Source organism: Ictalurus furcatus, chromosome 17 (genome assembly GCF_023375685.1).
Source record: "Ictalurus furcatus strain D&B chromosome 17, Billie_1.0, whole genome shotgun sequence".
In the NCBI taxonomy this organism is placed as follows: domain Eukaryota; kingdom Metazoa; phylum Chordata; class Actinopteri; order Siluriformes; family Ictaluridae; genus Ictalurus; species Ictalurus furcatus.
Window position 1 is genome coordinate 4,291,038 of NC_071271.1, and position 72,089 is coordinate 4,363,126.

Sequence of the window (72,089 nt, forward strand, 5' to 3'; positions counted from 1 at the left end):
AGGTTTGTGCATGCACTATGAATGTTAAGAAGGTTGCGGGCCCAGATGATATACCCGGAAGGGTTCACCAACTAGCACAGTCCTCACCACTATCTGTCCCTGACACAATCCATTGTCCCCTGTGTCCAAGTAATCCACTCCAACTGAAATGAGCGTTTACTCTCCAGTGGCCCTGAGCGCTGTGGTGCCGAAGAGCTTCTGAGAGACTCACCACAGACCTCATGTACTTCTCTCAACTCAGCAAGCTAGACCCTCTCCAGTTCACTTACCGATCAAATTGATCCATGATGACACCATCTCCTATGTCCTACACACTACCCTATCTCATCTCAACATGGGAAGGAAGAACTATGTGAAACAGCTGTTCATTGAGAACAGTTCAGTCTTAAATACAAGGGTGCTAGGCCAACAACCTGTTCCTAACTGTCAGCAAGAAGGAACTGGTTGTGGACTTCAGAAGGACATACACAACACTCTCAATCAATAGGACCCTTGGGTGGGAGAGCGAGCAGCTTCAGTTACACATCAGCAAGGACCTGTAATGGACTCCATACATTTCGACTTCAACACAGAATATGAGACAGCTTTACCATATCCAACAGCTGAGGAAGTTCCACATCTTCTCAACTAAGTAGAAGACCTTTTATACCACCACTATACAGAGCATTATCACTGGGAACATCACTGCCTGGTACTGTAATAGCAGTGCTAAAGACTCTGCAGAGGGTGGTGAGGCCTGTTGAACAGATCTCAAGGTCAGCACTGACCAGACTACAGGATATTTACACCAGGTGGTACAGGACCACAGCAGGAAAGATCTTACAGGATCATCTTAGGATCTCAGTGCTGTTTTGAAGGATCCTTCACACCCCCAACAAAGGAATGTTCTGATGGCTGCAGTCTGGAAAGCACCTCCACATCTGCATCGCTAGGACTGAGAGGAGACAAGCTGGAGCTTCTTTCCCCAATCATCAGAACCCTGAACTTCTGATCACTGATCACGGCACATGCACTGGATATTTTAGTGTAAATATGTACATACTTATATACATTACATTCATTTTCATATGTGTATCTTCGTATACTTTTGAGTGTGTCGTCTTGCTTTGAATCTTGAATCTTTAGTCGAAATTCTTACACCAGTGGTTCTCAAACTTATTCAGCGTGAGGCCCCCCGTTGTGTAGGGTGCATCCCTTGGTGGCCCCCTAGACTCGTTAAATTTTCGTCATTTTGTTTTTTTCATGCTAGGCTCTTCTGTATCAACTTCCACAGCAAAGAAACTATGTCCTCTATCAAAAAAAGTATCCATTTGAAATGGTCTTGGGTTTTTTCAGCGTGTCGCTAACACTACATTGGTATATCAACGGATATCTCTGTTTGATGTGTTTCTTAGTGTGCTCGTCACATCACGGCAAACTAGTGATTCCGTTTCCCAGAATGCACCACGAACTACAAACATGGCCTACGACTACAACTCCCAATGGAACACATAGACCGGTCACCTTCTCCGGAGGACTAATCAAACACACTTGTTCTTCACGAAGTATTTGTTCAGTTGCCATAGTTTCGATATGGTTTTGATTCTGCTTTCCCTTTGATGTTGATTTCTGCATTACCTGCTCTAGCCTGTTTGCCTGATCACCTGACCACTGCCTGTCTTTATGTCTTTTGCCTTGCCCTCTGGATATTGTAATCTTCATTACAGCTCTTACCTGCAATTGCATCTGTCCCAACCCTCATTATGTGACAGTGGTGTGTATTGTGAGGAATTAGCCCGGGGAAGGGCGGCGTACAGACCCACAGGAGGCAGAAGAACATTCACAAACGGTGGTTTATTGGTGCAAGGGTGAAGTGAGTGGGTTGTGAGGGGATGAGTGCGGGGCTTGTGGAGGCATGACTGCCGGTGTAGCCTACTCGTGGCGGAGGCGGGATTCCCGAGACGGGGGCGAGGGTTTTCCCGGGCCGGCGTCCTCCGTAGGTGGGACTCTCACCACCCGGCGATCTCGTCCGCGCTTGCACCTTTTGTGGGGAGAGAGAGAGAGAGAGAGAGAGAGAGAGATTAGCGTGGGGCGTGAGGTTACCGTCGTGCTCGGTGATTGCGAGTCGCTATGTCGCTGGAAAACACGCACGGAGTCCGTCTTGTCGCTACGGTCTTCTCTTCTCCCGTACGGCCGGAAGCGCGCCCTTTTATCCTCCTCCGCCGTCGCCTGAGTGGTGGAATTTCTCCGTTGGGTCCGCCAATCGGTGGCCGGCGTCGCGTCAGTCCCGCCCCGCCGCGGCGGTCCTTCCGGCTGGCGGAATGTTCGGCACAAAGCTGCCCACGTCGTGCCGGTGCGGCAGTTGGAGAAGGAGCGATTTCCTTCTTGTGTGCGCCGGCTCTCTGCCCGTCGCGACAGTACCCCCCCTCAGCTCCGAGCCTACTGCCGCTCGGTGGTGGGCCCAGAGGGTGTCTCGTCATGAGAGCCCATCCGCGTTACCATGCTGGGCCCCCGCCCGGTGCTTAACCTGAAAGGAGAAGTCTTGTAAGGCGAGGAACCAGCGGGTTACCCGGGCGTTGGTGTCCTTCGCCTTGGCCATCCACTGCAGGGGGGCGTGGTCCGTTATGAGGATGAAGTGCCTGCCTGCCAGGTAGTATCTCAGCTCCTTGATGGCCCATTTTATCGCCAGTGCCTCCCGCTCGACCGCCACATACTTCCTCTCGGCCGGGGACAGCTTCCGGCTGATGTAAAGGACCGGGTGTTCTTCCCCGTCGAAGGTCTGGGAGAGGACGGCGCCCAGCCCGGTCTCGGATGCATCAGTATGCACGGTGAACGGGAGGTCAAAGTCCGGGTTGCGGAGTACCGGCGCGCTGGTGAGGGCCCCTTTTAGGGCCTAGAAGGCCCTTTCTGCGTCGGCTGTCCACCTGACCTGGTCTGGCTGGCCCTTCTTTGTAAGGTCTGAGAGGGGAGAGGCTACAGCAGAAAAATTAGGCACGAACCTACGGTAGTAGCCCGCCAATCCCAAGAAGGCATGTACCTGCTTTTTCGATGTCGGACGCGGGTAGCCCTTCACAGCCTCGATCTTCTTTAGTTGGGGCTTCAGCATTCCCCGTCCGATGCGGTATCCCAGGTACTGGGCTTCCGTCAGCCCTAGGTGGCACTTCTTTGGGTTGGCGGTCAGGCCGGCTGCCCGGAGTGCTTTCAGGACCTCCCTGAGGTGGAACAGGTGGTCGGCCCAGGTGGAGGAGTGGATGACCACGTCGTCCAGGTAGGCCGCTGCAAACTGCCGGTGGGGCCGCAGGAGAATGTCCATTAGCCGCTGGAACGTGGCGGGCGCCCCGTGCAGCCCAAAGGGGAGAACCCGATACTGCCAGTGGCCGGTGGCCGTGCTAAAGGCCGTCTTGGGCCTTGCCTCCGGTGCGAGCGCCACTTGCCAGTAGCCTTTGGTGAGGTCCAGGGTCGATATGAATCGGGCTCTCCCCAGCCACTCGATCAGGTCGTCCACTCTGGGGAGGGGGTAGCTGTCGAACTCTGACACCTGGTTCAGCCTCCGGAAGTCGTTGCATAGCCTCATGCTCCCATCCGGCTTCGGCACGACGACGATGGGGCTGGACCAGGGGCTGCTGGACTCCTCGATGACGTGGTCCCGCAGCATGCGACTGACTTCCTCCTCGATGGCCTGGCGCCGAGCCTTGGGGACACGGTAGGGCCTTTGTCTCACCACTACACCGGGAGGAGTCTTGATTTCATGCTGGACCAGCTGGGTCATCCCCGGGGTAGCCGAAAACACATCTGCGAACTGGTCGATCAGCTCGGTAAGCTCCTGTCTTTGGGCGGGGGTGAGGTCCTCCCCTAAGCCGACCAAGGTACCCTTGCCCCGGTCCGAGTCCTGAGCTGCGAACGCCGACACCACCGGGGCTGGTTCCACCCATTTTTTCAGCAGGTTTACATGGTATAGCTTCTCGTCCGTCCGCTTACCGGGCTGCTGCAGGCGGTAGTTGACCGGGCCCCGGCGCTCGAGGACGGTATATGGACCTTGCCACCGGGCGAGGAACTTGCAGGCGCTGCTGGGCACTAACAGGAGGACCCGGTCCCCCGGCTGGAATTCCCGGGGCTGTGCGGGGCGGTTGTATACCTTCTTCTGCTCCTCCTGCGCCGCGTGCATGTGCTCCCGGACGATGGGGCCCACCCTGTCAATCCTTGCTTGCATGTCCTGCATGCAAGCAAGGGATGGTTGCTCCTCCCAGGCTTCGCGGGCCACGTCCAACAATCCCCGCAGGCGCCGCCCGAACAGGAGCTCGAAGGGCGTGAAGCCCGTGGACGCCTGGGGGCACTCCCGAACGGCGAAAAGTACGTAGGGGAGGAGGAGGTTCCAGTTCCTTCCCTCCTCGTCCACCACCCGGCGCAGCATCCACTTGAGGGTCTGATTGAACCTCTCGACCAGCCCGTCGGTTTGGGGGTGGTAGACCGACGTCCGGAGGTGCTTCACCTGCAACAGACGACACAAATCCGCCATTAGCTTCGAGACAAAAGGCGTACCTTGGTCGGTCAGAACGTCCTTGGGGATCCCCACTCGACTGAAGAGGAGTACCAGCTCCCTGGCGATGTTTTGCGAGGTGGCCTTGCGGAGCGGCACCGCCTCGGGGTACCGCGTGGCGTAGTCGACGAGGACCAGGATGTATTCATGGCCCCGGGCAGACTTGGGTAGGGGCCCCACGAGATCCATGCCCACTCGCTCAAACGGGACGCCGATAATGGGCAGGGGGATCAGGGGCGCCGGCGGGGGCCTCCGCGGGGCCGTGCGCTGGCACTGCGGGCACTGTTGGCAAAAGGCCCGGACCTCCGCATCCATCCCGGGCCACACGAAGTGGTCCCGCAGCTTCTCCAGGGTATTTCGGGCCCCCAGGTGGCCGCCGAGTGGATGGGTGTGGGCTAGGTGCAATAAGACGGCCGTCTTGGGTCGGGGCACCACCAGTAGGTCCACCTGCTCCCCGCGGCGGCAGGCCCGTTGGTAGAGGAGCCCCCCTCGGACGAGGAAGTACGATGTGGGGAGCCTCAGGTCTGGACTCTGGTCGACCCCCTCTATCACCCGTACCTGAGCCCAGCAGTGCTTCAGCCGGTCGTCCTCCTTCTGCTCCCGGCCGAACTTCCCCTCTCGGTTCACCTGGGGAAAGACAGACGACAGAGGGTTAGTAGCTTGGGGGGTCTTACCTTCCGTGGTGGCCTCTCCGTCGTCCTGGGCCAGGTAGGCCGGCCGGGCCGGGGTCCCCTTCGTACGTCGCCGCAATCTCCGGGGCTCGGCTCTCGGTACCACCAGGAGTCCTGGCCAGTCTCGTCCCAGGAGGAGGGGCACGGGGAGTTCGGGGACGATTCCGACCTGGAGGGGCCAGGTGCCGGCTTCGCCCCGGATCTGGACCTCGGCTGAGGGGACTTCCCGGGTGTCCCCATGGACGCAGGTCACGGTGAGCGTCCCCCTTGGGCGGCGCTCCTCAGGCAGGATGGAGGGCCGGGCGAGGGTCACCGTGCTCCCGGTGTCCAGCAGGGCGGTTACCGGTCTCCCTTCCTTGCCTGAGTGGTGGAATTTCTCCATTGGGTCCGCCAATCGCTGACCGGCGTCGCGTCAGTCCCGCCCCGCCGCGGCGGTCCTTCCGGCTGGCGGAATGTTCGGCACGAAGCTGCCCACGTCGTGCCGGTGCGGCAGTTGGAGAAGGAGCGATTTCCTTCTTGTGTGCGCCGGCTCTCTGCCCGTCGCGACAGTATAATTGATTTAACTTATTAATATTTCTAATTTTTCATACTTCAAAGGTTGGCAATCCTGACTTACATACAGGTAAAATACATTTTTTAAAAATCATGTTCTAGAATTTCTATGCTGCCCCCCTGGTGCCGTCTGGCGGCCCCCAGTTTGAGAACCACCGTCTTAAGCATTGCATTAAAGCACACCACTGACCTGTCTCTTTGTGGACGATAAATGCTGGTGCAGATAACTTCCCAATAGTTTGTACAGTACGCATAGTGTACAGGACATAAACGATGTACTTTGGTGAATTAGGATCTCTTTTGGGATCAGAAGATTACTCAAAAAAGTGCCTCTGCTATGCTCTTCACGGAGATCTGCTAGTCTGCCTAGTCCACAAAGAACTAATATGAAGCGATATTCTCGGGCTGACTGTCCTAATGGCCCGATAAGATCCATGCTGGATGCTCGTTTTCAAAGAGGATCTTGCTAAGATGGAGAGGACACAATTGTGTGTCTGGGATGGAAGGTGGATTCAGAAACTGATATTCGCACTATTGACGTATACCAATGACGTTCATCACCGTAAATTTCCCAGCCCATAAAAAAGCCAGGCGAGTGTCTTCTCTACCCCAGGGTGCCATGTCGTGGGGTTATACTGAGACAAGCAATTCGGTCATCAACTCTCCGGTTTGAATGTCCTGACTAACTCAGTATAAACAGTCTCAAATAATAACAAAATAGGTTTAGGTTAGCACCATCCCAGTGTCAGATAAGTTTCTGACATGACACCCAGCTAGAACTTTCTTCCTGTCAATTACTGCCTCCTGATTGAACACATTATTTAAAGTATAGCTGCGTGACTATTCCACTGGGAACGCGAGTTGAGAATCCACCATCTTGTAGGTTCCCAGCCTGGTCAGGTAGTGCAGACCCACCCAGTTTTATATCTGCGGTGAGCTTCCGACTCTTAGCTGCTCAGTTCCAAAAATTACTGGGTGGATATTTAGGGATTAACCTTCAACTTTATTGTGTTTTTGTCCTTTACACATAATTTTGAGATGCAGATATAGTAAATGTGCACAATCATGGGAGTACACCTCACCTTCACCTCCCAGCACCTTTCCAAAGCCTCAACTTCAGCCTCAACACGCTTTGGTGGAACAAGGTCTGCCCACTACCTAGCTAGCAATGGATAAACAATAAGCTGTCAGGGTTTCTGACATTTGATTAGTATTTGTGTGTGTGTGTGTGTGTGTGTAAAAAGTTCAAACACAGATGGTTTAAAAAAAGAGAACAATTTTATTACACACTTGTATCATTATAAATACAATGAGCCAAGAACATCATTTATAAAACGAAACTGACAGAGTATTTCCTTTAGGAAAGAGGTTTATAAAGGACTTGGCGTGAACACGCACGGCAATCTTCTACGCATTCAAGAGTTTAATAAAGTAAATAGATGATGAACATTTTATAGATTCCCAAAACTCTCCATCTCTCTCTCACACACACACACACACACAGAGTTCTAGGAAGTTCCCTGTAGTATGTGTAGGGCATTAATATAAAAAAAAAAAAATATGCCAGAGAACTTTCCTTAAAGTGACTGAATGCATCTGTACATATCTTTATGAGAACCATCGTTAGAAGAACCACCAAGAAGCGTTCTGTAGTGCTAAACCAAGGAGAGTTCTAGAACACTCTAGAAAGGTAAACTAGGCAGCATTCTACAGCAGAACACTCCTTGGTTTAGTGTTCCAGAATGATTCGTAGATTAACAAGAGAATACCAATTAGTTTATGTTCTAGAACAAGCCCAATTTAACGTTCTAGAATGCTCCCTGAGTTTCGTTTGGAGTTTGCCTAGGGGTTGAAAAAGGGGTCTCTGATTCCAGGCATCTGGGAATTGACAGTTGTCTCCACATGTAGTTTGCAGAAGCTGCGTCCCTCATCTACACGCCCTCGCAGCCCGACGGCTGTATTTTACTCGCAAAAACGAAATAAAATGTTCAGTTTGCAACAAAAACAAGTAAACAAACAATCAAACCACATGGGAGTTGACGGAAGTTAATCGGGCACACTTTAGCTAGCCCGTTACAATTAGCTATTCTAATTCAACTAGCATTCGCTAAATCTCGAAATGTTCGAATTAAACAACAGACTAGACAACAATGGAGTCGCTTTAAAGTCCACATGAAATCAAAATGACAGTTTTGTGGCTTTTAGTATAAATATGTTCACCTTAAGGTTATTTATAAGCTAGTGTGCTCCAAAACAGTGACAAAATTAGCATTTAGAAGACATACAAATTCAAAATGAAATCCAATCAAATGCTCTATGGAAGTGCCTGAAGTGTCCCGCCCCCAACATGATAATAATCCATGGTGCTAACTGTTAAGTACGGCTTAGCCTGGGCTGTGAGGTAAGCTAAAAGCTATTGTCCTGTTCTAACTTCCTTTTTCAGTGGAAATTACATCAACACGTCGGATAACGCTGTGCATTTCACAGAGACTTCAAACATCTAGTAACAAGCTAGCTAGTTTCCAGAGTTGACCTGCGATAACTTTTTAATGCGCGCTGAAAGATCGCTGATGCCAATTATTTTGAACACTAGGTTGAACGTTTTGCTAACATAAATTCATGTTTGCTAAGCCGTTGCTGAGATGTTCTCTAACTGTCAAACTCCTGTTGTAACGGCACGTTTGAAGCTGTCTCATGCACTTAATGAATATTGCACTGCTAATCTTTTTCCCCCCTGTCTTTTTTGGACTGGAGAAAATTCTAAGGACGAGTCGACTCATGGAATCGACTCCCGTCAGAATCCGAGTCGACTCCGGAGTCAAATCCCATCAGAATCCGAGTCGACTCATGGAATCGACTCCCACCAGAATCCGAGTCGACTCATGGAATCGATTCCCATCAGAATCCGAGTCGACTCCGGAATCGAACAGCCGCAGGCGTAGATGTGTTCTCGCTTGGTGTGTCCAGTGTTCCACACGTTATTCTCAGAGGTATACGACGGTAATAAATAGTGCACTACATCTCACCAGTGTGAACACACCACAAGCACACACGCTAAACGTACACGCTTCCAAAGTAATCACATTATAACAGGAATGCATTTATAACCTTTGGATGTTTAAACATTTAACGGTGAGAAGGAAACACAGCTTAATACTTTTTTTTCCCTTGTTTTTTTTTTTTTTTAAGTAATGGCAGCCATTTTCTTCCCTGAGAAGGAAGAAACTGATAGAGCTAAACTGATTTCCAGTTCCAGTAATGTTAGATTTGCAGAAAGGTTTGACTATGTTTGCACCGTGTTTCCGTAGTAGCTAGCTAGCAAGCAAGCCAATTTGTTAACGCGTATTTAATTTATCGTGCCTCCGTGTAGAAAACTGCAGTTTGTGAATGCTAAGCTATCTAAGATGAATGCTATGCTTTGAGTGTTATGCTAATCTACAGAAATGTTACGTTAATAAATGTTAAGCTAATATATTTGTTAAAGCCAGAAACCTGAACGTTAAGCTGGTTTTGTCAGTGTTCTGAAATGCCATCGTGTTCAATATGACAGATCACATTTCATCGAAAGAAATGTAACATTTCTTCAGTAACAAAAACTTTTTTTAAAAAACAAAATAGAAATGAATGTTGTTGTTGTTGTTGATGCTGTGTCTGGCTCTTCCAGCAGATCAGACATGCCGTAGTCGCAGGTTTGACTTCGAACCGCGCTTGTCCGTTAGCTGCAGAGTGTGTACGAACTCTGATAGTCCGTCTGCTTCTTCATCTGTCCATCAGACACACACACACACACACACACACACACGGATCTTCAGGTCAAGTTTTCAGAAAGCGTGTGTTTCGCCGTGTTCATCCAGCCTGACCTGAGCTAATTGGAGAAAAAACGAAACACACACAGCAACACACCGCACCGTTCAGCATTTGGTCCTCTGTGAGATCACAGCAAAGTGTGTGTGTGTGTGTGTGTGTGTGTGTGTGTGAGAGAGAGAAAGGAACGCAAACTCACTTTAAACTTGCGAGCTCGGCATCTGTTGAGAGCTCTGCTGTGAGGCAAACAGACAGAAGAATGACAAGTTTGTGAAGAACATTATGACTAAACTGTAACCATGACAACGTGGGTATAAAATGAATCGAACGTCGTGTTGTTACCTGAGGGTTGTCTTCTTCTGCACTTTATCATAGCAATCACAATGAGCGTAATGGGAACCAGCAACAGCACAACACCTGCAATTGGTGTGATAATATCTGGGGTAGCAGGAATATCACCTACACACACACACACACACACACACACACACACACACATACAGAGTGATTTTCTTATTTAGTATTCAAAAACATCTTGGACTGTGTGTGTGTGTGTGTGTGTGTGTGTGTGTACAGTACTCACAGACACTGAGAGCATGTGACACGACTCCCCTAACAGAGCAGGTGATGTTCAGCATCCGGCTGCAGTTCAGCATAACAACGTGGGACACGTTCCAAAGGAGTGAGTCTCTGTCCTGCGTAAACACAGGGTCCCCTTCGCTCTGCAGCAGGCTGCTCATGTCAGCTCCGATCACACCCCAGGTTACATTACTGCGAGGATATCCCCCTGAGGACGAGCATCCGATCACGCAGTTATGGTCGGCTGGGTCACTGCCGCAACCCTGGCGGGTTATGACGGGAACGCTGTAATTGGCTGTGAGACAGACATAGAGGGAGGTTACGATTCACAGGGAAGGGTTACGAAAACTTTTGCAGAGGTATTAGAGGAGCTGGATTGATGCAAACAAAATCAATCTTTATATGTTCCTGTTCAGTCAGTCAAGGCCACGCTCTTGATGCTTGGTGTCAAAACCACCTGCGTAATACTGTGTAGGTCCCCCTCCCAGTTGTGCCACCAAAACAGCTCTAAGCCGTCGAGGCATGGACTCCACAAGACCTCTGAAGGTGTGCTGTGGGATCTGGCACCGAGATGTTATCAGCAAGTCAGTCGCGAGGTGGGGCCTCCATGGATCGGGCTTGTTTGTCTAGGACTTTCAGAAGACGCTCAATAAAATTGAGATCTGGGGAATTCGGAGGCTGAGTCAACACCTTGGACTCTTTGTAATGTTCCTCAAACCGTTCCTGAATAATGTTTGCAGTGTGTCAGGGCGCATTATCTTACTGAGAGAGACCACTGCCGTTAATGAATAGCGTTGCCATGAAGGGGTGGAAGGGGTGTACTTCAACATGAATGCCAGTACGCAAGGTTTCCCAGCAGAACTTTGCCAACCCAACATCACAGGGTAAGTAAGACTTGGGCATAAACTTTTTATGGGAAGTGCAAATCTTTAGGGTATCCACATGGGACCATCCCCAGCAGCAGAAGGTGAGTCATGAGTGTAGAAAGCACCAAGCAGAAGTACAACATCAGGATGAATCATACAACAGCAGAAATATGTCAGGATCAGGCACCAGAAGCACATCGGGCTACAAGAGTGCACGTTTCTTCCTCGCCGGGAACGTGTACATCACCTCTGTCAATGTTTTTCTAGCTTGATAGATAGTCCACAAAACTTTTCGCTCAGCTAGTTGTTCAATCTTAAGCAAATGGAGGTGAAACAGGACTACCCTCTCGGCTCGGACATAAACGGAGTCAGAAGACGATGGCGTGAGGATCCTGGTGCCACCTAGCATGGGGCATCTGGAACCACTCTCTCTCTCTCTCTCTCTCTCTGGAGCTGTGCTGGATAGATTAGGCAAATTCTTCTCAACTCCAGTGCCAGGCAATGCTGGCAAGAACAGGACTCTGAGGCTCCAGCGTGCACATGCACATACACAAGATTGGAACATTCACCTGGACTTTCCACACGTCATCCTGTTAGTTTCAGTGAACCTGTGCATACGGAAGCCTGAGATTCCTGTTTTTGGCTGGCAGGAGTGGAACCCAAGGTGGTGTTCTGCTGTTGTAGCCCATCCGCCTCATGGTTGTGGACACGCTGTGCGTTCTGAGATGCTTTTCCGCTCACCACGGTTGTAAGGGGCGGTTATCTGAGTTGCCGTAGCCTTCCTGTCAGCTTGAATCAGTCTGGCTATAGTCCTCTGACCTCTCGCATCAACAAGCCCACAGAAGTGAACTTCAATGGTATATTATGAACATTACCAATATCAGGCATTAGATAACTGTGTATATGTGTGTGTGTGTGTGTGTGAGAGAGTGCGTGGGTGTGGGTGTGTACCTGTAACTGTGAGGTGAAACTTGTTTTTTTTTATGAGAGAGTCACTACTGAAAAAGATGATACAGGTGTACTCTCCCTCGTCGGCAGGAGAGAGCTTGTACATCTCCATGCTGAGTTCTGTTTGGTTGACGATGGTGCGATCTTTGTACTCTTCAGGCACTGTGAGTGGACCTCTGGAGTAAAACCCGTTGATGAAGATTTCCTGACCATCTTCTGTCTTCTGGAAGTAAACTCTGTTAACGATGTGTGGGTGCTCCAGCTCACAGTTAATTTTTACACTTCCACCCACAATCCCCTGCACATTGTGCACTACAGGATCGTCACCTGCAGACACACACATCACTCAGCTGTAACACATGACTTCAGAATAGACCTGTTAACTGTTTCATGTGATGCTAGTTCACAACTAGCCTGTTTACTACAATGCTAGCTCATAGATAGGCTGTTAGTCTATTTAGTACAACACTAGTGTGTGTGCGTGTGTGTGTGTGTGTGTGTGTATGTCTTTTACCTGCGCTTACTAGCTGCAGCGCTGAAATGACGACCAACAGGAACCTGAAATATTAACAGAACATGAGAAAATTTAGCAATGAGCAAAATAACATCACCTATTATTATTATTATTATTATTATTATTAGGGGGCCAAGCACCGTATTGTTATTCTAAATGTTCTTATTGTTCTTCTTCTGCTTTTTCTTCTGGTTACGGTGTCTAGGGCAGCCGATAGAACTATGCGGTAAAAAGTTGTGAAATTCGGAACACTGATCGTCGAGGGTCTAAGGAACATTCAGCTTCAACTCATACATGTAGCGATGCGTTACTGCGATTTCATATACGGATTACGTTTAAGTCACTTGTTTATTTCAACTACACACTATAGAAGCCCGTTTCTGGTAATTACAACTTTATTTCTCGCAATCGTGAGTTAACATCGTACAATTTTGACATGTGTTCTCGCAATTTAGACGTCCACTTCGCGGTACATAAATGTGACTAACTTCAGGTAAGCAGAGAGCGCTAGTTTTGTGGTTTTCCTTGTTTTGACTAGCTGATGAATGTTGTTCTGATAGCTATAGCCTATTTATTATAGAGAATGACCGATGCGTTGTCGGTACATTTCTTGCAACTCACTAAATGTCATGTGGACGTCTGAAATTGCACGAAGAAATATCCGAAATTGTGAGACGTAAATTCGTAATTGTGGAAAGTAAACACGCGATTACCTTTTAAATACTTTTTTTTCCCCTCTGTGGTGGAAACGGGTTCCATAACACACACATTTATTGAACGTCTTGTGAAAAATCAGTCAATCAATCAATCAATCAATTGACCCAAAACAAGTCCACAACAAATAAAGATAAACAAGATTAGGTGTTCTATTAGGATATAAGTAATGGCACCCTGTAAAACAAGGAAAATATAGCACGCGTCTACGATAGCCGACAAGCAGCAGTGGCTAAGCTGTGTTACTGGAAGATTTAATGCATGCTGCCCAGAGGAGGCGCTCTTTCATTGTTTAACCAGGGTGAGCTTGTGGTGAGCATAAATAAGCGTCATTAGTGGTTACAATATTGTTCTGACTTGCACAGAAGGTCAAAACAAGCAAAAACAGATATGTGTACAAACTTTTCCGCCGTAAGCATGGGCGAGGTTCTGAGGTTTAGTTCAATCAAAGTTTCTCAAAGTTTCTTACAGTACAGATTTATTTCAGGAGCATTATTACATTGTCTACAATAACATTGTGTCTGTTTATTAGAACCATAGAGCTTTATTATTATTATTATTATTATTATTATTATTATTATTATTATAGAATTTTCCATTAGGTCCAATTTTATCTACATGTTTTTGAGTTAGTGAGGTTTTGATTAATTCCATTCAATTCTAGTGACCTCCCTAAAAGGCTCATAATACACTCCTCTCATAACACACACACACACACACACACACACACACAAGTATACTGTTGTGTACATGAGATATTTTTTGTTTCCATTAAAGGCCAATATGTTTCAGAAAGCAACACACACACACCTAGACACACACATAGACGACACAGACAGAAGGGTTGTTCTCTTCCTTGTTCAGAATTAAATTCCTTAACACACACGCACGCACGCATACGAACATACGCGCGCGCGCACACACACACACAAATCAATTCAGACAACTTTGTTTAGTCTACATCTGACACCACACACACACCAACGCTTGTATGTGTGTATAAAGTAAACTGATACTCACAGAGAGCCGCGCCGCATTTCCACTGAACGTGTGAGAGAGAGACGCTCGGTATCGCGCGAGCAGCCACAGAAACGAAAAGGGGAACTCGCAGTATCGGTCTTCAGTCACGGAGGGGGCGGGGCGATGGCGTCATAGGGAAACCCCGATATACTTCACTGATCACGACTTGCTCCATGGGTCAGTAGACTAACACACACACACACACACACATACACACAAATATAATTAATAAATAATACTACTAATACTTAAATCTAATTCATAATCCTCCAACCAAAACACTCAACCCCTAATCCTTACACCCTAATCCCTAACCCTTAATCCTTACACCCTAACCCCTAACCGTTAATCCTTACACCCTAACCCCTAACCGTTAATCCTTACACCCTAAAGCCTAACCCTTAATTCTTACTCCCTAACCCCTAATCCCTAATCCTTACTCCCTAACCCCTAATCCCTAATCCTTACTCCCTAACCCCTTATCTTTACACCCTAATCTCTAATATATTCGCTGCCTCATGCTCAGTAAATAACATTCCTATGGGTTATATACGTTGTGCGTGTGTATGTGTGTGTGAAAGAAATCGATCCTACCTGTGAGTGTGTGATGTCTCCTCTGTCGCGTTTGAGAGATGAAATGGCAAAAACAATTAGAGAAGCTCTAATACACAGCATATGATTTTGTGTGTGTGTGGGTGGGTGGGTGGGTGTTGTGGTGGGGGGGTTGGGAAGGGGGTGGCACCACGAGTTTACTGTAATGATGTGTCACTTCTGATGAAAGGAGGTTCCTCATGGACAATTTCCATTATAATGCTGTAATACAGAGAGAGACAGATGAAGAGAAAGAGAGTGTGTGTGTGTGTGTGTGTGTGTGTGTGTGTGTAAGAGAGAGAGAGAGAGAGAGAGAGAGAGAGGTGTAAGGAGATATGCACAGAGTCAAGTGATGTGTGTGAGAGAGAGTGAGAGTTGTAGGGAAATATACAACACAGAGAAAATATTGAGAGAGAAAGAGGTTGAGGAGAACTGCTGCCACACACACACACACACACACTGAAATCAGTAAAGCATGCCAAATGGACAGATTATTAAAAGGTAATGATGGGATGCTAATAAGTCACTCGGGGGGGAATTTCACTTTTACCGTTAAAGAAACACACACACACACACCCACATACACACCCACCCACACACACACACACACGCACACACACTATCTCTCTCACACACAGATCACAAACTTTTATCACCATTTTTGTTATCTGTGACAATAAAGGAACGTATCGCACACATCCGAAACCTAACACACACCGCATTCATTTCCTTAATCACCACTAAAGTGTGTTCTGAGAGTGTTCCAGGAGCATAACGATGTAACGATGTCATCAGGTGTTCGTTGTTACCGCTACCTACACGGCGTGTTACGAGTTACAGTGTTGCAGGTGTTCATCCAGGTTAAATCGCAGGTAATGTTTACGTAGCGATAGCTCAGTATTTCCCAAACTTTCGCGTGTTTTCGGCGTAAAAGAAAGTGGGAGATGTAGCGGAATTTCGCACAGTGACCATCCCTAGCTACTAGTCAGCTACCAGAGTGTACGGACTAAAAATAATCAAGAACGATGCATTGTGGCGTATCCTGACGCAAAGCGGAGTTACTGTTACCATTTTTAAAAATAAATAAATAAAAGATTTAATTAGCTAGATTTAACGTCATGGAACATTCTTGTTCATGAATTTTTTATCACTTAATGTTAAAGTAGCTGTAAACATGTCACATGAAGAAGTCAAATAATGGCTTATCTCGTCGTCGTCGTCGTTTTACGGAAAAAATCAGACGTTACGGCTTTACCTCTGCCTCTTATGAAGCACTCACACTGGAGACTCCTTCCAAAAACAATGCTGGAGGAAAATTATTCACTACCTTCTGACCAATCAGAATAAGTCGCTCAGTTTTTTATGTGTCTAAATGACGCTTACGTGATGTGAATACAACCTGGTGGGGGTTTTTTTTGTTGTTGTTGTTGTTTTTACGACGTGCCATATACACTCTTAGAAAATTAAGGTTCCAATTAGAGCCAAAAAAGAGGTATTCAGTCTGTTGCCATAGGAAAACCCTTTTACGCTGCACAAACAACCTTGTTTTCTCTCAAGTTCTTCAGAGAACCATTCATTTACCGGTGCTTTAAACATCCCATGCATGGTTTGGTTTTTCGCAGAACTGCCACCAGAATCCGTGTGATCATAAGTGCTCTGAAGCAAACGTCAGACCCAAAGTCAGGTTCTTAAGCGTGACGCCTGCCGAGAGAACCTTTCCCAGTCCCGCAAAAGAAACCTCGCTTTAACCTGTTATGAGATGATAGTTTGAAGAAGCAATAATCCACTGCTCTGAAGAACCTTTTATTTTTGAAGAACCTTCATTATTTTGAAGAGTCTTTCTGAACATATGGCCTGGAGGGTGGAGTCATGTAGAAGAACGAGAAGAAGAAGGAGACGAAGAAGCTTACGTAACGTGCTGATAAGGAGCTTTATTTAGGCTGCCGTCCCATGAAAAGGAGGCATGACACGGTTTTTAAAAACCCCTGTACACTCCGCGATGAGATGGTAACTCTTAAACTTGACAAGGGTTTGATGAAAAATGCCTAGTGTACACTTAAAAGACACTTTCCCTTCCCTAAAGTAATTCCTTGAACTCTGTCTAGGTTATACTTTAAAGGTCAGAGGCATGAGGTATGTGTTTGTGTGTGTGTGTGCGTGAGTGCTTGTGTGTGAGTGTGGGTGGCTTGAAGTGACTGAGGGGTTTTCTCTGAGGGAAACACACATTAGTACTGCCTTTTGTTTTTCTTTCTGATCTCCCTCCCTCCTATTTACTGGAAAAGAATCATATACGTATGCCGTTATACTACATATCCCATGATGCATGTGAGATGCATGTGATTATACGAGAGCCAATCGTATATTATTGACTCTTCACAAGGTTTCTTGGAATAGAAACAGAGATCTGATACGGAGCACGACTACGTCAGACACACACACACACACGCACACACTAAATCAAGTCAAAGAACACAGAAGGAAGTCAGAGGAATTTCGGGGCTTTTCCATATACTCTCATTCCTTTTTAAACCCTGCCAGTTTCCTTGTCTCTCTCTCTCTCTCCCTCTTCCTCTCTTTCCTTTTTTGTTTTTCCTTAATGAAAAGTGTGAAGTTCCCCACCTTTTCAGAGTCCGTACTCCAGTCGTACATGTTACAAAATAAGTGGTCATGAAGTGCACATACACAGAATATAAAATGTTCTATTTCTAAATAAACAAATAAATAAATAAAAATAAATAAAAATTCTGCTTTCTGCTTTTCTTCCCCAAGCGGACGTCTGGAGTGTACACCGCAATGTAAGAAGGCACGAAAAGGACAGTTTTAGTTCTTTTAAAAAAAGAATAGGGAAATGGAATTTTCAAGAAACTGTGCATATTCACCCCCTTGAACTCTTCCACATTTCATAGTGGTGCAACCCAAAATCCAGGCTAACTTAACTGGGATCGCATGTCACGAATCTGCTCATCGCTCTGAAAACACCACTGCGAAGCACGGTGGTGGCGGCGTTATGTTCAGAGATACCCCTAGCCATTCGGTACTCTCCTTTCCAGGTCACTTATTTTTGGTTTTACTCAGAATCATGGTTGTGTCATATTGTTTTACGATGCATTTTCTAACCACTGATACTTTCCCCATACTTGGTGCAGTTTTTTTAGGTACAAATATGTCCAATAGTTTGTGGACACCTCACCGTTACAGCTTTCCACTAGATTCTTGAGCGTGTCGGTGGGGATTTGTGTTCGTTAGTGAAGACAGGCAGTGAGTCCTGGGGTGCAGCGGCATTCAGCGGGGTTGAGGTCAGTGGATCTGTGCAGGACGCTCTGGCAGATCAGGTATTCATGGAGCTCGCTTAGTGCACAGGAACAGGTTTGGGCATCTTAGTTCCAGTGAAGGGAAACTGTAACGCACATACAAAAGGCGTTCTATAGAATTGTGTACTTCCAGGTTTGTGGGGAAGAACCACAGATGGGTGTGAAGGTCAGCTGGCTGCAAAGTTTTGGCCGTATACCGTAGTCAAGAGAAGCAAACTCTGGTTTCTTCCAAGGATTTATTTGCACATTGCGAATATGTTTTGCAAAATATATTTAGTGTTTTCTTCCACTTCAGTATTATGGGTTATTTTGCGTGAAGCAAAAGTGTCCCAAGCGTCCATAGTGTTCGAGATCTCTGCCATGTCAGTCAACTATTCTGCTCCAGAGTACGCTTGTTAAAAGGTCAAGGATATTGTTCGCATGGTGTGGCGAGTTTGACGTTTCTGCTGCCCAGCTGCTTCACTCAGAAATCACCTACACAGCGTACACTAAAGTCATGTGACGTCATGCTCGTCTCTGATTGAAATCCAGAAACATGTTTTGATGATGTGAGATCAAGAGAAATTCAACGGAGGCTTTGCCACTGGAGTGGCTAAATATGAACAGCTAAGCAGCTTGGTAACAGCTAGAGTAGTACTACTCAATTTGCATAAAGGCTTCCAAAGGTCAAGGGCTGACCTGGTGGACTTAAGGATTGTACCATTTCTTATAACTTCGTTCATAAAAAATAAAAATAAATAGACTGAAATCCAATATGTGTACGTTCGTAACACACCGTATCTTATCTGGTGCTTTAATGCTAGTCAAACACGGCGAGAACTACCTCTAACTAAAAAAAGGGGGCGGGGGTAGTGGGGGTGGGGGGGGGGGGTTTTCCAACACGTGCTTTGAAATATAGACTCCACAAGTGAAGCGTAAAATAGCATAATAAAAATACACACAAAACGCCCTCGACGTAAACTGATCCACGATGACACGCAAGATATTAAAGAACATCACATTCAGAACGGGAAAATGCAAAGTTTTCACAATTTGGGTATCCCCCCCCCACACACACACTTTTTTCCACACCATTAGCCAGGTTATCTATCACAAGTCACATTTAGCTACTCCAGTAATAATCTCTCAGCGTAACGCTAAATGTTATTTTATTTCGTAGATGGTGTGTGAATTTTGAGTCAAAGAGACGGAGATATAGATGGCGATCCCTAGCTACTAGTTAGCTATGTAAAACATTTGGCGGAATGCTGTTATAGGAAAATAATCTGTTACCACCGAATAAAAGTAACAGTGCGGCTTGTCGTGTTCCCAACAAATCATAAAAATGTAAACTTATACAGTAGCTTTGTTACAAAGCTGAAACCGCTAACTTATCCAAACAAGCGTACTAAGATAAACCGGGGATTTGTTTTGCAGCTGCACTACTGTTAGAGCTGCTGTTAACGAAACGTCATGACCAATCAGAATGAAGATATTATTGAAGACGTCTAGCTAACCTATTTTATTCCAATGACGGTGAGTTTTTATTTTTCGTTGCAATGCTAGTCATTTTACGTAACGTCCAACTAACGCAAGCTGACTGACGTACATTTGTTTGCTACAATGTCAAATAAAAGTTACTCGGCTTGTTTAAATGACGGTCACGTGATCTTGACGTGACTTTTGGGGTTTAAAACAAACACAGCGCCGCATTTTTACGATTCTGACCGTGTAAGATTAACTAAAGACGATCTTGTGAGCGACAAATGAAACCGAAGCTTTGTCTCTGAGGTAGCGAAACATAAACAGCGAAATGCCTAGACAGTCAGTAACAGCTTGTGTGACTGAATTGTTTTAGAAAGACTTACAAATGTGAAAGTTTTTCTTATGAATTCATTCATATTCTATCTTTAGTGCCACTTTAATCGTTTAATCAAACATGGTGAGAAACTCCTTCTGTATGTGACGTGTACAAGAGTGCAGAAGAGAAAGTTTTTCCAGGGAATGACTCATGGAGTTTGTAGGATTTCTCTGAAGGCGCAGTGATTCCTAGACTCCAGTCCTCCTGCAAGAGGAGGGCTCTAAGGGGAATTCTTCATTCAGAGAATGAACTCATATGGAAAACACCGCTTACACTCTATTTAATGTGAAATCGAATTTTGGTAAATTTGGTAGATCTCAAACCGACATTAGGATTAGCATTTGTGTGAAGAAGCCCAGGACATTGGGCGAATCTTTGTCTGTGCAGTGACCCAGAACGTATCTAAGTTGCTTCTGTATGACGTGTCCGTTCGAAAATTTCCCACCTCTCAATTTGACTATGAATATTTTAGAGTAACTATTAGTGAAGTTTCGGGCCGACTCACTGCAGCTCAGGAACTGATTTTAAGTTATTATTTTCTCAAATGACTCATTTCTTTGTTCTTTTTTTTAAACCAAACATCATTCACACTCTGCTTTAACCTACAGGTGGTTATTGAAGGACGTGGGATTTTTTCCCCCAATTTTTTTTTTTACGACTCCATAAACCAGCACTGAGACCAAACCAAAACAAACCAAACATGTCCTAGCATTAATGCCGCTGAGTTAGTTAATTAGCCTGATCTAGGTGAATCTAAATCAGATAATTAAGTCTGTATTAAAATATGAACAAAAAGAACCTTGCTATTCTTTACACTGCATAAACGTTTAAACTGAGAAATATATGCTGCTTAAAATCGTTCATAGAGGCAATTCTACTTACTTTCAACAATTTTTCAAACAAATAAGATACTGTTCTTTTTTTCTTTTCTTTGAAAGCTCTTCACTGCCATCGTTAATTTTACAACCTTTTATCTCTAAAACTTTGTTTACCCGCATTACAGTAGGCAAGAGTTTTGCCTGGCATATTTTGTACACTTGATGTTTTCCTTCTAATAAAATAAATTAGTAAAAAAAAAAAATAAACCAATCAAATTAAATTGCACCTGCCGCTCATGTATTAAACATAAATTTGTGCCATTTAAAGCCATTTATAAAACCATTCACGTTGTGATTTACCTTAAATAGACCCCCTACATGACTGGTGGGGAAACGTTATAGAAAGAAAACTTTTTTTTTTTTGCTTAGTGTCACGATAAAAGATGTCGTCTTTGGTTGGGACGAGTATAATAATTCTCTCTCTGAAGGATCACAGATGCTATTTTTCTCTCGCTGTAGGATCCTCTCTCTCTCTCTCTCTCTCTCTCTCTCTCTCTCTCTCTCACTGAAGGATGGCAGACTCTCTGCAGGATAGGAGACCCTATGCTTCTCTCTCTGAAGGATCACAGATGCTCGTTCCTCTAAAGCATAGCCAGTGTTAGAGAATCTCTGTTCCAGGTTACAATCTCTGCTACAACTTGATGCTCAGCAGAAATCTGAAAGGAAAATAAATGGAAGATCCTGATCCTGAAGCAGGAAATGTAGACATACACAAAGTATTTGGTATTCTGACCAAGTTGTCTTCATTTCCAAAACTTCGGAAATGGCCAAGATAAGATACATACACTAACATACAGCCTTAAAACTCAAGTACAGCAAAGCCAATCTCCTGACTGCAATCTCATTGAAAACATGTGGAGGCTTTTGAAATTGCGAGTACATCAGAGGGACCCTCTTAACCTTGGGGTAAAATGGGTTAAAGATGATTGCAAAAAAAGTGTACACTGTAATTAATACAATAACAACAGCTTTGCAACAAAGCACTAATGTTGGTAATGTCGGTTTTTAAACATATCTTTGTTTAGCTTTATGAATACATACTTCTTCTTCATATTTTCAGATACAAAGTAAAGAAGCACATAGTTATGTGTGTAAATATGACGTATATTAAATAACAAAAAAACGAAAAAGTGCCTGAAAATATATTTCCGTTCACCGTGGCTTTAAATGTAAGAAAACGTAGCGTTTTTACACCGAGAAAACAACACGGTACTATCGGGTTATTATACGTATTAGATATCAAAGAAACATTAAAACGTCAAACGCAAAGAAATGCACCAGCAGCAATGCTGTTTTTAATGCATGTGTTCCAAATACTGATGACAAACACAGATTTTTTTTTTTTCTCGAGAAAGCATGGGTGTGGTGGTTTTAAAATAGTTAATAAACAGGAATTGGTGCTCTACTTGAGTTTTAAGTAATGGTTTTATTACTTGTATTCCGTTATCCTGATCATGGGTACATGGACATTTAGTTTACATGCCGGTATAGACAACTGTACCAACCTTGTAGATGTTTTCCTTCTAGTTAGCCAACTTTACTCAGCAGTTAACTTTACTCTAGTTAGCCAACTTTACTCGGCAGTTGTGTCATTCAAAAGATGAACAAATGTCAAAAAAAACTCTATGTACGTATATGAATATTCATAATCCAGTTTATTTTCCCCTTACAGTCATTTTACTCCAATATTACTCAGATTTAGGCAAATATCACTTTTTTGGGCTAAAACTAGACTGATTCCTTGAACTTACGTGTGTGTCTGTGTGTGTGTGGGTGTGTGTAAAATATCTGTTTAATATACACTATGTCATATTCACATGATCAGTCGATATCTTGGTGGGGACTATCCAAAAGTGACGTTCCCAAAGGATATGAATATCTGCCAGTTGTGACCTTGTGGGGACATTTTGTTTTGTTTGTTTGTTTGTACCCAGGTTAAGGTTGGGGTTAATTTAGATTCAATGTAGATATAGCATTAATTATCTGAATTAATAATAAAGCCAGTAGTAGGTCCTCAGAAGGACAGTAAGACAAGTCTGTGTGTGTGTGTGTGTGTGTGTGTGTGTTGTGTGTGCATTGTGTGTATGTGAAAGTATGAAAGTGAACGTGTGGGAGGCAAGAAGTGACCGAGGGGCTTTCTCTGAGCAGAACACATACCTGTTTTTCTCTTTTGTTTGCGCTCCACCTCCCGCCTCCACTTACCAGCAGAAACAATAAACATGCTTTTCTCTACATTTCCCAAGATGCACCACTATAGAGAAACAATCTCACATCCAATCACAGTACTGAATCTAAACTCAGGTTCTTTGGAACAGACACAGCGATTCGGTACACACCCACCCACACTCACCCACACACACGTCCACACATGTCCACACACACACACACACACGTGCTTATAATCTACACAGTATTCACACCAATGATATAAACATTTCAGTGGTGCTTGAAAGTTTGTGAACCCTTCCGACTTTTCTATATATCTGCATAAATATGACCTAAAACATCATCAGACTTTCATCAGAAGTCTTAAAAGTAGACAAAGAGAACCCAATTCAACAAATGAGACAAAAATATTACACCGTCATTTATTTATTGAGGAAAATAATCCAATATTACATATCTGTGGGTGGCAAAAGTATGTGAACGTCTAGGATTAGCAGTTTAATTGAAGGTGGAATTAGAGTCAGGTGTTTTCAATCAAAGGGATGGCAATCGGGTGTGAATGAGCGAGCGTCCTGTTTTATTTAAAGAACAGGGATCTATCAGAGTCTGATCTTCACTACACATGTTTGTGGAAGTGTATCATGGCACGAACAAAAGAGATTTCTAAGGACCTCAGAGAAAGAGTTGTTGAAGCTCATCAGGCTGGAAAAGGTTACAAAACCATCTCTAAAGAGTTTGGACTCCACCAATCCACCATCAGACAGAATGTGTACAAATGGAGGAAAGTTAAGACCAGTGTTACCTTCCCCAGGAGTTCACCCACAAAGATCACTCCAAGAGCAAGATGTGTAATAGTCAACGAGGTCACAAAGCAACTTCTAAGCAACTTTAGGCCTCTGTCACATTGACTAATGTTAATGTTGATGAGTCCACCATCAGGAGAACACTGAACAACAATGGTGTGCCTGGCAGGGTTGCAAGGAGAAAGCCACGGCTCTCCAAAAAGAACATTGCTGCCCTTCTGCACTTTGCTGACGATCACGTGGACAAGCCGGAAGGCTACTGGAAAGAAGTTTTGTGAAATACCATTTATTCTCTTCCGAAGTAAGGTGAGTAAGTGTTGTGTTAGTTTAATGGTGAACATAAAATACTATCTCTTTATATTCACTTTATATACACTCACCCACAAAACTCGTCTTTCCACCAGCACTTTGTCCTCCAAGTTGGTCTTTCTGGTTTGCCCCAATCCCCCCCCTTACCTCCGCCTCCACCTTCACCTCAAACTCCAATCTGATTGGTCATGAAGTGCTTGACATTGCATATGACTTTTCTGAAAAGTTGGAAGCACTCGAGTGTGATGAGGAAAAAAGCAGACATAAGTTTTAAGTTTTACTTCCCATTATGGAAGACACACACACACACACACCCACACACAAACCCGACACAATGCCGTCAGAAGGAGTAGTGGAAACCAGTACTGACGACAGCAGTGAGTAGAACGCTTTGGAAAAAAAAAAGAAAAAAAAGAGGACATCAGCTGTACATGTAAATTGCTTGTGAGGGTGTAGGAGTTGATATACTGTATATAAAATGTATTAGATATGAACGGTACGGTATATGGTATTTAAATGGACTAAATGTACTTTTTGGGCCAGTATTCTACACATAATAATCCATAATCCAAAATCCATTCCCTTGGCTAATGCAGTCCAAGTTCAGGTCAGGTGCATCCTGTTTGCTTGGATTATCTTGAGATGTCTCTAGAACTTGACTGGAGTCCAACTATGGCAAATACTATTCATTGGACATGATTTAGAAAGACACACATTTGTTGCAAAAATAGGAAGTTGGAGCTGGGAATGACCTAATTGTTGACCTCGACATAACTGTGATTAGTGATTTGTGTTTTCCTCCAAACAGGGAACTGTATAGTCGGTGTTATAGATTCAACAAGCAAACAATATTCTGTAGATTGACTGATCTAAAGCAAACACTTGTGTATATTTACACAACATAACTCTTTTAAAGGTAAGAAGTGCTACTTGGTTCACCGCTGACATGTTGATTTGTTCAGCTAAGCAGAATTTGGAGTGGAGAAGACCACCCAAGAGTTCCCGAGTAGGAATTCCTAGTCGAGGGGGTGTTTTTTTCCACGTCAGAGATCAGGAATTACAAGTTACGTCCTCTAGTTGAAAGCAGCTATAGATCTGAGCAATGGTATAAAACCACTTCTGAATCTTCGAATGTTCCCATGAGCAGAGTAGGCTATGTTGATTTGAAATGGAAGAAGTTTAGAACTCTTCCTAGTCCAGGCTGTCCAGCCAAACTCAGTAACCAGGCTAGAAGAACTTTAGTCAAGTCTCACAGAAGGCTCTCTTGAGTGAAATGCATACAGCAGGCACTGAAATTACTCAGAGAGTATGAGGGGAAAAAGATGAGGTTTTTTTGGGGTTTTTTTTTTTTTTTTTGGTTGAACTCCAAGTGTTAAGTCTTGTTAAAACCAGGTACTACTCAACAACTGGTTAATACCATCTTTATTGAAGCATGGTGGTGTCAGCATCGTGCTGTGGCTGTACTTTGCAGCAGCAGTACTGGTCAGAGTTGAAGGAAGGATGAATGCAGCCAAACACAGAAAGGTCCTTGAAGAAAACCTACTCCAGAGTACACAAGCTCAGACTGGAGTGAAGGTTCAACTTTCAGTATGACAATGACATGATGCCAAGACAATCTCTGAGTGTCCTTTAGTGGCCCAGCCAAAGCTTGAAGCCCTTAGTTCATCTGTGGAGAGATCTGAAGATAGCACATGCTCCCTATCTCCCTATCTGATCTGATTGAGCTTGAGAGGAAGAATGGCAGGAAGAATGGGAGAAACTGCCCGAATGATTGAAAACTTGTTGTGAGCTTCAAATAATAACCTATAAATCGTATGCTACTATTTCCACACTGTTTCCATCAATGAAAGCAGTACATCTCTCTACCTCATAAATCTCAACCCCCCATCCCGAACTTTTACACATTTGGAGGTTTTTATATTCCATTCATGGTTGACAAATGTAAAATTGTCAAATAAAATGTTTTTAAAAAATCTTCTGTACAATATTGTTACCCTTCTAAGCACACACACCTGTGTGTGTGAATGTGTTACCCAGAAGAGTGGGAGTAAAACATTCAAACATAATATTCTTTTTTTTTTATACCTCAAACTTTAAGTTTTGCAGATGAATTACACCAAACTTGAGTTCACAAACTGACCATCTTACCGAAATCCAGCCTTATAAACTAGAAATGTCAGAAGTCGACATCGTACGCATTGCACCAAGTAACTGACATGATTTTGGCACAAATGGAACCTGGTGTTAAACATCAAGTTTGTTGAAAGTGTTTCGAATCCTGTATTACATTCATGCCATTCAAAAAAACCACAGAGGCCCATTTTTTTCAGCCCATAAATGAGCTCCGCCCCCATTCAGAATGGAGCTGCTCAGCTCTGCCCCTAAGGCTTATGAAGTAAATATACAGTATAGCTTTTAGTCTTTACCTTACTTTTAGTGGCACGTTGTTTCTGAGATAGTAATGTGCTGCCCTCTGGTGTCTGAGTGAGGAAACACAGCACAGTAGAGCGCATACACACACAATTTATTACTGCACTACATAGCCCTTTTGCATCATGTCATGTTTGTGCGTGTGTGTGTGTGTGTGTGTGTGTGAGAGAGAGAGAGAGAGAGAGAGAGAGAGAGAGAGAGAGCAACATATTCAATAAAAGTCCCTCAGTAGTTTATCAGTAGTATTAACATTGTAGAATTCTGTGTGTGTGTGTGTGTGTGTGTGTGTGTGTGTGTGTGTGTTGTTCACAGTGTGGGGTCTAGAATTCAGAAACTGCTATATGGATATTTTCTGTTCTGTGATATGTATAACAATAATGTCCTGTGCATTGTGTGTGTGTGTGTGTGTGTGTGTGTGTGTGTGTCAGCAGTGTGTGCTCTGTATTTTACTGTTTCCTCTGTTGGTCTGTTTACTGACACACACTGCACAGCCACGCGCTCTTTCACTGCTTGTGTGCAGGTGAGCACGTGTGTGAGTGTGGGTGCGCCGCAGCGCCGCCGCCGCCAGGTCGGAGTGTGACGATGTGCTGTCAATGAGTCTCGGGCCGAGCGCAAGCGGCCGGACCGGTAGTGCAAGCCGCAGTCGTTTCCAGAAGCGTGAGGTGGGGTGTTGGGATTGTGCACCATGCCAGTGCACGCAGATGGCACACCGACGCAGTTCGGCGAGCTCGCGACAGCATGGTGCCCTGAGTGCTCGTCGCCACCGCACCGTGATGAGCGGAGTACCACACGTGCCATGCAGGTACACACACAGCCCGCACTCCAGCTTCTGCATGCTCTTGTCACACACACATGCTCCACTGAGCACCACCACGAGCCGCCGACTCGCCTGCATACACCTCAGGACTGACTCGGCCAGGTCTGATAGAAACACACACACACACAGAACACTAACATTACACATAAATTAAGTGGCCATTTAATCAGATACAGTTATGCGTTTCCATATAATCATCCTTTATCCTTCATCAGTCTCAGGTTCTCACCCCTGCTGGCTGGAGTTACTTGCTTGCTGGACTCTTTTTAAACCGACCATTAACAGTGAGGTCTTTAAAAATCCCAGCAGTGCTACTGTGTCGGATACAGTCGTACAATGGTGACACAAACTACCAGGCCACTGTCACTGTTCTGCTGAAAATAAGGTGTATGGAATAAGCAAGGAACTTGGATTCCACAGCCTATCCTGGGAAAACTGGGCATCAGGTGGAAATACACCCCAGATGGGACATCAGGCCATTGCAGGGCATCATGCACACACACACACACACATTAATTCTCACTTAAGGGCAATTAATTTTAGCCAATCCACCAACTGGCATGTTTTGGGGAAGTGGGAGGAACCCACATGGACACAGGGAGAAGTAGCAGATAGTAACTCAAACTCAGGATTGAACCATGAACAAAATTCATTCATAATCTCTGCTCATAGTGAGGTTTGAGTGCTGGATCCATCAGCAAATAAAGATCAGCAGTTTCTGTAAGATTTTCATCTCGGTTTCATTCAAATGTTTTACACGTGTCTATTTGTTTTTCGGTTGAATTTCGCTATAAGGTTTCTAGATCACATTAAAGGTGGAAAAAGATCTGACACGATTTGTCTTGATGTAATTTTGTACATAAGAAAAAACCTGCCATTTTAACAGGGGCTTGTATACTTTTTATATCTACTATATATTAACCTAACTGCTTCTAAAGATCTTGATGGATACCCTAATAGTCAGTTAACTAGCAGGCTAAGGTGTGCATAATCATTCCAAGCTTATCTTGGCCATTTCCGATGTTTTGGAAATGAAGACAAATTGGTCAGAATACCAAATACTTTGTGTATGTCTACATTTCCTGCTTCAGGATCAGGATCTTCCATTTATTTTCCTTTCAGATTTCTGCTGAGCATCAAGTTGTAGCAGAGATTGTAACCTGGAATAGAGATTCTCTAACACTGGCTATGCTTTAGAGGAACGAGCATCTGTGATCCTTCAGAGAGAGAAGCATAGGGTCTCCTATCCTGCAGAGAGTCTGCCATCCTTCAGTGAGAGAGAGAGAGAGAGAGAGAGAGAGAGAGAGAGAGAGAGAGAAGATCCTACAGCAAGAGAAAAATAGCACCTGTTATCCTTTAGTGCGAGTCTGCGATCTTTCATAGAGAGTCTGAGATCCTTCAGAATTAGAGAGTCTGTGATCTTTCAGAGTGAGAAAAATAGCATCTGTGATACATCAGAGAGATAGAGAGAGCACGAGAGAGAGAGAGAGAGAGAGAGAGAGAGAGAGAGAGAGAGAATGTGTGTCTATGATCCGTCAGAGAGAAAAACAGTATCTATAATCCTTTACTGAGAGTCTGGAATTTTTCATTTTTCAGACAGAGAGAGACATTTTTCAGACAGATCTGTGATCCTTAGAGAGAGAAAAACAGCATCTTCAGTCCTTCAGAGATAGTCTATGATCCTTCAGGGAGAGAAATATAGCATCTGTGATCCTTTAGTGAGAGAGGCTGGAATTTTTCAGAGAGAGAGAGAGAGAGAGAGAGAGAGAGAGAGAGAGAGAGAGGGAGCATCTGTGATCCTTTAGTGAGAAAGTCTGCAATACCTTAGAGAGACAAAGCATCTATGATCCTTCAGAGAGAGAGTGAGAGAGAGCATCTGCAATCCTTTAGATGACAGAGTGTCTGCAATTCTTTAGAGAAGTAGAGAGAGAGACCATCTGCAAACCGAGAAGGAGAGAGTCTGCAATTCTTCATAGAGATAGAGAGAGAGCATCTTTGATCCTTCAGAGAGAGTGAGAGAGCATCTGCAATCCTTTAGAGAAGGAGAGAGAGAGTCTGCAATTCTTGATAGAGATAGAGAGCATCTGTGATCCTTCAGAGAGAATGAGAGAGCATCTGCAATCCTTTAGAGAAGGAGATAGTCTGCAATCCTTCAGAGAGATAGAGATAGAGCATCTGCGATCCTTCAGAGAGAACAACGGGAGGCTGCAATAGGGAGGAAAGGCTCCAAACTTTGAGAGAAAGGAAAGCTAAATAGGTTTGCTAGCTAACAAATGAAATTACTCCATGTTTTGTTCACTAGCATTTGTTTTACTAGCATCCCATTCTCTTTAGAACATTAGCATATTCCTATATTGGATATGTCCCATCTGATCGGTTGCCCTGACGAGCTGAACGTGAGTTACATATCGATCTGTAATGAGTGTGAATGATGTGCATGACTCTGTTGAATATGAACATGATTTTTATTCATTTGAATAACAACACAGTTGAAATGACATCACATGATTGATGACTTAATGACAAAAACAAAGCAATATAAAATGGCTGAATGGCATGAATACTGTACATACCCACACACACAATGAAATGCTTAACAACAACATACCTTTAGATACCTGAAGACTAACATGCGAAAAATGGGATGTGTAAAATTTATACTGTTCATTAACCAAAAGGATGGCTGTATCCTTTATTATAAATTTATTTAATACTTTTGTATAGAGTGACATTAGCTAACTAGCAAATCAGTTAACTGTCAGATACCCCTCAATGTAATACTACCACATACACACACGACAGTAATGACGATGATGATTATGTTTGGTGTAACTTGTCTGTGTGTTCCGTTGTTGTTGTATTGTTGTGCGAGTGTGTGTTCGGCGTATGTAGCGATTCCAGAATTAGCATCGTACTCTCTGATTTCTGGTCATTGTCGGTATGCGATGTATCTTGTGTACATTTAGTCGTGTGTGTCGGTGTGCGGACAGGCAGCTGCAGACGCAGTTTCTTCCAGAAGTGAGAGGTGAGCGAGGCAGACTTGTCTCCCTCCCATCGGACGAGCGCTAGAGCGATACGTGCTCGGCGCAGCTCTTTCACGCACTTGTGCATGTTCCGTTTGTGACTCCCGTCGCTTGTCGCACGAGTCGGTTTAAACTGGACCAGCACCAGCCTCACGCTGCCTCCCCGCAGCATGGCGGACACACCCGCCCGAACCTCCAGGAGAGCCTGGGCATCCCGAAACGCACTGCATGCACTCAGTATGACCAGCAAACGCCGACTACGGCTGACGAATTGCAGAGTCTCCTCGGTTACGGCTACACACACACACGCACACGATATTGCAGAGATAAATATGATAACGGCAAACTCATTAAACACACTTTCTCATGCAAGTTTGTGTACTGAAGGTTGTGTACTCACTTCCACCTGGCAGACTGTCTCTGTCGAATATACACACTGTGTAGCCAAACTCCGCCTCCAGCACGTGCCTCAGCGTTGCCATGACAAACTCCTCCTCCTCAGTGTTGCGTGCGTACGAGATGTACACATCGTACTCCTTATCATCTACACACACACACACACACACACACACGCAAAATCTTACAGTGTACCATAAGGTATGAAGTGAGTAGGGAATTTGGTTCAGAAAACATCCACAGTAGAATCTCAACAACTGTTCCATGTATCACTGATTCTGCTGTGTGTGTGTGTGTGTGTGTGTGTGTGTTACCGGTGTCTCTCTCGTCCGTGCCGAACCAGGAGCGATAGAGAAGGTGGACCTCGAGCCAGAACACGCGATACAACACAAAGAGCAACAACGCGAGAACCAGAGTCACACCGAGACCACAGCCGAGCTCTACAGACGGAATGTACACTACACACACACACACACACACACACACACACACATTTTTAAAAAGTGGCATGTCGATAAATCCAGCTCACAATTATTACATAATGAACATAAAATGTCATGTTATACGTGTTTGTTTTTAAATGTTGACAGAACATGGGACTGAAACATTGTGACCTGGCATATGAGGACCTGAACGTCCCATTCCAGATTTAGTCCCCTTTTTTGCTGTTATAATGCGCTCCACTCTCTCTTCTGGGAAGGCTTTCTACTAGATTTTTGGGCGTGGCTGTGGAGGTCTGTGGTGGTCATTCGGCTACAAGAGCGTTAATGAGGTTGATATGGTGAGGAGACTCCAGTTACAGTTCATCCCAAAGGTGATGAATCAATAGGGTTGAGGTCAGGGATCTGTGCAGGACACTCGAGATCTTCCACCTTCTTCCAACCACTTTGTGTCCCCACTGGAACATGTTTGGGCCTCTTAGTTCTTAGGGGAATTGTAACGCCAGAGCGTACAGAGATGTTCAACAGTATACTATAGTTGTTAACTTCTAACAGTTTGGGGAGGAACCACATACAGGTCTTTATGGTCAGGTGTCCACATACTTTATGCCACATAATGTACTTGGGTATAGTAGGGCTTGCTTGGCAGTGGAAAAAGCAACAACATGGAGGATTATGGGTAATTTGCTGAGCTGTGCTACACCGTCCAGTGGAAAAGCGCTAAAGGATTTTGGGAAAATAAGGAGCTTTTTATTGGGGAACTTTGGGAGATTGGGGAATATGTGTGTGTGTGTGTGTGTGTGTGTGTGTTTACCCTCCTCCTTCAGCGTGGCGGCTCTACTGTCGAATCCTTTGCTGTTCTGAACAGAGCAGCGAAACTCTTTGTGCAGATCTTCTTCTTTAAACGGTGACACGGTCAACACTCTCTCCACATTACGGTCACCATAATCATCTAGCAGCACCCTGCACACACGCACACACACACACACACACACCTCAGTTTTTGCTTGGTAATTCTGTGTGCTTGCGTGTGTGTGTGTGTGTGTGTGTGTACTTGGCTGCAGATGAGGTGTATCGAGGCTCAGAGAGTTCCTCCAGCGTCTTGTTGTTGACACTCCACCACAGCTGCAGCTCCTCATCATCAAGGTACGGTAGGAACACGCGGCAGGAAAACTTTGCGTTCTTGCCTGTAGGGTTACCACAGAAACGCACCCCTTAGCAAACTGCACCAACAGGTGGAGTCATCACGCTTTTGCTAGCTTCCGTCAATCATTAATGGCACTGCCATATTGGAAAGTATAGCATTTCAATGGTATCACTGATCGCGAGCACGAGGATGGACAATTCCCGAACGAGGCTGAGAGTGACCAATCAAAGCTATACGAATATGCATCTTATTCCCGCCCCCTATTAATACATGAAAGATTTATTTAGCACATTGTCCTGTTGGGGTCAAGATTGCCTACATAGAGGGACCATGATTGAGACTCACCCACACTGACAGTGTAAAGCTCATCATCAGCTGGATTCAATATCTTTGGCTCTTTGGGCCCAATGTTTGCTGTTCTCACACACACACACACACACAAAGAAAAAGAGAGAGACACACATAAGTATCGTTCTGTTTTAGCATTAGAGAGTTAGCATACCTAGGCTGAGTGCAGTACAGTACAGTGTAAAACATCAGATAAGTTGTTTAAGACAGACAGGAAGATGAATGATTGCAGCATTTATATTAGTGTATTTGAGTGTGTGTGTATTGAGTCATACACACGGCTCTGAGGGTGATGGTATGCGTGTAGTTGAGTGTGTGTCCATTGCTCTGGTAGGTGATGACGCAGGTGTAAGGGCCGGCGTAAAAAACGAACATCTGATTGATCATCAGCTCGCCACCGTGCATTTCCCTGAAGCCGCCATCAAAGTCAATGTCACTCTTACAGTTCTACACACACACACACACACACACACACACACACAGACAGAGAGACACACAGCGTTGTCATAGTAATAAAGTCCTGACCTTAAAAATGATATCACCACATTATCACAATACTGGTACTGATACGATGGTAAATAGTGAAACCCTTAATCTCTTAATCTCTGCACTAAACACCACGGTATCACACTAAACACTACCACACTAAACACTACAGTACCGCACTAAACACCATGGTATAGCACTAAACACTACCGCACTGAACACCATGGTATCGCACTAAACACTACCGCACTAAACACTACGGTATCACATTAAACACTACAGTACCGCACTAAACACCACAGTATAGCATTAAACATTACCGTACTAAACCCCACGGTATCACACTAAACACCATGGTATCGCACTAAACACTACAGTATCGAACTAAACACTACCGCACTAAACACCACGGTATCGCACTAATCATCACAGTATCGCACTAAACACTACCGCACTAAACACTACCGCACTAAACACCATGGTATCGCACACTAAACACTACCGCACTAAACACCACGGTATTGCACTAAACACCACGGTATCGCACTAAACACCACGGTATCGCACTAAACACTACCGCACTAAACACCACGGTATCGCACTAAACACTACGGTATCACACTAAACACCATGGTATCGCACTAAACACTACAGTATCGAACTAAACACTACCGCACTAAACACCATGGTATCGCACACTAAACACTACCGCACTAAACATCACGGTATCGCACTAAACACTACCGCACTAAACACCATGGTATCGCACATTAAACACTACTGTACTAAACACCACGGTATCGCACTAAACATCACGGTATCGCATTAAACATCATGGTATCGCACTAAACACTACCGCACTAAACACCATGGTATCGCACACTAAACACTACCGCGCCAACCACCACTTTATTGCACTAAACACCACTGCACTAAACACCATGGTATCACACTAAACACCACGGTATCGCACTAAACACTACCGCACTAAACACCACGGTATCGCACTAAACACCACGGTATTGCACACTAAACACCACCGCACTAAACACCACGGTATCACACTAAACACCACGGTATCGCACTAAACACCACGGTATCGCACTAACACCACTTTATTGCACTAAACACTACTGCACTAAACACCATGGTATCGCACTAAAGACTACTGCACTAAACACCATGGTATCGCACTAAAGACTACCGCACTAAACACCACGGTATCACACTAAACACCACGGTATCGCACTAAACACCACGGTATCGCACTAAACACTACTGCACTAAACACCACGGTATCGCACTAAACACTACTGCACTAAACACCATGGTATCGCACTAAACACTACCGCACTAAACACCACGGTATCGCACTAAAGACTACCGCACTAAACACAACGGTATAGCACTAAACACTACTGCACTAAACACTATCGCACTAAACATCACGGTATCGCACTAAACATCACGGTATCGCACTAAACACTACCGCACTAAACACCACGGTATCGCACTAAACATTACCGCACTAAACACCACGGTATCGCACTAAACACCACGGTATTGCACACTAAACACCACCGCACTAAACACCACGGTATCACACTAAACACCACGGTATCGCACTAAACACCACCGCACTAAACACCACGGTATCGCACTAAACACCATGGTATTGCACTAAACACCACGGTATCGCACTAAACACCACTTTATTGCACTAAACACTACTGCACTAAACACCATGGTATCGCACTAAACACTACTGCACTAAACACTATGGTATCGCACTAAAGACTACCACACTAAACACAACGGTATAGCACTAAAGACTACCGCACTAAACACAACGGTATAGCACTAAAGACTACCGCACTAAACACCACAGTATCGCACTAAACACCACGGTATTGCACTAAACACTACCGCACTAAACAGCACAGTATCGCACTAAACACCATGGTATCGCACTAAACACTACAGTACCGCACTAAACACTACTGCACTAAACACCACGGTATCGCACTAAACACTACCGCACTAAACACCATGGTATCTCACTAAAGACTATCGCACTAAACACAACGGTATAGCACTAAACACCACGGTATCGCACGGTATCGCACTAAGCACTACAGCTAAACACCACAGTACCGCACTAAACACTACAGTACCGCACTAAACACTACAGCTAAACACCACAGTACCGCACTAGACACTACTGCACTAAATACTACAGTACTGCACTAAACACCACAGTCCTGCACTAAACACTACAGTACTGCATTAAACACTACAGTACCTTACTAAACACTACTGCACTAAACACTACAGTACTGCACTAAACACTACTGCATTAAATACTACAGTACAGCACTAAACACTACAGTATCATACTGTTGCTAGTAATTTGCCACTGCGATACTTTTTTGTATTGTATCCTGTACAACACACACACACACAAACTCACATGGTACCAGATGAGGTTGTACGTCTTGTTTGGCAGGTGCTGCACATTGGGACAGCGTAGTGTGTAGTTGCTCTGCAGTGGGACGGTGACATTACGGTGCAGTGTGTCGTCACAGTCACCCTTACGCTGAACCACGTCCAATCTCACACCGATCTTCACACACGATGACATGTTCCTGCACACACACGGACTACAGCATTATTATTTACGTTTATTAGTACGTGTGTACGCTTCTTCATCAGTTACGCCCATCTGTTAGCGTGTTTATGGTAGCCATGTTGTTCTGTAACATACAAATAAAGACTGTCAAGTTAGATATTTGTTACTAGGTGTGTGTGTGTGTGTACACCTGAGAATGCAGATGTACTCTCCTTTGTCCTGCATGCTGACCGGCTGTATCCACAGAGCATCTCTGTGTTTGACGAACGTCGGGAGGCTCAGGTCAACCGGCTCCTCCAGCTCGTGTGTGTGTCGGTACCAGAGCAGTGTGTGTCCCGTGCTCTGGATCTGAGCGTAGTTATACAACTTTGGGTGTGAGAAGAGTGGGCAGCGTATTCTCCCCGCTTCACCCTCATACACTCTCACCGTTTCCCTTTCATACACACCCCAGTTCACACATTGTGGCCCTGAAACACACACACACACACACACACATCAGGCTTGTGTGTGATGAGTGCTGGAAGCAGAGTGTACAGAATGAGCAATACCTACACCAAAATCAATACCACACTCTCATCCCTGACCTGGACATTTATTTGCACGCACACACACACACACACACACATGCACACACACACACGCACACATTAAATCAATATTTAAGCTATATAGGAAGTACTGAAAACTATTACAAAGTCCAAAATCAATTACAGTAATGTAAATTCACACACACACACACACACACACACACACACACATACACGTATATTGCTGCCTTGGTTTATCCTGGTATAGTGTGCATGCTAACGTCACCCCACATAATATAACTGATTTACAATTCTGCGTCAGGACAGAATATACGACACACACTCAGTATCCCTCTTCCCGCACGCGCGCACACACACACACACACACACACACACAAAGATCATCTGTGTTTCAGATGAACCACACTGCAATGCCGTATTCCGTTCCCCGGTCTGTTCGCTACACGCTGCACTATTTAGTGAGTGCGACATTTATTCAATTTTTTTAAAATTTTTTTTTACATTGTGTATAATCCTGCTACATAACCTCCATTTTATTCAATGCAAGTGAATATAAAAATCAGATAATGGTTCATTCTAAACTCTCACACTTTTACTCAAAAGCTAACTGAAAGCTATTCTCTGAAAGGTGTGAAGCCTTGTGTAAGAGTACACCACTTCCTGTTGTGGCGAATAGCCATAATCCCAGAAAAAGCAGTAAGTAAGTAAGTAAGTAAGTAATGTTATTTAGACTGCTCGAGTGTGCATATACTGTAATGTGAAAAACATTTGAATTTGTGTACAGTGGACGTTCTAGTGTAGTATAGGCATGGTATACACACGTACACCACGGAGCATTGATGATAACAGGTTTATGACCAACACTGACACACAAACGTTGACGCTGCTAAACCGGGTTGTTCCCTATCCTTATTATAGGGGAGTCTAAAATCAGACTAAAGGCAGGGGTGGACAATTCACTAGCCCTTGCATCTGGGACAAACAGATTCTTTATTATACCCTTCTCTTTATTGACTTTTAGTAATACAAAAGTTTTCACTTGTATATTTAAAAGTTAATGCACTTCATGGTGGCAAGATGCACCTTGATGCTGTAATTAACCACCTGGCTGACGGTAGAACAGTTTTGTACGCAGACGATCTTCTTGTACATGTCTCTGACCACGGGGTGGCGCAGCAAGGTCGTGTTGCCGCGTCAGAGCACAGGGTCCCAGGTTGGAACCGTTAGTGTCTTTGTCCTCCTCGTGTCAGTGGAGCTTTCCGCCGGATCCCCCCGGCTTCTGATAAACATTGCTTTTTTATGCTAAATTCCCCCTAGGCTCGAATGAGTGTGTGAATGTGTGTGGAATTCAATCCCATCCTACAACATGCCTAGAGCTTCTTGGATAGGATCCGGATGCGTTGATAAAAATAAATAAATAAATAAATAACACTTTCTGAAGAAGAATGAGTGAAGGTGGTCTACTAAGCCAATACTGTCGGTTTGCAGAATCAATTCCAATCGTTTTCAGTCTATCTATCTTTACATTTCCTAAGCAGATAAAATTGTGGCACCTTTTATTCGGAAAAAAGAATTACCCATGATTCAGCAGCCAAAAAGGTGTAAAGGTACAGACTTGCCCCATTTCCCAGTCATACTACTGGACAACCAGTAACCAAAAGTATCCTACTGTACCTGTTAGGGCTCAAATATCCAATCAGATAGCTGCAGTCCCTCTTCCTTATCTGCTCTGCTTTGTTCTCCTCTACCACTGATAATACTCCCCGACTGTCAAAACCCAATCGTCCACTCATAGTTTAAGAAACACTTTGGCTTGTCCTGTATGTCCGAGCTTATGCCAGTAGTCTTTATCCGTTTGTTCAGCAGCATTAGCAGATTGTTCTTTTGAAAGAATGGCCATTACAAATATCAAAAGCACTTTAGAAAGATGAGGTCCACCGATCTTATCGCATCTATTGGACCGCAGTTACGCCTAATTTTATTAAACTTCAAGAACCCCCATTGCTCTATTCTTGGCCATAGGACAAGAAGGGACATTAAGCAAATTCTTACATTTGAGGAAAAATTTACACGAGGTTCAAAGCAACCTTGGGCAGAGTCATAGTGTTACACCCACCTCATAGCAGTCTGATCTTCAAGTTCCAGGGGTTTCTACCATTGCTGGTACAGCAACTGCTCCATCCAAGAAGACCACAGCCCCCTGCAGGGGATGGTATGTTAACTAGAACCAACCACAAGAACAATCCTTCCTTCCCAGCAGGTCAGTTATATCAGGCTGACCCGAGAAAATTTGGTTGAAGTTCTGCTTAACGTACCACCCTCTGCAGGGTGTTGTGGTCTTGGATGGAGCAGTTGCCATACAAAAGTCTAGAACATCCTTTGAATTGGAGTAGATACCTCGAACCTCCAGAATTGTCTGAGGCGGTAAAACTGTTGCCTTGCTTTAAATTGCTTTTCTGAGCTCAGAAAATTATCAAGGACGCTTCCTACCCCAGGCACGGTCTGTTCAGGCTGCTGAGGTCAGGCAAATGCTTCTGCAGCCACATGGCTAAACAGAAAGGCTCAGAAGGAGGTTCTAGCCACAGGCCATCGGGATCTTGAAGTCCCATACGTCACGCAAGTCACTTTAGGGCACCTCATTTTAGTCTGCCCCCATCTGCAAACACACACATCCACTTGATTTCTCTCAGGCTTTGCACTAAGTGCATTGCACACCACGGTATATTGCACGTGGCTGTTTATTCCACTTCCGATGCGTGTTCCTGATACTGAAAAGATCATGTGTCAGCTAGTACACAACGTTCCACAAATCATCCCGATCACATCATGTGTGTAGCGCAGCAGGTGGTGGGATTCATCACAAGTATCACACACTATAGTTACAGCATCATGGCATACTGAAGTGCATTAAGATTAAACAAACATACCAAAAAAAAAGCTTTTGTTCTGCAGATAAGGAGCAGTATTTATTAAACCTACTTTCCCGCTGAAAATCTAATACCCCTGACAAAAAAAAATCTGCTTACATAACGTTTTAGCAACTTTACCTTAATAACCTTTTAACCATCGACTGCTAACTATACCTCCATGCCTTTCATATCAGATCATATCGAACTCCTAAACTCATTGCTGTGAGAAAATTTTGACCTTTGAACTCGTGAATAACAATCGACTGGTCCATTAACGTGGAATGATACGACTATTTATTAACATTAGTACTGAATAAGAGTTTGTGGTTTGGAACATGTCCACGCTGGAAAAGTGATGATATATGTTTAGCCTTTGTAGTGAATATGAAGTGTGGTTTGGGACACATCCACGGTGGAATAATGATGGCAGTTATTCAGCCTTTCTACTGAATAGGAAATGTGGTTTGGGGACACCTCCAGAATGAAATAAATGATGGTATTCATTAGCGGTGTAATGATGCGTTGTTACACGACGCAAGACAATTACACGATGTGCGTCATGGGAATGTGCGACTCACATTGTGTATATTAATTATGCATTGGCCGATAGCACCAGATCGCAATGACCAACAAGGATTATTAGTTATACGGTTACACAACCACATTATAACAGTTAGAAAGAGCTCTTCGGTAGCTTTGAAACGACACCACCCTGGTGCCTCTGTGATCTACCGTGCCCGATAAAGAGGCTGCAGAAGCCGGGCATTTTAGCCGACTTTGGAGCTCTATTTTCAGTTAAAATGATGCCTTAGGTGCTGCTACAGAGCTTAATACGTTTCAATCCATCACTGTCCCATGGGACTTTGCTTATACAGCCAAATTTCTTGGAGAATTTATACATGTATTTATTTTTAAGATACTGTAGTACATTTTGTTTACAATATTAAAACTGTTTGTAGCAACTTTTAACTTATTTAGTGTTTCATAGACCAAAGATGCACATTAGTTCAAAAATAATCAAATAAAATAAAAATTTAAAAGAAGTCTTTTCAGTCCAAATATTTCTTCATTCAAATTTTGTTAAAAATATTCTGAGAACTGAATCATGAATCTTGAAGCCAGTACCGTGAATCGATTTGTATCGTAACTGTAGTGTATCGTTACAGCCCTAGCATTTATTTAACCTGTGTGCTGAATAAGAATTTGTAGTTTTGGACACATCCAGAATGGAGTAATGATGGTATTTATTTAGCCTTTGTAGTGATTACACTATGAGGTTTGGGACACATCCAGAGTGTAAATGTGGTGGTATTTATTTAGCCTTTGTAGTGATTAGAAGGTGCGGTTTGGAACACACCCAGAATAGAATAATGATGGCTTTAATTAGTATTTGTAGTGAATAGAGAGTCGATCTGAGACCTTACTGAAACATTTTTGCGAGTATTCTAGACTTAAAGATGGAGAGAGGGAGGAGCCACATTTATCAAATTATCACATTTACTTATCAAAGCTCTTACCTGATTGGCTAGTGGGCAGGGCTCCTAACAGGGTGGCATGAACCACCCACATCAAGCAGAGGAATAGGAGAGCTGAGACGAACATCCTGAAGAGAAAGAGAGAGAGAGATAACATTAGAGGGACAGGGTTCATTGAGGTATGGATGATTTAATAAGAAAGACAGGGATCTCTCTCTTTCTGTGTGTGTGTGTGTGTGTGTGTGTGTGTGTGTGTGTGTGCCAGACAGTAATGGAAGATCCACTGAGAGGATGAGAGCAATGGGTCCCCTGTGTCGCCATGGCAGCATCCATCATCCCCCCCCCCCACACACACACGCATGCACGCACACAGAGGTGGTCAGTAAGTAAAGGATGTAGCAAATGAGGAAGTGATGGGGAAAGTGATGATGGAGGGAATGAGAAAGTAAGGAAATGATAAAAGGAGTAAAGGTGAATGGAATAATGATGAGGAAGTGAGGATGAAGGGAGCGAGCGAAGATGAAAGGAAGAAGTGAAGGGGACACACACACACACACACACACACACACACACACACACTCCTCCATAATGGTGTGCTATAATTTCACTGAAAAGCATTATGGGAAATCTGGAATGCCAATTATGCAAAAGCTACAAGACATTTAATTGATTCGAGTCAGACTGAAGCACTTAGGAGGCCACTTGTTTGTGGCACACACACACACACACACACTGATTAATCAAATTCTGTGCCTGATCAATAAGCTGCTCAATCTGAAAGGCAATTACACAGTGCGTACTAAACAGACACCCACACCCACACACACACACCACAACTCTAAACGTATACGACACTCATTACACCCGGTATTTAAGGAATAGAGAATCCATTCAAGATTCTTTTAGTAATTACAATAAACTGACAGGGTTGTTTATGTTGTTTTTTTTTTTTTTTAAACGTGGTGGTGGTAGCTTTACATTCAAACAGGTTCAAGTGGAAGCATGACTTTTTTCTGTGCCTCCGATTTCTTCCTTCCGGCTACACACTGAAAATGAAGTGGTCTCTCCGTTTATATTTGGATGAGGAAAAACAGATGACAAAAATCAAGCGTTAAACAAATTTGCTTGAATTATTTCTTATTTATCTGCCAAGTGCTGTTTAAATGGTCTGGGTATGGAAGCGTGCGATGTATTTCACAATCTCGTACATTACCTTCAGTCACAGTAAACACTAAATACGAGATAAATAGGCTACCGGATATATGCATCGATTTCCATTTGTTATAGCAGCCGTATTACTTTAAAAACATACAGATTTATTTACTTATTGTGTTCCATGCTAATATGGGGGAAAATAATCAGTGACGGGGTTGTGTGACGCGACCCACATCTCAGTGTGCTATTCCTCTTATATCACAGCAGTTACAATTTTTAATTCGCTTACAAATGACACGTCATACTTTTTTTTTTATCCATTTACGGTTACATTTAATGTCGTGGAACGTCCTCAGAAGTTCGAAACAGCCTTCTTCAGAAGACGATAAAAGAAATTTTTTTTAAAAGACACAGCTAGTCAACTTCTCTGTCCTGAGGAATTACCGACGCTGGTACTGGAGACTCCTTACACAAATTTTATTTTAAATAAACTCTTTTATTTTTTAAAGATCTCCTTCCAGAAAACTTCACCATATTTATGAGTATACCTTTTCTTTTGTCGAATAACAAACACGTGCTTTAGTTAAATATTAGGGAACATTGCAGATTGTACTGACATATGTGTGCGAGCACGCACACACATACGCACACACGTACGCACACACGTACGCACACACGTACGCACACACGTACGCACACACGTACGCACACACGTACGCACACACGTACGCACACACGTACGCACACATACACGCGCGCACATACACGACATCGGAAACGACACATTGGGCAATCTCTCTTAGGAAAGTAGTTGTGTGTTTCTCCAATCTCGCTCTCTCTCTCTCCTACAGAGGTGTTCATTATAATTAGCGTTAATAAATTAATTCATATTTACAGTTTGCATTAATTAAGCGCTTTTGCTTTAAAAAAATAAATAAAACACAGCACCGCATCATTATGTATAACAAACAGCACGCGACGTAATAATAATAATTAAAAAATAAATAATAAAGAGCTACTTAAACATACGCACACGCGCAAACCCTAGCGCGTGCCGGAGTCAATGCAGCGCGTCTTACCGGTTAACACGCTCCATTCACGGGCTCGCGCGTTTCGGTTCCGTGTCACGCGTTTCCTGAGTGGTTCTGGCTGTTCTGTTTAGTTCAGTGTGAACGGAAATGTCAGCTCCGTACCGTCAGGCTCCTCCTACGGAAAACCCCGTGCTGCACGAGACTGCAAATCCCACATTGCCCTGCAACGCGGAAGTCGCTGCTGTTATATACGTCGACGCGTCCGCCATTTTGCAAAGGGTTACATTCGATTGTACCTCAGAGAGAGAGGTACAGGATAACCGGAAAAAAAATGAATAGTGCTAACCACTAAGCCGCCGTATATATACCCCCCCCCCCCCATCCCCCAAAAACACCCTCAATTCATTATCACAATTTGGAAAATTGGAGTGTTTCAAGAGCTTTAAAAATTTGCTTTATTTATTTATTTATTTATTTATTTATTTATTTACTAAGCATTTGTTCCAGCTGATCGCTGAAACAAACCGTGCCCACCTTGATGAGGTAACAAGTGGGAGGCGAAATGACTCCCCAGGCCCACTCATAACTAAAATTACTTCTAGGTCAGGAACTCTTATATAACACTTCAGGCAACATGACATCGCCATGTTGCCAGTTGTAGTGCGTACAGCAATTATTTTTGGCCCAAAAACAAGGCTGAGTGGCAACGCTTCTTCACTGGCAACTCAACGCCCACTAAAATCCACAGCCAATCGCTTTATTATATTGCACTATGTTATTAATCCATCCATCCATCCATCTTCTACCGCTTACTCCTTTTCAGGGTCACGGGGAACCTGGAGCCTATCCCAGGATGCATCGGGCACGAGGCGGGGTACACCCTGGACAGGATGCCAGTCCATCACACCCATTCATACACTACGGACACTTTAGACATGCCAATCAGCCTACAGTGCATGTCTTTGGACTGGGGGAGGAAACCGGAGTAACTATGTTATTAATACTACTAATAATTCCTTAGATTTATACAGCACTTTTCTAGACACTCAACGCGCTTTATGTTGTAGGCTATGGAGGGGAGATCTTCTCAACCACCACTAGTGTGTAGCATCCACCTGGATGATGCGACGGCAGCCATATTGCACCAGAACGCCCACCACACACCAGCTATTAGTGGAGAGGAGAGAGAGTGATGTAACCAATTCAGAGATGGAGATTATTAGGGGGTCGTGATTGATAAGGGCTAATGGGGTTTTTAATGACTAAAGAGTCAGGACGGTGCTGTTTTTACAGTATAGCGTCCCCGTCAATATACTAGGGCATTAGGACACGCACAGACCACAGGGTGAGCGCCCCCTGCTGGCCTCACTATTACTACTTCCAGCAGCAACCTTAGTTTTCCCCAGGAGGTTTCCCATCCAGGTACTGGCCAGACTCAACCCTGGGAGATATGGCTCTGGCATTGTGATACTACTGCTATATCTCAGAGACTGTTAACTAACAATAGACATCAGTATTAGGCATTCATTTTCAGTCGAGTATTAATGTACTCAGGTGGATGTGGTAAATGTTTTCCTATTCCTACATATCCTATATCTCTCAGGCGCTGTTATGTAATAATAGATTTCTACAAGGCAGCTAGATAGTTTCACAACATTTTCTAATGAACTTCTGCATTTATTTATATTTTTGTCCCACAAGCTTCATATCTGTCATGCTGCTACGAGAGGTGGGGTTATACATGAAACACACATACACAGATTCATTCATTCATCTTCAGTAACCACTTTATCCTGGTCAGGGTCATGGTGGATCTGGAGACTATCCCGGGAATACAGGGCGCAAATCAGGGATATATCCATCACTGCGCATCTCAGACGCCACACCACAGAAGGCAGTATAAAGAAATATTCACAGACCAATATACATCTAAAAATATCACACACACACACTTTACCCAGGTCCTAGCTGTGATTTACTGTAAGCAGATCAGACCTAAGTCAGCAATATGTGTGTGTTAGAGTAATGGCTGAGTGTGATTGCAGGCCTCTATTTCATCACCAACAGTCATGCTGTTCCTCTTCCCACACGCACACACACACACACACACACACACACACACAGAGCGCTGTGATGTTAACAGCTTCTGTCAGGAGTTTTTATAACAGATGTGTTGCTCTCGAATACAGACTCTCTCTCTCTCTCTCTCTCTCTCTCTCATTCCCTTCCCTGTCCAACTCTCTTTCTCTGTCTCTCTCTCTCTCTCTCTCTCTCTCTAACTTTCTTTCGTCTCCTCTCCTGTTGCTTTGATACTAATAACAGATTGGGATCAGCTGCTAACATACCCACTGAACATATGTTATAATTAAGTCAATGGATGTAACAGCTGACAGAAAAATCAGTTCAGGAAGAAAACACTACACGGTATACTTTGATCTAATAAAAGTGTTTAAAATTGTGGGTAAACGTTGGAAAGTGTTTCATGTCCGGCTAGTTTTCTTAGCCACGTTAGCGTTTTAATATTTACAAATTTTAAATAAGCAAAAAAAAAAGTATTTGGTAAGAAGAGGCGGGGTACCGGATCTGTTTATCGCGTGCACATCCAGTACAAGTTAATGTTAGCTAGCTAATCTGTGTATAAACGATGCTATTTTCGGCTATTGCGATTATGTTACGATACTTCTCCGTCCTGTTCAGTGGAAAGATGTGAATCTGATGTCATTAGAAATAGCTATTTCAGTCAGTCAGGACTACAGTATCTACACAGGTTAGACCTTCAAGAAAACTTACTGTGCATAGAGTTAAGTGTAGCACCAGGATTCCACTGTGATTTCATTGCTAACATTGCATCTGTCTTTCATGAGAGACCCGTAGAGAATGGCTTGAAGAGACCAGGGTTAGGGTCAGGGCTAGGGTTACCCTAACCCAAAGTCCTAAAGTCCCAACTATGTAAATGTTTCACAATGTGGTTGTTTTTTTATTATTATTTCTGAATGAGGCTAAACCTAGAATAACACCTCAATTTCTCAAATGAGGCTAAATGGAAAACACTTTCTGATTGATGGGATGGTTTTTGAATGTGAAATCATCCCCCCCCCCCCCTTTCTTTATGTTGCACTAGCATTAACTGAGCTAGCATAGCTTTCTTCAGAATGTGGAGTTTCGCTAGATGCTAGCAGGTGTTTTGCTCTTGTTAGCCTTAGAGTAGTCGAAGCTAACATACTTGTATGTTCAGTACTTTCTGTGCTGTGAGTGGTGCTATATTAAACATTTCTCCTCTCTATATTGTACGTATAATTATTTGAAGTACCATTAACTGTGTATTCTCCATTCGTATAACATTCCTTTCTACCAAACATTACTGGCTAGTTTCTGCCGTCTGTCTTCGCTACACTTTGCTAACAGCAGCAGTTATGTAGAGAGTGAACTTAAAACCTCACACACAGCAACTCATACAGAATAAATTTACACATTAAAGAGTTTTAAAAGACATATCTGGCTGCTAACCTACTGATACGTTTTCGATTGGCTAATTAAAGGCTAGCTAATACACCGTATGGGGTTCATTTTTAAGTTCCCACGGCCCTACGTTCCCCAGATATCACTGCGTGAATAAAATAAAAATAAATAAAAATAAAAAGGTGTTCAAAATTTCACAACTTAATTAAAATAAATGCAGAAAAAAATTAATTTGCATATTCTGAGGCAAAAACAAACTGGATTAAATTAGATACGTAAATCATGATGTCATGAGAGTTTGATTCAGAAATATACTAGCCACGTTTTCACCTAAGGAAGCTAAGACCTGTTGTGATTTCATGACTCCAACCATTTGTTTAGTTCCCTCAAGTCTAAGCGTATTATATTGAATGCCGGATCGCTGGGGAACTAAAATCCCCTTTGACGAGTTCCAACAATAACCCATGTCATTTTAAGCGAATACAGAGCTGGGAACATTTTTTTCCGGTTCCCATTATGTGCTATATAGAGCTGAGGAACATAGGACTCTCCCGCTAATAGGCTATACGCTAGAAGAAACATCGCTAACGTTTATTTTGCTAGCCAGCTAGTTAATAAACTTTTTATGTGCACAAAGAGCGCATACAGTTTATTTTAAATGCTTGCTAGAATACCTGAATTATGTGGACATCATTTTTAAAATGTTAAACTTCTTATAGCTAAGAAGAAATAGTTTTTTTCATTTTTATTTGTTAGCTCGTCAGCTACCGAAGAAAACCTAGCTAGTAAGCTAGTAAGTCTGTGTTGTTCGTGCAGTGGGGGTGTAATAATCAAACACTGGTAGACATGCACTTGGTTTCAGTATTTTAATGTAAATGATCTGGTCATCCTGATGGTCAGCGTCATGCACGCGCACACGCACGCACACACACACACACACACACACACACACACACAAAACATTTGTACATTACACATCTTGAATGTGTTTAATTTAATTAAAGTGCAAACACTAACTAATGAAATCAACATTCTGGCTTTTTTTTTTTTTTTGCGAACAGACAGTCGTCAGCTTCAGGCAGTCGATAATAATAAATAAAACCTTTCGTTAAACCCGGACGGACATCTTTATTTACACTCCACCGACCCGATAACGCCTGACCTCTGACCTCTGTGCAAGTGATGCTGGTGCTGCTCTCCTAATGGAAGACTTCTCACAAAATTCGCCCCAATTGACTCTTTCATCTGACCAACAGGTGGCAAAGTGACCTCAGTGGTAAATCAGGTTCAAGCTTAGTGTGTGTGTGTGTGTGAGTGTGTGTGCGTGTGTGCGGGTCTGTGGTTGTATCTAAAGGGCAGTCTGTGCTTTTGGCAGGAAGACACACTCCAGATAGAGTGTTTACAATCATAAGAGATCAGACAGTGAGATCAGACACTAAGGAAAGAGAGATCAGGCAGTGAGAGATTAGATAGACACTATGAGGTCTATGTGTTTGATCCCTGACATGTCTGTTCTCTCGGTGTGAAAGATTACACAGACAGAATACACTGATTAAAAGAGATCACGGGAATTTCTGTGTATCTAATCTCTCACGGTCTATGATCTGTCATTGGTAATGATTAGACTGATAGACACCGAACTGAGGACGATAACAGAGCATCGAGATCCGATCAAGACGAGGTTAGACAACGAATTTAGGCAGCGAGCGAAATTAGAGACGTCAGATCAAAAGTTCCCCTGTAAATATAGACCAGACATGCTGGGATCAGAGAGAGAGAGAGAGAGAGAGAGAGAGAGAGAGAGAGAGAGAGAGAGAGAGCGAGCATATGTATATGGAGAAATCACACAGACAGAAGGAGTGGATATGTAGAGATTAGAAAGAATGATATCCCAACATCTATCCTTGTGTTTAAACTATCAGAGTTCGGATAAGTTAGACATAACGAAACAAAGATGGTAGGGCACGGAAGGATGCACAGGATAAAATGGGACGGGGTGGAAAAAGCTGATGTAGGAATATTACATAGAGTGAGACAAGATCAGATTTAAAGAGACCACTAATGGAAATCATACAAAAAGCCATACAACATGAAAAGATGCATGCAGAGCAATATACTGTTGAGAAATCAGACAAAATATATATTTTTGGAAACACAGAGATCAGACAATTAAAGTAGAAAAAAAAGATTGGACATTAAAAAGACTGGACGATGAGACGAGATAAAGCCGAGAGAAAAAAAAACAGCGAGAGATTAGGAACATAAATCAAACGTGAACAGCTTATCAACGGACAGCTCATATAGCGAGAGGTTAGATGTGGAGATCAGACGGTGAGAAATTAGGTACAGACATGAAGTAAAAGATGAGACAAAGAGATCAGACAGAGAGGTTAGATCCATCGATATCAGCCAGAGAGGCTGTATACAAAGGCAGAAAACGATAAGACAGCGATAACAAGTCTGATAACAAGATAGAGAGATCGGACTGCAGAGATTAGACAGGTTTAGCGGGACGAGGTATAGCGGGATGAGACCAAACAAAAATTCCCAGGAGATAGACACAGATCAGACATAAAGACAAAACGTCAGATGAGAATCATTCAGACACAACGCGGATTAGACCTCTTCTCCGAGGATTTAAACAAGGCAGCCTAACTTTAAATATTCTCGCGAAATCCAGAGTAACGAGGCTTAAAAGTGCAGAAGAGCATTTTTAAAAAGCATTTAAAAAAAGGATAATAAATTAAACACACACACACACACACACACACACACACACAAAACATGCAGCCCACTACACGCAACAACAGCGGTAATGCACAACTGACTTAAGCCTAAGACTATCTTTGTTAACATGCGTACAATCATCTGTTAATAATGATGACTCCACTAAAACCCCTTCATGTACATCTCAATTACATCTGATTCACCAGTTTCTCAAAACACAACATACGATAGCCTGCAGTTCCGCCACAGTCCACTAGGGTGCTGCAAACCACCAAACTACAACAGTTACGTTTTTACCTCACTTGTCGCTCCTTACCTGGCGTTCACACTCGGACGTGACAGGTGACCACGTGGTGCAATCGGATCCGCGATGTCAGTCATTTCAGATTTTTCTCAGTTCTATGTAAATTAGGTACGACACTGTAACGGACCAATCCTATATCGCGTGTGGTTCGACATTTCTTCAGCTCGCCGCTCACAACCTTAGTTCCTACCTGCTATTAGTTTCCATATAACCGTGGTCTAACTTATCCTGTTATATACAGCACTATATGTCTATAGAGATTCCTCTAGAGCGGAAGCAACAGAAATCGTCTGTGCCTCTGGTGAGCATGCGGAGCTAATACACTAGCTAGTCTCTACAGGATTTTACTGATTTCGCGATCGCAGAAACGAACGCAAAATCAAGGAAACTCCGCAAAATATCCGGAAGAGCTCGCAATTTTTCCAGCGTTACCGCAGATTCGGGCCGAGACGCGTCACGTGACGTCCTTCGACTGAAGGCGTCTTCGATTCACGTGCGTCGAACAATTGATCGCGATTGCGCAGATTCGAGTAGGTTTCCCGCAAAATCTGCGAATCTGCCAACGAAGCCTGGCAAGAAACGTAAATCAAACTCGTCATGCGTACCGTAGAAGTCGTACAGCGGACAGGCCAAAATTCCAGACAGGCCATGCCCACAAGCGACGCAAAGCGATTTGTCGCTCGCCAGCGCGAACGTAGCTTGTAAAACGCGCGTAAAATGTCCAAACAGACATTCTGGAAAGAGACGTACAAGCGAAACGATTTCTCAAAATCGATGGCAATTTGAAGTCCACTGAGATCACAATGCAGCCCGTCAGCCGGGTACAGGGCGGGCGTTCACTACTTAAGCCAATCGGAGAGGAGAATCCGAGACTGACGATTCATAGCGATGATCAGAGCAGCACACACACACACACACGCACGCACACACAGAAAGAAGCGCATGAAGGTGCTTTTGCATTCATAAATTCATGACGTGACGATTGGTACATGGCTTTAAAGCTTAAACTTCCAAACACACACACACACACACACACACACACACACACATACATACATACATACATACACAGCATTTTTCATTTCGTATCCAAGGTATAACACACACACACACACACTTACACACACACACACACACACACACATGGACACACACACACTCACTCTCGGCAGGCTTTGCATAAAATGTCCTGGTTTCAAATACAGGATTTTCCCCCCCCTTTTTTTTTCTTTGTTTCCTTTCTGAGACATTCACAGGATTGCAGATTTCAATCTGCTTTTTCTTGTAGGGTGATTTTTCTCCTGTTGAGGTGCGAACTCTGTGAGGTGCTATATATATATATATATATGTGTGTGTGTGTGTGTGTGTGTGTGTGTGAGTGAGTTTGTGAGGGTGTGAGAGAGCAGCTATGAGCCGTCCTGCTCGGTCGAGTCCGGGTTCGGCTGATTCCCTCCGTTCATGCTCAGCGTCCCTGAGTCTTTCCGGCTGCGCTGCTTCTCTTCTAACTCGTGCAGTGACGGCTCCTTGTACATACACACTGCAGGAACAGAGAAGGAGAAGGTGTAAGGACGAGAAAGTGTGTGTGTGTGTGTGTGTGTCGGTGTGCTTGTGTCAGTGTGTGTGCGCTCACCCTCGATGGGTCTGGGGACGAAGTGTGAGCAAGGTTTGGTTTTCTTGACGCGGTTTCCTTTCATGATGATGCCGTCCTTGGTGAGGCCGAGGAACCAGGCACGTCCGCTCTCGTGTTGACGATACAGAGTGGACGAGTAGATCACATAGTAATTCTCAAACACACTCTCCTTAAACTTACACTCCGCCGTAAAAAGATCCTGAGAGTGTGTGTGTTTGTGTGGGTGGGGGGGGGGGGCAAAGAGAGAGAGAGAGGTAGGCAGAGCAAGTCAAAACTCTGAGCGCATTATTGCAGGTATGAATCACACACACACACTCACACACACACACACACACACTCACACACACTCACACACACACATTCCGTGTTGAGTCACCATCATCACTCTTTTTCATTGCTGACAGGAAAAAAAACCCAAAAAACACTCAATCTAAGTGAAGACACTATCTGATTAAAAGTCTGTAAATCTTTATAGAAACTTCACACACACACACACACACACACACACACACACCTCTGTATAACTTCATTATCACTCAGAGGTTCAGAGATAATTAACACTCTAACACCTCAGAATAACATCAGCTGATGTCACACTCACACACGATAGGCATACACACAAACATACACATAATAGGCGCACACACACACACACACACACACACACACACACACACAAGCACACACACACTTACGGCACACAAACTTACTGATGTATAGAGGAATCCCTCAGTGTTCATGGCCACATAAAGTCCTGCCTTCACACCTTGAATGGCCACAACACGCAGACCCACTGGAATCAAATTAAAAAGAGCTGGAGAGAGAGAGAGAGGGAGAGAGAGAGAGAGGGAGAGAGAGAGAGGGGGAGAGAGAGAGAGGGGGAGAGAGAATGAGAGAGAGAGAGAGAGAGAGAGGGAGAGAGAGAGAGAGGGGGAGAGAGAATGAGAGAGAGAGAGAGAGAGAGAGAGAGGGAGAGAGAGAGGGAGAGAGAGAGAGAGAGAGGGAGAGAGAGAATGAGAGAGAGAGAGAGGGAGAGAGAGAGAGACGGGGAGAGAGAAGAGAGAGAGAGAGAGAGAGAGAGAGAGGGAGAGAGAGAATGAGAGAGAGAGAGAGAGAGGGAGAGAGAGAGAGGGGGAGAGAGAAGAGAGAGAGAGACAGAGAGAGGGGGAGAGAGAGAATGAGAGAGAGAGGGAGAGAGAGAGAGAGGGGGAGAGAGAATGAGAGAGAGAGAGAGAGAGAGAGAGAGAGGGAGAGAGAGAGAGGGGGAGAGAGAATGAGAGAGAGAGAGAGAGGGAGAGAGAGAGAGAGAGGGAGAGAGAGAGAGAGAGAGGGAGAGAGAATGAGAGAGAGAGAGAGAGGGAGAGAGAGAGAGAGGGGGAGAGAGAGGGAGAGAGGGGGAGAGAGAATGAGAGAGAGAGAGAGAGGGAGAGAGAGAGAGATCATATACAACTAATCGGATGAACTCCTAAATCAATTTCAGATGCTTTTTGTTTTCTAGTGAAAGAAATAAAATAAAAAAAGTGAGACGAGATAAAGAGAGAGAGAGAGGGAGAGTGAAAGAGAGCAAGGGATGAGCGGAGGAGTGTGGAGGGAGGATGACGGGTACAAGAGATTTCATAGAGAACAATTGAGAGGGAATGAGTGTACATGAGTGGAGAGAATAAGGGCACTGTTTATAGAGAATACTGCTCACTGTAACACTGCAACACTGTGACTAATAATATACCACTGTAGCGCTGTGTAACTCTACAGCTGTGTAGCTCTGTCACACTGTAGCTCTGTCACACTGTAGAACTGTAACGCTGTAGCTCTGTCATACTGTAGCTGTCACACTGCAGCTCTGTCCCACTGGAGTATTGTAACACTGTAGCTGTCATACTGTAGCACTGTAGCTCTGTCATACTGTAGCTCTGTCACACTGTAACACTGTAGCTCTGTCATACTGTAGCACTGTAACTGTAGCTCTGTCATACTGTAGCTTTGTCACACTAACACTATAGCTCTGTCACACTGTAGTACTATAACACTGTAGCTGTTATACTGTAGCACTGTAGCTCTGTCACACTGTAGCTCTGTGTAAATCTATAGCTGTGTAGTTCTGTCACACTGTAGCTCTGTCACACTGTAGCATTGTAACACTGTAGCTCAGTATAACTCTATAGCTGTGTAGCTCTGTCACACTGTAGCATTGTAACACTGTAGCTCAGTATAACTCTATAGCTGTGTAGCTCTGTTACACTGTAGCATTGTAACACTGTAGCTGTCATACTGTAGCACTATAACACTTTAGCTCTGTCATACTGTAACTCTAATACTTTAGCTCTGTGTAACTCTAGCTGTGTAGCTCTGTCACACTGTAACACTGTAGCTCTGTCATACTGTAGCTCTGTCTAACTCTATAGCTGTGTAGCTCTGTCACACTAGCTCTGTAACACTGTAGCTCTGTCACACTGTAGCTCTGCAACAATGGGTCTGTCACACTGTAGCTCTGTCACACTCTAGCTCTGTCACACTGTAGCTCTGCAGCAACAGCTCTGTAAAACTGTAGCTCTGTAACACTTTAGCAGCATAGTTTCATAGCTCTGTAGTTTTGTAACACTGTAACTCTGTAGTTGTGTAACACTGTAGCTTTGTAACACTGTTGCTCTATAGTTAATTCAAACGATAGATTTGTAAGACTGTGGTTCCTTTGCTAGTTAATTCTGAATCTCTGCTAGTAATTAACTCCATATCTCTATAACCTTTCTTGTTATTTTCTGGAGGCAGCTCAAAAACAAATAGCATCATGGTTTAGGTGTCCTCACCATCGATTTTTCTCACTTTAGACACAACATGTTTAGCCAACTGCTGTCAGAAATAAACAATTCAGTGTTATATGAGAATGCCTAGAGGGCAAAACATGGCTCTCTCTCTCTCGCTCTCCCGGGCAGGAAGAGCAAGAGATTCTTGGCTGCACTTTACACCGGTGCTCTGATTATCTGTAGAAATTTGCTGAACGCTGTATCGCTGTAGCACAAAAGCAGCGAGGCTAAAACCTTCAGGCGATGCTAATGTGAATTGAACTGATAACGCTAACGTGCGTGGGCGCATCCGAATCCCCCGATACGCAACGACGCGGTACTTCTCTGCCTGATGTGGAGTGTGGAGGTGTTTCCCGCATCGTGCACGCATTTCACCGCCCCTCGTGCTCGGCGGCCGGAGGTCAGGGGTCAGGGGTCAGGAGTCAGGAGTCAAGAGCTGACCTTGACTTGTTGAAGTTCTGGTGACTTTTCGAACTTCCAGTGCTCCAGATCTCCAGTTTCCTTTTTGGATCTCAGCTCAGATTTCCTCACTTAGAGGACACAAAGGGAATTCAAGCAGCCACACACACACACATGCACACACGCACACATTCACACTCACACTAAGCTCGATGTCTCAATGTCACAGTGCAGAAATAAATGGAAAGAGATGACAATGATGATGACAGTACAGAAGACGCTTGTGTGTGTGTGTGTGTGTGTGTGTGTGGAGACTCACTGTAGTCGCTGTTCTCATCTTTGGTCCCATTAATGGTTCCATCTGGTTTCATCTGCAGGTAAAACCCCTGTTCGCTGAACAGCCTTGTCACAATCCCCTTCAGCTGTGGCTCTGTAACACACACACACACACACACACACACACATCCAGTTCTTTGTTGAACCGTATGTACTAGTACACAGAACAAAGAAGCAAGGCTGGGGCTGATTTCTTCCCAGCCCAGACTGTAGATTCATGCAGTGACAGTGATGTCAGGTGATGACACGCCCCCCAAGATTTCGTCTCCATTTTCGCCGATGTTTTCCCAAACGCATCCGTAACACGTCGCCGGTGGATTATTTACTCCTCCATCCTTTCCCTCCACCCCCAGAAAGAGAAGAGGAACTATCCTTATATATATTGCAACGCCATCGACGAGACCTCGTGATATTAATATAATAAAATGCTTAACCCTAATGAAATGCTGATAGACACAAGCGCTCACGTGGAATCCCTCACAGCTCCACGCAGTTCGTTTAGACGTAGAAGTGAACGCAGCACTCAAAGTCGAGTGCGAACCAAAACCACCTGTAAGGAGAAAAAAACAAAAGAGCTTCCTACTAAGTCCTGGTGCAGCACTGAAAATACACTTCATCTCTGATTCAGCCCAGAGTCCAGGAAGTGAATCAAACATGCTATGTGTTATGGGTTGTGGGCTGTGGGTGGCATTTTCTGACATGCGAGCTGCAAACTAAGGTAGAGGACAGAGCTGCAAAGGTACAACATGTTCTGGATTTCAGTGCTGAAAATACAGTTCAGTAAAATACTGCTGATAAATACGTAATGTATTGTAAAAAAAAAAAAAAAAAAAAAAAAAGATGTTTGGCTTCACCTAAAAATGAATGATCAATTAAAAACCTACAATATAACGTATATGTATTATACATACGTATATGTAATATATATATATATATATATATATATATATATATATATATATGTGTGTGCGTGTGTGTGTGTGTATATATACACATACATACATATGTGTGTGTATGTACATATATATATATATATATATATACATATGTACACACATATATATACACATTAATACACATATATACACAAATATATATATATATAAATAAATATATATATATATATATATATATATATATATATATATATATATATATATATATATATATATATATATACCTGTGCTTGAAAATGTTTTTTTCGCTTTACATTATATTCCCAGCACTACCTCTTCCCACACGTTCCGCTGCGAACGATGGAAATGAACAGAAAATAAAACAAACTCCACTTGTTCTCGCAATCAGACCAAGAGGTCAAACAGACAGAATGACTTCTCGTGAACAGTCCTGAATGCAACCGAGTATCATTCCGCCTTCCGGAGTTTAATCGTGGATTGTAGCAGGATTCCGGTTGGAATTGAAATCTATGAGTTTGTTTGTTTAAACACGTTAATATTTGTTGGTGTTGGAGGTGCGGTGGGTATGTAGCGTTGCTGTCTCAGTGCGTCAGGGTTCGATCCTGATCTGGGGTTACTGTATGCGTGGAGTGTGACATGCTCTACCCGTGTTCGTACGAGTTTCTTTCAGGTTCTCCGGTTTCCTCCCTCCTACTAAAAAAAACGTCAGTAGGTGGATTGGCGGTGCAACAGTTCCCTGAGATGTGTGTGTGTGTGTGTGTGTGTGTGTGTGTTCTGGAATACACTCTGACCCTAGGCAGGATAAAGTGGTTACTGAAGATGGTGTGTAAAAGGTGCACTGGAAGAGGGAGTGTATAGTTTTTGTCCTGGGTGGAAAACTGTGAGCAGAGCTGTACAGTGTGTGTCTATTGGCAAACACACACACACACACACACACACAAAAGTGCTGTTAAAAACTTGTGTGCACAAACTGACTTGAACTGTCACACACACACACGCACATACACACAAGAGTGTGTTTATGTGGAGCGCGTGCCCCTCCTCCCCCTTCCCCTCATTCCCCGTGCGTGGACTGACCTGGTTTCCGTGGCGCGGGCCGCTTCTTCCCGCCGCTGCAGAAGCGCACTTTGCTGAAGAGCCCGTACAGGCGCCTACCGCACAGCACGCGCGCCTCCTTACCGGGACTCGAGCGCCGCGCCGAGGCGGTCCCGCGGTCGTTGCCGGACTCGCGCGCTTGCCGTTTCTGCCGGATGAGCGAGCTCGCGATAGCCGCGGCCATGTGTCAACGAGGCGACGGTGCACACGGAAGCGGCTCCGCTCACGCGTGCATGTGCATGCGCGCGGAGAGTGCTGCATGGAGCTCCGGGGGAGCGCTCCGCACCATGACAGAGGAGCCCACGCGCGCACTCACGTGTTGATTAGTGCCGTACAGCGAGCCGTTTAACCGAGAGACAATACCTCATAAATCCCGGCGCGCTTTCTTTCTTCCGCACAGGTTTAAAGCGCGAGCCCGGGGACCGAGTGCGCGTGCGGCTCTCTCCTTCCCGCATGCAAGTTGGTAACAGGCTCACACAGTCAGCCAACTAAACCTGGAGAACCGGAGGAAGGAGTGAGAGACAGGAGAAGAGTGAGACAGGCAGGGAGGGTGTGTGTGTGTGTGTGTGTGTGTGTGTGTGTGAGAGAGAGAGAGAGATGTGTGCGAGAGAGAGAGAGAGAGAGAGATGTAGGTGTGCGTGTGAGAGAGAGAGAGATGTGTATGTGTGTGTGAGAGAGAGAGCGAGAGAGATGTAGGTGTGTGTGTGTGTGAGAGAGAGAGAGAGGTGTGTGTGTGTGTGTATGTGTGTGAGAGAGAGTGGTGTGTGTGCAAAGCTCAGAGGAGAAACTGAACATCCAGCATCTTCAGCTGAAGGTAATAGTCATGTGAAACACACACATTCCTGTCTTACTATCCTTGTGAGGACCTTCCATTGACATTATTTTAAATTAATCCTACACTACACCTAAATCTAACCCTAAATTTTACCATAGTAACCAAAAAAAAAAAAAAACACCTTTTGACCATTTTAGTTTTTAGATTAAATAAATAAATAAAAACAACCCAGCTCGCCTAGTGGGGACCCCAATAAGATAGAAACACAATCCCCCCCCAACACACACACACATCGCCTGATGTCACTTAATAACTCATGTTATATCGTGTTCACGTTTCACGTTCAAACGTGGACTAAATGGACTTTCATTCCGTCTTCCAGCTACAAAAATCCAAATCTCATTCACTACTTAGAGAGACACAGCCCTTTCACAGTCACGTCTGAAAATATCATTTAAGGCATTTTAAATACCCAAACCCAGTGACTATCCAATACACGTAACGCGCCGTGGCATTTACAGGGGACACTCTGTGGTTTGGGACACTCCCAGACTGAAATGATGGGTGTTTATGTGGCCTATATAGTGCATGTACGAATTGGGACACGTCCTCAAATCATACTGTGCTGATAATGATGATCTCTAACTTATCGCTTAACTCGCTTAACAGTCCCTGTGTGTAGGTTAGTCCCGTTCCTTTAAAGCGTCATGAAACACTAAACTACATTTTCTGAGATTTTAACAGAGGCGTCCGTATCGCACATCATAAAAGACAATCTTAGCATCTGTTCATTTTAATTGTAGGAGAAAGCCAGTTAATTTTGAGCTTTTTTCCGCTATTTTCGTCTTCCCGGTTTAAAATCTCGTCCCGTCAGACGTCACAGGCAGTGACCTGGCAGTGTACTATAGTACTTCGATGACGTGTCAGTGTCTCATAATTATTCATGAGCCTGCGTGTTCTTATCCCATGAGAAGATGCTGTCTCTTAATTATTCGTGACAGCACGTGGTGCTTTCCTACAGATGTAGTAGATGAGAGAGGAGTTCAAATGGGTCGGAGGTGTTTGTTTCAGTGGTGTGAGAGTCCGAGTGTGTTTATTCAGGAGAGCTATGAGAACTGGAGAAAGGTGGACTTGCTCATGAAAGCAGTTTGCGTCTACACAAGGATGCGGTACTCGGTTCCGAGGACTTTTCTATCTCTTCAAATGAGGTACGTGTCTAATTTTAACCATGACAGTTTTACTTGCCTTTTGAGCTAATTAAACCGCTTAAAGCTGTACAGGCCGTCGCGTGCAAAACTATACGACGAGAGTCAGAGTTGAAGGGAAGAGCTTTCCCCTTTTTCTTTGTGAAAAGCTCGAGCCTATTAGTTAACTAGCATTCCGACACTTCTCTCATCCGCGCTGCCTCCGGTTTTATGATGTTTTTCCTCCATAGTCACGCCAGGAGCTAATGATTCAAATAGACAGGGCTTAGGACCTGCACTGCTATCCATTGTGTCTCCATTTAACCCTGGGGATTCAGAAGGAGAGAAGTCCTCCGCCTTGTCTGCAAACTTTGTCACTATCCATCTTCTTTTTTTTTTTTTTTTTTGAGTGTTCTGAAGACCCGCCCCCCCTCTTCCTCTCCTGCCTTTCTCTGCCACGCCCCCTCCCCGCCCTTCTTCGCACAGCCATCCACGCCCATTTAAGCTGCATTTTTCAAAAACATTGAGAGGTAGACTTGAGCTGAAAGAGGGAGGTTTCATGACCCTTTAAGTGTATTTGTGGTGAGTTGAAAGCGCCCTCTATGTGTGTGTTTCTGTAACTGTGTGTGTGTGTGTGAGTATCACAAAGTGCTGCAAGATCATTTCTGTTCTTTCTTTATTAAAGAGGCCAGTCAGTGTGACCCACATACACTCATCAGAACACACTGATTATTGCGCGCGCACACACACACACACACACACACACACACACATACACTTCTGTATGTATGACTGAGAATTTAACTCAGTAGGATAAAAATGGCCCGTTGTGTGTTTATACCAGACCGGAGCTACAGGATGGCCACCCCATTTCAATATATGACACAACATGACTTCATGTTCCTGAAATGAAAACCAATCCAAAAAAAAACCAAAACATCGAGGGACGCCTCCATTTTGGGACACGCATAACGTAACGCTCGACTCGATGTTGCGTCCGCATTGCAGAGCTGTCACTGGAGGCGAGCGCAGATGGATGGAAACAGCAGCCCCGCAGCCGAAAAAACAACACGGTCGTCAATCGAATACGTATCGAAAGTACCGTTGCTAAGCAACAAGGAAACACGGACACGTTGTAAGTACGCCAGTGACTAAGCTCCAGGTAGCTGGTGTGTAACCGTGTGTTACGTCTTGCGTCTATACTGACGGATGGACGACAGAGCGAGCGGTCCGGAACAGTCTGAGGACTTCAAATGACAGCGTTTTTACGAAGCACTGAAACTGGAGACTCCTTACAGAAAACAATTACGCACGGCTTTTAAATCCGTTCTAAAGATTATGTGTGAGAAGATGATAGCACATCACTGCTGATGATCAGCACTGTCACTGCGGACGGTGACCCCTGATGGTGCAGATTGGAAATCGATTGGAAGTCACACACACACCAGTGAAATCAATGGCAGTAACCTTGCATACACACATCTGTGAGAAGACAGAAAGTTGACGCATGTGACAGGGAGACAAATACAGAGTCGGAAATGGAATGATAGATGCAAATAGAAACAGAGAATGTGTTTATCACATATAGCTGTGCTGCCATCTAGTGGACAGTGCAGAGACTGTGTGTGTGTGTGGGGGGGGGGGGGTTTGGAGGGGTGGTGGACCATTTCTATCGTGGTGCGGACCAAATGGACATCTGATCGGTCCCCATGCGGACGCTGATTATCTATTTTATGTCATGTCAATGGAGAATCCTCACAAGGATATGAAACTAAACGTGTGTTTCCAACAGAAAGCGTGCTGTCTGTGGCTTTGGTCCCACATTGACACCAAAAAGAGTTTATGCCCAGGTCTCACTGGTTCTTTAATGAATACCTTTACTAGGATGGTGTCGATTTGAAGCTAAAAACATCTGTAATCATAAAACCACTGTAAAGGGAGTGGTGGCTCAATGGGTAAGGATTTCAGAAGGTCGAGTCCCAGCATGGCCCAGCTGCCACTGTTGGGCTCTTGAGCAAGACCCTTAACCCTCTCCCTATCATAAAGGGGCATCATATGATGTCTGACCCCAGCCTCATAAGATGCTGGGATATGCGGAAAAAAAGAATTTCACTGTACTGTAGTGTATATGTGACAAATAAAGGCTTCGTCTTCATCTAAAAGAGCCTGATGATCAGCACCCTGACGCCCTGAAGATGGCTCCAACCTGCCCCTATGAACGAGCCACCAAAATATACCGTGGACCATTCTGACCCGTGGTTGACGTGCCGCATAATGAAAGGCCGACATTTGAAAGACCAGTACCACGGCACCTTAAGACCTTAACTGCAGATTCTCATAGCGAGAGTCTTTGACTTTTCTTCTACTACTAATACCTTTGAGCTAAATCTGTTGGGAGTTGAATCTCACGTCCATGCAGATCAGAGGTTTGGTGACCTGCATGCTGGACTTCAGCATCACCACTTTTCAAGAGTATTGGAGCCCTCCGTGGTAAGCATTTGCATGTCCTCCCTGTGGTTTCCTCTGGGTACTCTGGTTTCCTCCGTCAGTCCAAAGACATGCGTTGTAGGCTGAATGGCATTTCCAAATTGTCCATAGCGTGTGAATATGTGCGAACAATTGTGCCCTGCGATGGGTTGGCACCCCATCCAGGGTGTCTCCCGCCTTGTGCCCCGAGTCCCCTTGGATGGGTTCCAGGCTCCCCACGACCCTGTGTAGGATAAGCAATATGGAATATAGATGGATGGATGGTTCCCATCAGTTCCCAGACCATCTACCTTAGCCTTTCTTGATGTCAAGCTCGATGATTTGGAGAAATACTTGTTTGAGATTTGCTTTTAGGCAATCGATAAAAGAAAATGTTATAAATACGCAAACTACAAGAACGCACTGCTCAGTACTATCCCCACCCACCACGAATTAGAGGCACACCCTGAGAAGGAAGGTGTCTGAGGGAAGGTACTGTTCGGTACACTTTTCTATTGAGAGTGCACTCTCATGCTCTGGAAGTTTTCACATTTATCCGGGGTAAAATAAGATTCTAGGAATGTTAGCTAGTTACTAATGTTGCTGTCTGACGAACGCTTGATTCTGGGAGGCGGGGCTTTATGTGCACAGCAATGGATGGGAGGCGGGGTCAAATAGTAAATGAATGATTCCGATGTTTTTGTAGTTTACCTTTCTGGATTATATTATCATTCTGCAAATGAAACCAGACCCATTAAACACTAACACATGAAAGGGATGGGACTGAAATATATGTGATTCTTTCATTCATCTTCAGTAAATTTTCTGGTCAAGGTCGTAGTGGATACGGAATCTAGAGAATCCCAAGAATACTGGGGGCAAGTCAGGAACACACACATTCATATCTAGGGGCAATTTAGCATAGCCAATCCATCCTCTGGGATATTTATCAGAGGTGGAAGGACACACACACACACAGTAGCCCAAACTGAGGACCAAACTGGAAGTCTGGGATGTGTGTGAGGGCAAAGATGGCCACATGGTGGCAGCAGAGAGACAGTTATTCATTTATATGAAGCACAATCTGGTAGATACTAACACACAGAAGCTAAGGTATGCCGCAGCCTCAGGCCTCCGAGGAGCCAAGGGTGCCATAAAAGCAGATTCGAGACAGAGACAGGGACAGAGAGAGAGAGAGAGAGAGAGAGAGAGAGAGAGCAAGAGCGAGAGAGAGAGATAGAGATGGAAAGAATGGTGTGAGAAAGACGAGAATGAAAATGATATATTTATTAGTGTATTTTTATACAGGGTTGAGTCTTGATTACTGCCAGCATCAGCAGCACATGGTTCTCTCTCTCTCTCTCTCTCTCACTCGCTCTCTCACACATCTACCCACTTTGACCAGCAAGCCAAGTCGAGCTTTAAACACATTAAAGCCAGTACCGAACATTACACTGACACACCTCTCACAGCGGCCATGTTGTTGCTCACGCCGTAAAACCGATATTCACTGCAGTGACATCAGACACAGTCGTACATCTGATAACAACAAATCACACTTAACCCTCACACTTTAACACGGGCACTTTACATTTCAAGGCTGCGTCCCAAACGCCAATCAGTGTTTTAGTGCGTATTAGAACGTCAGCCATTTTAACTCTCCCAGTGTGCCCGATGCGATCTTTTTTCTTTTCTGGGATGAGCTTGGGAAATGTATGAATAATTAACAAGTGAGAGCGATTTCATCCTACATTCATGTTAAGTGCACTGATTATACACTTAACTTACTAAACTAGGGTATGGCAGTAAAACGAGAAGAAATGATAAAGACGTGGTGCGCAGACTTGTGGTGTCCACTAAGAGATCTCATAATATATCTAGCTATCTAGCATCCAATAACCTTTTCTAATCGCACGAAATACTGCAATAGAGCTTACTCAGGTCCCTGTAAATACAGTAAAGCCTAGATATTCTTCTCTGGCTAAACTAATTACAGTCTATACATTTATCAAGCTGTATTATCCATACAAACGAAGAAACGTAGTATAAGTGAAAATCCAGTGCTGAAAGATGTCTATGTCGTACTAGGGATGTAACTGAATGTGAATTGAACAGATAACGCCTTCTAAAGAAATACAAATAGAGAAATAGATACAGATAAGAATACGTAGAATATGTATGGGTGTGTCACTAGCTTGCGGCTTTCTGCCTCGTTCAAGGTCAAGATCATGCTTTGTGCATGGGTGGGTGGGAGTGTGTGTGAGTGTGTGTGTGTGTGTGTGTGTGTTGCAAGCTCCGACAGCTACGCCTCTCCACCTCTCCCTCTCTCTCTTTCTTTCTCTCTCTCTCTCATGGCGGTCGCTGAAAGCACAAAGAAACACATATGAGTAGGCTGACGGTAATATGACACAGTGAGAATCATTACGCGTTACCTGCCGGTTCAACCCGCCTCCTCTCCGTCCGCAGGTGACGCTCGGCCACGCCCCTCGCCGCCCCCGGAACAGTAGGTGCAGTTGGAGGAATGGAAATCGACTTACCGGACATTTTCAATCAGTGTAAACAAATGAATTATTTTATCACCTGTTGTAAGATTAGTCAGGACGCTGTTGGGTTTCTGTACGTAGAGTATCCTGACTCTGTATTTAGCTGCTGGTGAGCAGGGATGTGGGCAAAGAATTCACACCTCTCCACAATAACACTGGTACAGACATAAAACAGAGAGCACGACGAAAGCTTTTTTTGATAGTAAAACACCGTATATACCTGCCACAATTAAATGATAAAATTTAAACCTAGTAGGCTTGGTAAAAAAGAAAAAAAAGAAAAAGAAATACTTATGAAAAGTAGATAGTGCGTCTACTTTCATATGAACCATTAAACACTACTGTGGACGGTGACACCACAAATAAATTCAACGCTGAACACGGGTAGCTCCAAAACAGGCGCAAATTGCGTTGTTGTTTTTTTTACCTCTGGGAAAAAGAGTTAAAAGAAAGTTTTCCAGAAACTTGGCATCAAACCGCATCCGGTTGCGACTACAGGTGAGCATCGGGACTGATACATCAGCGAGTGGGAGATTTTTACTTCCTCCCTGTTAAGAGGCCGCCATTTTGACTCTCAGCAGCAGTGTACAGTAAGTGCATCCCAGCTTTGTATCAGATCCTAATATATGGAACTTTCTGGAAACCCAAAAGAGTCTGATAAAAAAAAAATTAACCATTAACAAGATTTGCGAGAGAAATCTTTTTTAGTCACAGAGAATAGAAAGCTTGCCGGAAAGTTCCGCAGGATATCTGGTGGAGACCAGTTATGAATTGGAGTGAAGTAGCTGAGGAACAAGTTCAGGAGTTGATTACTCTTAATGTTCTTATGTTCTGATATTATGTTCTGCAAAAGTACTATTTGTTTTTATAATTTATAATGGCTTCATACTCCCAGGATGGAGTCGTGTCCCCCCCTCCAGTGTTTCCAGGTGGTATAGTGGTAGGGTTAACATAAAAATAAAATAAATTAAAAAACACTTCCACTGCAGACCACGCCCGCTTCCAGTTGTAAACATACAACTATTTTGAGCACTATACAGATACAGAGAATGGCATTGCGTTACATCCCTATATCCTATAAAAAGCACCTGAGAAATTTACATATACGTATTAATTGACAAGTTCAGAAAAACAACATTACTGCCAAATTCGAAAGAATTATATGTTTACAATACTCTGTCTCATCACCTGAGGTAAAATCACTTCTGGCATTTAAACACGTGCCTCATCATCATCATAATCATCACTCCGCCGATATCTTTTGACTTTTTTGTCTCTATGTCCACACAATACCAAAACACACAATCTTTTCAGGTTTTCTGAACACACTACTAAGTCCTTTCTTGCCCAAATCTGCACAAAGCCACAGGCTAGTTATCCTTTTGGTAGCTATAAGCTAACGCTAGCTAGCATCCCACAGGGTCTTTAATAAAAGATGTCTCCCCTGACTGCATAGATACTGTTTCACAGACCAAATTCACCCACATGGTTAACTACATTGCTTACATTGAGATCACATGTTCGTCACTCGTGTCAGATTGAAACGAAGTGAAAATTATTTTTAGTTTGTGTATTTTTATGCTTGGGGAAAGTACTTAGAATCCAATATGGTACTGTCATCATGCTATTTAAATATGACATTGTTTCCATGAAAGTGTCTGACAAATGAATCAATCATACATAATCATTAATAGATAGCTAAAAGCTCCATAAATTTGGAATTAAATATAGCTAGCTGATTAGCAGTACATTTGGTTACGCTAGTAACGATATAGCTAGCTAGCATGATAGTTAGCTACAAACACTTCATAATAAAATGCTGACTGAAAAAAAGGTATTAAATATGCATTCTTTTAGATACTGTAGGTAACTGTTAGCAAGTTAGCAAAATAAGTGTGTGTGTGTGTGTGTGTGTGTGTGTGTGTGTGTGTGTGTCTCTGACCAGATGCAGTTGTGTCAATCTTCCGCTTTGTACCCTCCTCTTCATCTTCTTCCTCTGCTTTGTCACCACGAGACAGTAGGCGTCGGAACACACCAAGAAACCGCGTCATCCTCAAACACACACCACTATTCTGAGTGTGTTTGTATGTGTGTGTGTGTGTGTGTGTGTGTGTGCGTGTGTACAAGTCCTTGACTAGCCTGCAATACAGGTCTAGACTACTGTATATAGACTGTGTGTGCGTGTATGTAACCGAGATGTGTCTTGCGTTAGAGCGGCTATTATTAACGCTGTTTACATGGAAGAAGTGCTGCACAAGGAAATTCCTAAGACTGCTTAACACACACACACACACACACACACACACACACACACACACTCACACACACACACACACTCACCCACACTGTGGATGTCACTGTGACACTATCTCTGTCCAAACATGAAGCGTACCTCCTCTGAAATGGAACTCAGGAGTGATATTGATATTAAAATCAAACCCTCTAGTGTACACCGATCAGCCATAACATTAAAACCACTGACAGGTGATGTGAAGAACATTGATTATCTCGTTAAAGTGGCACCTGTCGAGGGGTGGGATATATTTATTAGGCAGCAAGTGAACAGTCAGTTCTCGAAGTTGATGTGTTGGAAGCAGGAAAAATGGGCAAGGGTAAGGATCTGAGTGGCTTTGGACAAATGGCTAGACGAAAAACAGGAGGTCTTGTGGGGTGTTCCTGGTATGCAGTGGTTAGTACCTACCCAAAGTGGTCCAAGTTAGGACACCCGGTGAACCGGCGACAGGGTCGTGGATGCCCGAGTATCACTGATGTGAGTGGGGAGCAAAGGCTAGTCTATCTAGTCCGATCCCACAGAATGAACTACTGTAGCACAAACTGCTGAAAAAGTTCATGCTGGCTCTGATAGAAAGGAGTCAGAACACACAGTGCATCACAACTTGTATCACAGTGAGCATCAGAACTGCACCATGGAACAATGGAAGAAGGTGGTCTGGTCTGATGAATCACGTTTTCTTTTACATCATGTGGAGGTCGGGTGTGTGTGTATGTGTGTGTGTGTGTGTGTGTGTGTGTGCATCGATTACTTGGGGAAGAGATGGCACCAGGATGCACTAGGGGAAGAAGGCGAGCTGGTGGAGGCAGTGTGATGCTCTGGGCGATGTCCTGCTGGGAAACCTTGGGTCCTGGCATTCATGTGGATGTTACTTTGACACGTACCACCTACCTAAACATTATTGCAGACCAATTACACCCCTTCATGGCAACAGTATTCCCTAATGACACACTGCAAACTCTGTTCAGGAACGGTTGGAGGAACATGACAAAGAGTTCAAGGTGTTAAGACATTAGCTCATTGTGATCACTGCCATCAATTTCCAGGGAAAACACTATACGTTACTATACATCAAGTCTCACTGGCTGATTCAGAAACAGCAACTAGGAATTTATATCTGATAGGAAATGGCCCTTGCAAAACTATCGTTGGTCCTTATCCTTCTTGACCACTCGGCAGCCTTCAACGTAGTCAATCACAAAATTGTCCTGTCCTCCATGAGCCTTGGAATTACCAGCACTAAATAGTGGTGGTTTGCTTCTTACCTAGAAGACTGGACATATCAGCTGACATGGAGGAGGTCCACATCTGCTCCATGCAGACTCCCCATTGGTGTCCCACAAGGCTCAGTGCTTGGCACTCTTCTATTGTCTCTGTATACCCACACTCTCAGTGAGGTCATTTATTCACAAGCTTTCATACCACATGGGTGCACAGCATTGCCGTTATAGCATACACATCATGGGTGTCAGCTCATCACCTGACACTAATCCCAGCAAGACTGAGCTGCTGTATATCCCTGTAGATATATCCCCAGGTCATGATCTTGAGAATTCTGGGATTGCACCATCTACCACCTTGGGGTAGTTCTGGACAATTAACTTTCTGTCCTTATTGATAACCTGACAAATCCATGCAGGTTTCCTATACACCGTCAGGAGGATCCGGGATTTCTCTCCACAGAGGCCACTCAGGTGTTTTTCTTCAATTCCTTGTCATCTTGCAGGTCTTCCCCTGCGCACTGTCAGACTCTTGGAACTGATTCAGAATGCAACATGTTTTCAAGCTCTCCAACATCACCTCATATCTGTCCTCCCTCCACTCCACTGGCTTCCTGTATTTGCCTGAGGCATGTCCACAAAACCATCTGAAGACACTTACCAAACTCTGCTTCACACCACTTTCCCTTCAAGCCTCTATAGCACAGCTCAAACTGTCCCCCCATCCCTCAAGAGACACACCTCAAGACTCTTATCTGTACTAGCACTCAGTTCGTGGAATTACCTTCCCCGTTTCAGCACTTCACTAAACATCAAGCACTAAAAAACCTTGACTTGTACAGCTTTTGTTGCTGTCCCAACTCACTGTACTATCTCCTAGGGTCTCTAACAAGGTTTTAGCTTGATAATATTCCTAGACTCTGATCTGAGATTACAAAGCACTTCTGTAAGACACTATGGACAAGTTTGTATTTTAAATGCAGTAAATGTAAATGTAGGAACCAAAAACAAGGATAGTGTTTTAGAGACGGGGGGAACAAAAGCATCCCACAGTCCCACAGTTCCACTGGTAGTCCCTGTCCTGGTTGTGTCATCAAAGGTCGCTTTCACCTACAGTTAAAGCTAGTAACTGTTAGTTGATTCAAAACTCAGAGGGAAGAAAGTCAGCCTTGAGTTCCTCCAATTCTCAAGATCATGACCTGGGGATGTATCTACAGGGATATACAGCAGCTCAGTTCCTCCAAATCTTGGTATTTGCACATAACCACAGATTTTGGAAATCTGCTGTACAGCGCTATAGTGGAATTAGCAAGTGAGTCGGAAATCATATTAATAACGTTAACCTAAACCCAATAACCACTGGTTTTACCTAAAACAACGCCATAACGTTCATGTTTCTGAACAATACGAGTTTGTTTTCCATGTTGTTTTATGTGTGTATTACGGCTGGCTTTATAACAACGCTGGGGACACGATGATAAAGTCTGTGTCTTTAAATGACGGTGTTTTATCTCCATTACTAAGTAAATCTTATGTTTTCAGGTGGCAGCTGCATGAGAATTGACCTGGAACTCTTAAGTTTTCAGATCCAGAATGCACCTACTTCAACACTGTGTTGTTCAAAAGTTCAAGCTGGAGTATTATTTCAATGATTCGTTTTCATTCTTTGATTGTTAAAGATTTTATGGTTAGGTCATGTCTGATTTTTTTTATTTTTATTTTTATGTCCTCGTGTAGTGCCTTGTGAAAATATCTATCACGTAATTCAGTTAATGCACTCTTTCTCACTTTCTATAATACTACCTTGCGCATGGACTTGCAATAATGAGTCTTTATTGGTCACATATACATTACAGCACAGTGGAATTCTTTTCTCTTCGCATATACCAGTATGTTAGGAGGTAGGAGCCATGATACAGCGCCCCTGGAGCAGAGAGGGTTAAGGGCCTTGTTCAAGGGCCCAACCGTGGCAGCTTGGCAGTGCTGGGGCTTGAAACCCTGATCTTCAGATCAGTAACCCAGAGCCTTAACCGTCAAGCCATCGTTGATAATAATTAAATATGTATTTCGCATTTAAACCCGTGACTATGGGAAATTCTTCAAGGTGGTTTCTAAAGGTAACATAAAAGCTGCATTATGTCTTTTACTTAAATCGAAGGGAAAAAATTGAGGCTTGTGAAAAAACGACTGTTTACAGTTAAGTGATAACAGGAACTAACATTAGATGCAGCTACAAATGTATAAAACGTATCCGTCGTGTTGATATTTAAACGTAAAATTTGTAATAATCGTCAAACTGCCGTGGTGTAAGAGGAATAAAACATTTCAGTATTCATTTTTTTTAATGATTCTATTGTTGGATGTTTTCGTGGTTCAGCACCAACAGGAAAATAAAGTGATGCAGTGAATCTAGTCAGACATAGGCTGCTTATCTTTCTACGTTATGAACGAAGGCGTCAGCTCCGATCGGTGAGCCGAGCCGGACGATTTCTCACTCTGGAATTCCATCGCTTTGCAAATGTTTATTTCATCACTTCCAGGATATGGGCCGTATATGGCCTGGGAAATAGTGCCAGACTCGGGCTTAGATTTGAAACAGGAGCTGGGCCAATAGAATTAGCACAGGATGTAGAGATAGTTAGTTAGATATTTTTGCCATCTGGATCTGGATAATAAGATCAAACGAACAAAACGTGAGAAAGGTGAAGCAGCTGTTTTAATGCCCTAAAGATCTGGAGGAAAAAACGAGCAATTTACCTACGCCATGCTCCATCTATCACTGAGTTTAAAAAAATCTAAATAAACACTACAAACGAATTAAAAAATATATATATATATATATATATATATATATATATATATATATATATGTATATATATATATATATATATATATGTAAAAGCTTTTTAGATGGCATTTAAACTTTTATTTAACTTTTATTATTTGCTTTTATCATGACCCATTAGAATATTAAAATTTTTGTACTTTAAATTCTTTTTATTTTGCAACAAATATCTTTATATTTTTATATTATTAGGATTTTCTTTTTTTTTTTCACTAGAATTTATTTGTTGCTTTTATATTGTTTGCCTGTTTTTATGTCGGTTTCAGACTACATTTTGTTGCTGTTTTTCTTTTCTTTTCTTTTTTTCTTTTTTTGCATTTTAAAGGTGGTATATTATTATTAGTAGTAGTAGTAGTAGTAGGGGTAGTAGGGGTAGTAGTAGTAGTATTGTGCATAGCAACATGAATAAACCCCTTTTCAGCATGACTCGTTGTCTTTAACTGCTCGGAGGAACGTGAGGAGCTGCTGAAGGCCTTTAAGCATCTCGGTGCTAATGGATCTCGTTCCTTTCAACTGTCTGCCAGCGTATAAGGAAATGCAACCCGGCTCCATATTGCATCCAGGCAAGGGTACTTAAGGATGTACCATGGAAATTTCTAGTGTCTTGCACTCAGGTTTGTTTTTTTTTAAATCCATCAACCTACAGTACTTCTTCACCATAGTTACAGCCACCAGAAGGAACAAACTCATCAAGCTTGCAGCCACTTCCTTTAAAATGAACGTCTTTTAACACAACCCTGCTGTGATGAGTATTTATAATATCCCTGAGTGTTACAGTGCAGTCATTTGTGCAGGATCCGGTACTCCGTCAGTCATCAGACCACAACGGTAACACAACTGTAAACGTAAACGTCTAGAGCTTGGCATCGGTTCTGCGTATGTTTGGGTGTCTTTAGGCGAGATCTTCGACTCTTTGAAACTTAAGGCCTTGAATCAATAACCACAGCAGCGTAACACACTGTCCACACAGCTCAGGTTACACACACACACACACACACACAAACACACAGTACGGAGCTTAAAGCAGGGTAAGCACATCATTTAGCAAAGATTAGTGGTTTCAAAATTATGCTTTAGTGGTTCTGGGATTTGGTTAGATATTGATGTAGCGATGTTAGGGTTTAGTGTAAGTGTTTTAGGAGTTAAGATTAGGGTTTAGTGAGCAAGGGTTTTTCAGAGGAACAAAGCCGCCAGAGTCGAGAGCCGTATGAACTCCGGTGTGAGGTTTCCCAGTAGGCGTCGTAGTCAGAGACGTCGAAACGTAAGATCTGTCAGAAACCGCGAGCTGCGTATCACCCTGAGAACACCATCTTTGCGGTAAAGCATGGTGGTGGTAGCATCGTGTTGAGTGTTACCCTTGGCCTCTTGGTTGCTTGTGTGTGGGTTTTTATGATCTCTTGTGCATTTACTTAGGCATATCACTACGAATACTCCTCTCCACGTGGTCCGCATAAATAAAACTGATCTACAAACAGCTGAAGAAAGGCGGAAACCCCTATGATTGTATACGATGCTGTGGGATTGTCTAAATGTGACATTTCTCAAGTGTGTGATTTTAAAGAATCTTTTAAGACTGTACCCATAAGCATCATTTTTTTTTTTTTTTAACGTTAACGATATACACCACTATCCTGTTTTATCAAAATATGCGGCACGTGGGAATAAAAAGGGAAGGCTTTACACCAGGTGCGGCTGTCATCGTAACAAACGGCGGGATGGTTAGCGCGGTTCGGCTTTATGTTCTTTTTCTTCCCTCTCCGACAGGCTCATAGGGAACACCCTCGGATTTCCTTTTTTTTTTAGCCCGTCATCATTCTTGTCTTCAGAACAAAGTGGCGATTGTACAGTTTCATCCATCCATCCATCTTCTATACCACTTATCCTTTTCAGGGTCACGGGGAACCTGGAGTCTGTCCCAGGGAGCATCGGGCACGAGGCGGGGTACACCCTGGACAGGGTGCCAATCCATCGCAGGGCACACTCACACACACACTGATTGTACAGTTTAGTCACTTTTATTTTGTTAAGAACACAACAGTCGGTCAGATTGAGCTCTTTAATCTCGCTCGGTTTGGTTTGGTGTTCAAAAATAACTAAATAAATAAATAAGGAAATTCAACTTCTTCGATTGTGAAACAGGTGGAAAACAACAACAACAACAACAACAACGCCATGTCC

The 72,089-nt window shown here is 43.8% G+C and overlaps 3 protein-coding genes across 12 annotated transcripts in view; all 3 read right to left on the bottom strand.

Moving 5' to 3' along the window:
• Positions 1-6,685: 6,685 nt before the first annotated feature.
• LOC128621651 (T-lymphocyte activation antigen CD80) lies at positions 6,686-14,753 on the bottom strand. Of its 7 annotated transcripts, none has more exons than XM_053647581.1 (7): positions 14,185-14,753; positions 12,451-12,494; positions 11,940-12,263; positions 10,127-10,417; positions 9,886-10,002; positions 9,743-9,776; positions 6,686-9,502 (listed from the first exon to the last, which is right to left on the bottom strand). In XM_053647581.1, the coding sequence occupies exons 1-7, from the start codon at positions 14,199-14,201 to the stop codon at positions 9,499-9,501; spliced, it is 831 nt and encodes a 276-aa protein (XP_053503556.1). In that variant the 5' UTR covers positions 14,202-14,753; the 3' UTR covers positions 6,686-9,498. The 7 variants fall into 7 exon arrangements, with proteins under 7 accessions (XP_053503556.1, XP_053503552.1, XP_053503554.1 ...); XM_053647577.1 differs by having other exon boundaries at positions 6,686-9,599; XM_053647579.1 differs by having other exon boundaries at positions 6,686-9,604.
• A 15,003-nt stretch (positions 14,754-29,756) lies between these two features.
• Positions 29,757-43,061, bottom strand: LOC128621625 (interleukin-1 receptor accessory protein). The gene is made up of 11 exons (XM_053647527.1): positions 42,965-43,061; positions 40,773-40,858; positions 35,989-36,265; positions 35,640-35,814; positions 32,959-33,130; positions 32,681-32,749; positions 32,243-32,375; positions 32,003-32,151; positions 31,063-31,206; positions 30,753-30,896; positions 29,757-30,646 (listed from the first exon to the last, which is right to left on the bottom strand). The coding sequence occupies exons 1-11, from the start codon at positions 42,979-42,981 to the stop codon at positions 30,147-30,149; spliced, it is 1,866 nt and encodes a 621-aa protein (XP_053503502.1). The 5' UTR covers positions 42,982-43,061; the 3' UTR covers positions 29,757-30,146.
• A 5,912-nt stretch (positions 43,062-48,973) lies between these two features.
• The window catches only part of fgf12b (fibroblast growth factor 12b), a 27,053-nt gene continuing 3,937 nt past the window's right edge, over positions 48,974-72,089 (bottom strand). Inside the window, exons 1-5 of one of the 4 annotated variants that reach the window (XM_053646940.1) lie at positions 65,495-65,857; positions 54,556-54,666; positions 51,747-51,850; positions 51,037-51,235; positions 48,974-50,943 (exon numbers count right to left, since the gene is read on the bottom strand). In XM_053646940.1, the coding sequence (XP_053502915.1) occupies positions 50,813-50,943; positions 51,037-51,235; positions 51,747-51,850; positions 54,556-54,666; positions 65,495-65,603 (654 nt within the window). In that variant the 5' untranslated portion in view covers positions 65,604-65,857 and the 3' untranslated portion in view covers positions 48,974-50,812. Of the gene's footprint in view, positions 50,944-51,036; positions 51,236-51,746; positions 51,851-54,555; positions 54,667-55,039; positions 55,367-56,566; positions 57,230-65,494; positions 65,858-72,089 lie in introns of those variants that run through there. The other 3 variants (XM_053646941.1, XM_053646939.1, XM_053646938.1) reach the window with 3 other exon arrangements.

What these genes read in the sequence shown, in the direction of transcription:
- LOC128621651 (XM_053647575.1), bottom strand. An exon ending in GTCACATGCTCTCAGTGTCT is followed by an intron (nt 10,003 to 10,126) that starts GTGAGTACTGTA and finishes GTGTGTGTGTAG; the next exon opens with GTGATATTCCTGCTACCCCA. An exon ending in GCCGAGCTCGCAAGTTTAAA is followed by an intron (nt 9,600 to 9,742) that starts GTGAGTTTGCGT and finishes CAATTAGCTCAG; the next exon opens with GTCAGGCTGGATGAACACGG.
- LOC128621625 (XM_053647527.1), bottom strand. An exon ending in CGCCACGCTGAAGGAGGAGG is followed by an intron (nt 31,207 to 32,002) that starts GTAAACACACAC and finishes GTGTGTGTGTAG; the next exon opens with TGTACATTCCGTCTGTAGAG. An exon ending in CACGGACGAGAGAGACACCG is followed by an intron (nt 30,897 to 31,062) that starts GTAACACACACA and finishes GTGTGTGTGTAG; the next exon opens with ATGATAAGGAGTACGATGTG.